At 49.7% G+C, this 71857-nt stretch overlaps 1 protein-coding gene across 1 annotated transcript; it reads left to right on the plus strand.

The window, feature by feature from the left end:
• The first annotated feature begins 4934 nt into the window (after window positions 1–4934).
• Window positions 4935–29949, plus strand: Krt80 (keratin 80). Its single transcript, XM_042668788.1, has 9 exons — window positions 4935–5340; window positions 12301–12509; window positions 17242–17302; window positions 17953–18048; window positions 25924–26088; window positions 26525–26650; window positions 27210–27430; window positions 27911–27975; window positions 28106–29949. The coding sequence occupies exons 1-9, from the start codon at window positions 5041–5043 to the stop codon at window positions 28228–28230; spliced, it is 1368 nt and encodes a 455-aa protein (XP_042524722.1). The 5' UTR covers window positions 4935–5040; the 3' UTR covers window positions 28231–29949.
• Window positions 29950–71857: the final 41908 nt, after the last annotated feature.

Consider the following 71857-nt stretch of genomic DNA (forward strand, 5'->3'; position numbering starts at 1 on the left):
TTATTTTTGCTCAAGGCTTGCACTCTATCACTTGAGCCATACCTTCACTTCCAGCTTCTTGCTAATTAATTGGGAATAAGAGATTCCTGGGCTTTTCTGCCTAAGCTGGTTTCAAACTGGGGATCCTCAGATCTCAGCCTCCTGAATAGCTAGGATTATAGGCATGAGCTACCAGTACCTGGCCAATATTGTTTAATTTTAAATAACAAATATCATCCACTGTAACCTCCTTTTACCAGCTGTCAAGTCCTAGAGACCAAGCACAACTCCTCCACCCCCGCAAACCACACAGCTGGTGAGTGGTAGAGCACTAGACCAGAAACCAGATCTCCCCTGTCCCTACCACCGCCCCATGTTGCCTTCCAAACCTGTTCTGAACCAAGTCCTAGCCTCCAGGGGTCTACCATCTCCTGACCCAGCTCAGATGCCTCCCTCCTTTGCAGACCAGAGCCATTCACAAAAGCCAGCTGTACATGATGATCGCCATATTCTGCATTTGTGCTGTACAACACAGACATGTGTCCCATTCCACTGTCGGGGAGATATGGCCGTAAACAGAGGGAGAGGAAGTCTAAGCGGGCTTCAGAGAAGCAGTGAAAAGTCAGGGCGGAGCTGGGACTGGAAGGGAAGAATCACGGCAGGGCCTCAGAATAGGGTTTGACATGCTGGGGGGTGGGGGGGACCTTCTGTGTCAAAAACCATGGAGAGACACCAAAGGACAAAAGGTCTTTTTTTTTTTTTTTTTTTTTTTTACATGGTGGGACTGGGACTTGAACTCAGGGCATGGGTGCTATCCTTTAGCTTTTATTTTTGCTCAAGGCTGCTGATCTACCACTTGAGGCATCGCTCCTCTTCTGGGTTTTCTGGTGGTTAATTGGTGGATAAGAGTCTCACAGACTTTCCTGCCCAGGCTGGCTTCAAACAATCATCCTCAGATCTTAGCCTCCTGAGTAGCTAGGATTACAGGTATGAGCCACCAGTGCCTGGCTCAAAAGGTTTCATTGAAGCCTCCGTGGGCTGCAAAGGAAGCCACGGGTCCCTGAGCTTTACAGCGCTTCCTAACACTCCTGCAATGCTGTCTCTCACCATTATCACCATCCCACACAAACATGAGGCTACTCTGGGCTTGGAGCACCTCTCCCTCTCCTGGCCTGTCAGCTCTTCCTCCTCCCTAGGCCTCTGCCCTTTGTTCCCTCTGGCAAGGTGTCTTAGACATCTCCACCTGGGTTGGTGCCTCCTTCGTGTGTCTGGAACCTGTCTGGCCTGGTGCAAAGAGAATTCCTCGTCTCCCTGTTGCTGACAATTTCCTCATTCTAGGCCTCCGTGCTTCCCAAATCTATATTTAGCTCTCCAGTTCCCAGCTCTGGATCCTCAGAAAGTCCTATAACCCAGCCTCAGGTTGTTCAATGGCCCACAGACCCCATTCCCAGGATTGGGGATCGTGGCAGGAGTTCTGCAGCTTTGGGACAGCCCTACTCAAGGGAAGATCTGCGAGAAAGGAAGCCAGACATGGACCAGCCAGTGATCATAGGCGTGGACAACACAGACACATTCGGGAGAAGTAGTGAGGGGTGGACAGAACTTGAGGGCATCATCTGGGAAGACTTCTTGGAGAAGAAGCTCATCTTCCCATGGTGCCCTATAGCGAGGCTAAGATTGTCCCCTGCAGACTTCAAGCCCAGACCTGGCTCTCCATAACTCTATCATGTCCAGAGCCAGAGCAGACCAGCATGTTCTCACTGGAACATTCATCCAGCAGGTGTGTCTTGCCGTCCTGCCTTATGAAGTCTGCCGCTCCACAGACCAGGCCTCAGGGAGCAGGGCAGAGGAGGCAGTGAAACTATGACACAAGGATGCCATTCCCATCAGCCATCCAGGTGGGGGTTCAGCCCAGATGCTTCTCTTCCCTCAGGGCCAAGGAACAGGACAGCCCAACCAGGCCTCTGAGTAGCAGGAGACTGAGAAGGACGAGCAGACAAGAGGCAAGACAGAGAGACCACAACCCCAGGAACAAAGAGATGAATAGAAGCAAGGAGAGACAGAGTCAGAGGTCCAGGAGGAGGAATTTGGAGGCAGAAATGGGAGGACAAAGGAGAAAAAGAAAGGAGAAAGCCCCCCTGTGTTGACCACTAATTCTAGGAGATTCCGGGCGTCCACTCAGGCCTCCTCCTCCCCCACCCCTCATCTCTGGCCAGCCCTCCACTCTCTGCCCTCTTTGCCTCCTAGGTGAATGGGATGATATCTTGTTCTCTCTCAGTGACCTGGGGACTGGGAACATCAAGGAGAGATGTGGGGTAAGGGAAAGGAGACTGCCATTTCTGTCTCTAAATCAAAGAAGGACCAATCAGAACAAGTCTCCAGCAATCCAGAGACACACAAAATGCCACACAGGCTGGTCTCACCTGAAGCTCCAGGTGAGTGTTAGTACAAGCAGGAGGGAGCTGAACAATAATGTAGGTTTTCAAACATCCCAGAGAGACTGAAAATATCACACACACACACACACACACACACACACACACACACACACACACACACACACACACACACCATCTCATCTCCCATCCCCCATCCTTTACTCCCACAAACTTCCTGCTTTAGGTGCAGTACCCTAGGGGTGTGGCTCCTCACTAAGGCCAGGAGAGGGTCACACTTGGGGTGTTCAGTGAGGGTGGAGGTCTCACAAGTAGGGAAGAGGAACTTGCTGTCAGAGATAGTAGCCTGGATCAGAAGACACCCCACCCCACCCCCAAGGGGTAGAGGCCCATATGGGAGGCTCTGGGGAAGGGAAGCGGACATGGACAAATAAGGAGAAGGGAGATGGAGGCAGGGCTGGGCAGTCCACAGAGTTTTGTTTATTTTGGGCTTTTTTGCTGCTCTTCCTGTTTGGCAGCCAGAGCTAAGAAGGTCAAGGACGTCTTTACGACTGCACTGCTGGGCAGGAGAAGAAGCAGCAGAAAGGCCCCATATCTCTGCCAGGCCCAGGTGGCCCACCCTCGATTCTACCATGGAAACCATGACACCCCATCTAAAGAAAGTCTCTAAGTGTTCAAGCCCTAGAAATAAACCCCAAAATGCCAGCCTAGGAACCAGAGACTTGGGAATTCACTGGTTAGCAGAAGCAAGGAAGAAATGGCAAAGGGCAGATGGAAGCCTGGCAGAGGTGAGAGTTAGGTAGCCAGCTCAGAAGCAGAGGACCCATGGGTGAGGCCCAACCATAAGAAGCAGGAAGCTTCTTATTCTGTGCCCCGTCTTTCCTGGGGAATCTCAGAATTCAAAAGCCAGTATAAGAACTCCTACTCCAGTTGTGGGCATCCATCCATCCCTGAACGATGGTACCCTGAGGTGAAGAATGCCACCCTCCCAGCACCTCCTCTAAAGGTGAGGGAGACACATTCAGAGTCTCCCTCAAATAAGCAGTTGTAGTGGGGACAGGGGGAACATTCAGGGCATACCTGACGTAGGTAGTTGTTTTGACACCAGCAGAGCCCAAATGCCATTGCCTGCTCTCTCCTCTCCTCTCCCCATGAAACATTCAAGGGTAACCAGGGGAGGGGAGCTCTATCTGGTTGCTCTATCAGACCACATGCCATTGGGGATACCAGGCCAGGGGAGAGGTGGCGGGTGGCCACTGGGTTGAGGAGGCAGTACATGGCAGAATTAGAGTAAGCCAGACACCCAAAAGGACCTGGCCACCCACTCCAGCAGCAGGTCTGGGGATTCAGTATCAGGATGGACCACAGAACCCCCAGGATGTGTCCTCGTGAACTAGAAGTGCTCACATGTGGGAAACTGGTAGATTGAGGACCCAGGCCCATGGTGGGTGATGCGACTGAGAAAGCGGCCCCCTTTCAGGAGTTCCAGCTTCCATCTTGGACCCTATGCGTCTCTCCAGGACAAGCTCTCCTCTCTGCTCAAGGGTGGCATGCCAGGTGCAGAAGGACAGGCTGGGGGACCTTCTTCAGACCAGGAGTCCATCTTCTACTTCCTCTACATACTTCCTATAAAAGAAGTTAAACGAACTAGAGAAAGCAGGGGAGACGGGTTGGCACTGGGGCAAGCCAGGTAGCAGGAAGTGTTTTTCTACCCAAAGAGCAAAGCTCCATTTACCCAGCTCTTACCATCTCTGCTCAGGAAAATACCTCAGACCATGGTAGGCTCCTTCCAGTAAGTTCCTTGCTAAGTTTAGTAACCTGCTCCAGGTCCCTGCAGTGGTGAGCTGCCAACCTGGGTCTTGAACCCAATCTTGTTTTTCCAAAGTGTGTGGGGAGGGGGAGTGGGGGCAGGACTCTTGGTTTTGACCATCTATTTTGTGTAGCTCCTGAGAGAGTACAGTACATATAGCCAGTCCTCAATAATGAGACAAGGAAGGAAGGAAGGAAGGAAGGAAGGAAGGAAGGAAGGAAGGAAGGAAGGAAGGAAGGAAGATAAGCCAAAGAGACTCTTTGGCTACAAGAAAAAAAGTAATAAAAATGTTGTTTTCCTGCGCCCGGTTGGCGCGGTGCCCAGGACAGCTGCCTTGCACTCAGGAGCTCAGGGCTGCACTTGCTTCATCTGTTCCAGAAGAAGTATGTGAGCCTGATACGTCACCGGTCAGGTATGCGGTGAGGTCTGAAGCCACAAGCTCTCTCTTTCCCTGCTTTTAAGTCTGCTTTCTTGTTGTCTCCCATCCCTGCCCCACTCAGCAGGCAGCGTTGGTCCCCTTCTCTGAGATTAAGGTTTGGCTTGGATTAGGGTTGAGGAGGGAGGCTATGGCCCCCTCAGCAAGGCAGATTTCCCCCCCCACACACACACACACACGTACCAGGGAGGCAAAAGGTGTGTGGTGCTGGGGGAGGGGCAGGAGCCTCACGTCATCTAACAGGTTGGTCGGGCTGGGAGGCGTCCCGCCCTCCTGCAGCTAATGAGCACTGTACAACAGGTGTTTGTGCCTCAGTCCCCAGCTTGTCCTGGCTGCGACAGGAGGTAGCTGCCTGCCACCTCTCCAAGGCTTGCTTGTTCACCCCAGGGCCCTCCCGCTCCCAGGCCGGGGGGGCCACCATGGCCTGCCGCTCCTGCGTCGTTGGCTTCAGCAGCCTCAGTGGCTGTGAGGTGACTCCTGCAGGCAGCCCCCGGCCTGGGGCCTCAGGATGGAGCAGTTTGGGGGCCTGTGGACCCAGCTTCAGTTCCCGCAGCCTCACAGGCTGCCGGCCAGCTGGCACTATACCCCAGGTGACGGTCAACCCCAGCCTTCTGGTACCCCTGGATCTCAAGGTGGACCCAGCCATCCAACAGCAGAAGAACCAGGAGAAGGAAGAGATGAAGGTCCTCAATGATAAATTTGCCTCCTTGATTGGCAAGGTAAGCAGGGGAACGGAGAGGTGCCAAAACAGAAGGGCTGCCAGGCCAGGGCAGGTGGCTGAGCATCACTCTCTGAGCATCACTCATCAAGCCCCACCCCTAGAGCCAGCCAATGGGGAGGCAGCATGACAAAGCCAGCAAGCTAACCCTGAATAAAGAGATGGACAGGGCTGTCCCCTGGTGTCTGAGGAGAAAGAGACCCCCAAATGGACTCCCAAGAGTGTTTAGCTATGAATCTGCTTCATGGCCTGCGGGCATCCTACTTCCAAAGTAGGATGGAAGGAGGCAAGGGAGTGCTTCCTACAAGAAGGGCTTGTGGAGGGCTCTCTTATCTCCAGGGCAGTGGAATGAAGGAGATGACATGGAGCCTTATCCTCCTGTTGGTTTCTCAAGCCCCCGGCCCAGCTTTCCAAGGCAGCAAGCAAAGCAGGCAGGACTATGGAGGAGTGAGTTTGGGGCTGCCGAAAGGAGACTTGTTGAGGCTGTGGTAGGTAAGGATGCATTGGTGTCAGAAGATAGGAATGCAAGGGATGGAGGCTTCTAGGTAGAACCAAGTAGCCAGCGGGGTCTCCTTGTAACCTGCCTGAGTAGATCAAGAAGTCCCTAGTCCCTTGGTCCTCATACTTTCTAGACTCTGCTGCCCATCAGTGCCAGTTTGTCTGGGGCTCTTCTATCTCTAGCCCCAGGGCAAGAGAGCTCCAAAGGAAGTCCTGATTTCCTCTCAAACCTACTCCCCATTCACCTCCTCTAAGAAATTCCTTGGGTCCAGCCTGCCCAAGGTTCCATGTGATCTCTCAGGTCCACTGTGTCCTGTCCTGCCCCACAGTGAGAATCAGGAGACTGACTTCTGCATTGATTGTTTGTTATTATCTCTAATTCTCTCAAGAGCCTTATGAAAGAAGACATTTGAGGGCAGGAAGTATGGCTCAAGTGGTAGAGTGTCTGCATAGCAAGCAAAAAGCCCTGAGTTCAAACCCCAGTACCAGAAGGAAAAAAAAAAGACAATTAGCACCCATTTTACAGATAAAGGAAACTGTACCTTCCTCATTCTCCCTGTAAACAGAAGCCCAGCCTTCCATCCTGACTCAGTCCTTGTTGTATCTTCACCTCAGACTCTACATTCCTCTGGTTGTTGCTGGCTTCCCCGGGAGCTCAGGAGCTCACAGAGAGGATGGGGGAAAGCAGCATGCAGGCCCTAGGTGGGAAGTGCCTTCCCAAGGCATTCTCCATTCCAGCCAGGAGTTCTAGCTGAGACTGCTCAGTTTGCCCTGCAGCCCTGGCCAGGCCCAGCTGGACCCAGCACCCTGGCACTCTGTGCCTCAGGGACTCAGTTGGAAAGTTGGATGAAGGTAGCCTGGATAGCATTTCTGCAAAGCTATTGTTTTCCAGAGTATGCAGATGGGAAAACTGAGTTCCAGAGAGGCTACAGGCCTTGTTCAAGGACACACACACACACACACACACACACACACACACACAGAGCAGTTTAGATTAGACACAAACCAGTGGTCTCTGAATCAGGACTTTTTTTTTCTTTTTGGTCAGTAATGGAGCTTGAACTTGGGACCTGGGCGCTGTCCCTGAGCTCTTTTGCTCAAGGCTAGTCTCTAGCTCTTTCAGCCACAGCTCCACTTCCGGTTTTTGAGTGGTTAATTAGAGATAAGGGTCTCACTGGGACTTTTCTGTCCAGGCTGGCTTCAAACTAAGACCCTCAGATCTCAGCCTCCTGAGTAGCTAGGTGTGAGCCACTGGTATACTTCCTGAAGCAGGAATCTTGTCTTTCCCTCCACCGTTTGTGTGCTGAGACCGGAGCTTCCTGGCTCACAGCTGAGATGTCCAGACAGAGAGCTGCAGGGAGGAGAGAAGATGGCAATCCAGACGGAGCATCTTTTCCCACAGTGGGAGGCGCAGAGTCCCACTGCTGGGTTGGTTTTCCTACCCTTGGGAGGCAGGGCTCTGCAGAGGCGCCTCCTCACCCACCAAACCTGGTTAATTCCTTAAAAGGAATGCTTCACTGAGCTATGTAATTTGGCTCAGATGGGTGGCTTTTCTCCCTCGAATTGCCAGTGTTGATGTCACCTGTGCCTCTGCCGTGGCCAAGGGGTGGCAGCCAGTGGGTGTGGGCACAGGGAGGGGTCACCTAAGGATGGGGTCTTATGCACAGAGCCGCGGTGATGTCCTAGAAGAATCTTAACAGAACTGGAGCCTCCAAACCCTCAGTTTTGGCTGTGAGATGGGGTGCCCTTTGCAGTGTGATCCATTAAGTAGGGGTGTCAAGGGTGTATCTTTAATTGCTGAGGGTCTGTCCCCAAGGAGCCCTGGCTCCTAGGGAAGGCTAGAAAGGCCAGGCAGACACAAACAGCAGTCATAAGAGCATGCTGTTCAACACCATTACTGAGCTTCAAAGCTGGCTCTGCTGCTAGCTAGCTGTGTGATCTCAGGCAAATGACTTTATCTCTCTGTGCCTCCACACACAGAGGTGAAAGGGGACCCTCCATCAAATAGGATGAATTTTGGAAAGTAGCTAGAACACACCCAGCATATAGTAAGTGCTTTATAACCTACACAGGAAAAAATAAAACTAATGAGCTTGGCCTGGGAAGCTCATAGACTCCAGCTAGCCCTTCCCAGGCACAACTCTGGGAAGGAGGGAATGGAAGGGACAGGCCATGCAAAGGGAAAAGGGAAGGTACTTGGTGAGCAGGTGTGCCATCTGGGGGAAGGCTTGGGGACAAGATGCTGGGACTAGTACAGGGGTGCGACTCCAAGTAAAGACAGAGGCAGGGCATCCTGTTCCCCATTCCCTTGTGGGCCCTCCAAGTCTCAGAGGGAAATCAGCTTGGGGGAGAAGGGAAGGGAAAGAAAATGCAGGGGAAGCTGGGTGCTGGTGGCTCACACCTGTAATCCCAGCTACTCAGGAGGCTGAGAGCTGAGGATCACAGTTCAAAGCCAGCCCAGGCAGGAAAGTCTATAAGCCTCTGATCTCCAATTAACCACTAGAAAATCAGAAGTGGTGCCGTGGCTCAAAGTGGTAGAGCACTAGGCTTGAGTGAAAAAGCTCAGGGATAGCACCCAGGCCCTGAGTTCAAGCCCCACAACCACCAACAACAAAAGATTCCATGGAATGTCTTCCATGTGAGTAGACAGGCTTTGAAGCAGTATTGTTTCTTGTTAGCTGTGTTTGCTCGGACACTAGCCACCTCTGTGCTGATTCCATGTGTGCTCTGCTCTGTGGGTGGCCTTGAACTCCTGCCAATGGCAAGACTGGAACTGAGAAGTGGCAGCAGCAGGAAAGGGAAGGGAGGTGGGGGGAAGGCAGTACCCACATCACCCAGCAGGGGTGCTCTTCCAGCTTCTCACTACCCACACAACAAGAGGCAGGGGAGGTGGACAGATAGTGTCCAAGATCTGACTCAGGAGGCTGTGGAGAGGGAAGCAGAGAACAGTGGGAATACCTGGGAACAGAGAGGTAGAGGCAATGCCTTCCCCTAGGCTGTCACTTCTGGACAGCTCTCAAGTCGACCCCTCTGGAGCCCTCCAAGAGACTCAAAGCCTTGGTTGAAGGCAAGGAATCGGAATGTCCTTCCCAAAGACTGGACCCTGCTCGTCTTGGGGGCCAAAGCCTCCAGGTGGGAACCCACGGAGAGGATGGAGGGAAAGCCACAAGCCTGGAACAACATCCCAGCCCTGGGTAGAACTTGCCTTCCCAAGGCAATCCCCAACTCCAGCCAGGAGTTCCAGCTCTGGCTACTCCATTTGCCCTACAACCTTCTGGACCTCAGTTTCCTCACCTATGAAATGGGAAGGCCAGTGGATCAGGTGTATGATCTCCAAATCTCTCCGAGAGCTGAAAGACAGGGATCAGACAGACCAGAGAGGAGGGGTGGGAGGGGAGAGCTCAGCCGCCTCCATGGGCTGAGCCCACTGCCTGGCACCTCTCAGTGCTGGGATTATGGGCCCTCCCTAAGTCTTTGTTCCAAGAGGGAGGAGCCTTTGTGCAGGAAAGGAACTGGGTGAGGGACAAGTTTCCATCACCACCCACTGAGACAAAAGACTGCCCCCAACTGCAGTGGGAGATAGGGGGCTACCTTTAGCCCTCCCTGACCCCTAGGCCACAAGGGCCCTCAGGTTGAAGTGGCAAACCAAATGCATATCACTTCCCAGCAGGCCAAGGCCAATACATGGAATGCTAAGACTAAAGGAAGAACTTCCTGGTGTGAAGGTTTTCCTGTTGCTCATGGGTGGAGGAAAGAGCCTCATGTCTCTTCTCTCACCCCACCCTCAGTATAAACACAGAAGAGAGCTCCTGCTTGTCAGAACAGAGGGAAGGTGGAGTGAGCAGATGCCTCCCCCCACCCCCCACGCTCTGTCTCTCACACACACAAAAGCAGAGCAGAACCCCTCCTGAGCTCCATCCCAGCTGAACCTGTTTGGCTGTGACAACAGCAGACTGACCAACCAACCAACCAACCAACCAACCAGGAGGTTTAAGGCAACTTCGAGCAGAGCACGGAACGTGTACAGATGAGAGTGACAGGCACCAATGTCACTGCCATGTAGTGTTCCCGCTGCTCTGAGTGACCCTAGATGCCCAGTGGAAGTTTGCCAAGGTTGCCAGAGTGTCTCAGAACAAAATGGAAACTGTGAGCCAGCCGGGTACTGAGATCTCAGGATTGTGGTTTGAAGCCAGTCCAGGCAGCAAAGTCCGTGAGACTCTTATCTCCAGTTAACCACCAAAAAGCCAGAAGTGGAGCTGTGGCTCACTCGAATGGGGTAGAATGCTAGTCTTGAGCACAAAAGCCCAGGGATAGTGGCCAGATCCTGATTTCAAACCCCAGGGCCTGCATAATAAAAGGAAACTTCAGGTGCTGGTAGGGTCCCTCAAGATTAGAGAAAGAACCAGTCATCAGTGGCTCATGCCTACAATCCTAACTACTCAGGAGGCTGAGATCTGATGATTGTGATCAAAGTCAGGCCAGGCAGGAAAGTCCACGCAACTCTTATTTCCAATTATACTTAATTGGAAAAAAAAACAAGGCCAAGAATGTAGCTGTGATTCAAGTGATAGAGTACCAGCCTTGAGCGAAATAGCTAAGGAACAGAAACCAGGCCCCGGCCCTGAGTTCAAGCCCCAGTACTGGTACAAAAATAAATAAATAAAAATAAAGAGTAAAGGGGGAAGGCCCCATGAGGGCACAGGGTACATGGTAGGCATCAGAGGGGCCTGCATGGGGAGTGTAGCCACTAGTTTGCTGCATGGACCTGCCTGGACATCACTTGACCCTCAACTTTCATCCCACCCTTCATCACCCTCTATAAAGAGAGTCAAAATGGTGCTAGCAATTGTGCTGGGGTGGCCTGTCTATTTGTCTGAGACCATATGGAGCATCACTGGCCAAAAATCACAGCATCCGTAGGACAAGAACATTCCTGGCCATTCAGGAGCAGGAATAGGCCTAGCACTCCTTCGATCTTAGGGGCCTCCCCATGTCCTGGGTCTCCAGGATAGGGGTAGATGGGTCCCAGTCTAATGAGGAGGGTGAAGGTCAGAGAAGCAGGCCAGCCTTGAGCCTTGGTACCAGAAGGAAGGCTGATTTTCCCAGAGCTTCCTTCAGCAAGGAAGCAGATAGGACTGGATGGAGAGAAACAGTGTGCTAAGCTAGGCTGGAGGTGGAAGAGGGAAGAGGGTAAGCTGGGCTGGACTGGGTTAGTTGGGGGAAGGATGGGACCCTGGATGGATACTGGTAGGTAGGATTCTAGCTACTCAGGAAAGAGGTCTAAGGATCACAGTTCAAAGCCAACCCAGGCAGGAAAATCTATGAGACTCTTTATGTCCAATTAACCACCCAAAAGCCAAAACTGGTGCTGCGGCTCAAGTGGTAGAGCAATAGCCTTGAGCACAAAAGCTCAGGGACAGTATGCAAGTCATGAGTTCAAGCCCCAGGAATGTTCACCAAAACCAAAAACAACCACAGAAAAAGGGACCTTGACTGCCTGCTGGTGGCCAGTCTTGGGTCTAGCAGGAGGCATGTAGGAAGCAGAGCTTGGGGGAGAACAGAAGAAATTGGAGCCCTCCCAATCCTGGCCCTGGAGGCAGAACTCACCCAGACAGGGCAGTTGGGTCCCAGGACCCCAGGGATATAGCAAAGGACCAGCGACGTATGTGCTGTATTAGTTCAAAGACCTCAAGGCAAACCGGGTAGATTCAGGTCTGGTCTGGGGACTTGCTAATTTTGTGTCCTTTGGGCATTTCTTTCAGCTGTCTGCCTCTGTTCCCTCATCTGTAAAATGTGCTCAGGAGAACACCTTACACCTTGGGGCGTGGCCGGCATCTAATGAGTTAAAGACAAGCACTCAGAACCAGGCCTGGCATGCATGAGACATCACCCAGCTGTGGGCACTTAACTATTCCAAGTACAGCTTAGCTTCTGCCCCCAACAGCCTTCACAGGCAGGCAGGTGCTGTCACTCCCATTTTCTAGCTAGGGAAACTGAGGCGTAGAGAGGCTGTAAGTCTGGGATTGTCCAGAAGATTAGCATGAAGGTCCCAAGTAGGTTCCACTTGCCTGAGTTGTGGAGAGTTTGCAGAAACCAAGCTTGCTGTAGAGGGCAAGGTCCAGCAGGTCTCTGATATCTCATGTTCTTAGGGGTCTCCCAGGGCAGCACCAGGCAGCCAGCTACCGTTTGGCTGCCACATGGTTCACATCTGGCTCCCCCTCCCTCATTCGGCAGCCCTGCCCTCCTTGGGAAGCCTTTGCCCCTCCTCCATTCCCTCCTTATCTCAACATCTCCGGCTCAATCAGTAACTGGAGGTGCGCGCTGCGCGCTGCATGCAGTCAGCCCAGGTGGATGTACATAGATGAGCCACCACGTCCCAGAGACAACCCCCTGGGGGTGCAGTAATCTGCCTGGGCCCCCTGATGCCACCCCTGACTCACTCCACACCCTCCTGCTCTCGCAGGTACAAGCCCTGGAGCAGCGCAACCAGCTGCTGGAGACCCGCTGGAGCTTCCTCCAGAGCCAGGACTCGGCCACCTTTGACCTGGGCCACCACTATGAGGCGTTCCAGGGCCGGCTACAGGACGAACTGCGCAAAGTGAGCCAGGAGCGGGGACAGCTGGAGGCCAATCTGCTTCAGGTGCTGGAGAAGGTGGAGGAGTTTCGAATCCGGTAGGTCACACCCTGTGGCTGCCATGGGCAGGGACTCCGTCAAGATAGAGCAAAGGGAAAGAAGTCATGGGACATTTGTCATCTCGAGACAGATTTATGGAAGGTGTCACATAAACCAGACGCTATCCTAAATACTGAGTTATAGCTGCTCCCTTCCAGGGAGTGACCCTTACAACAATCTGAGACTGGCTCCCAGTTAAACCCTGGTGGTTCTTAGGCACCGTTCAAGCCCACAGACCTGAGTCGAGTAGTCTCCCTCTGGAGCCTAGAAGCAGCCTGCTTGTGGCCACACTGACTGGGATGGAACTTCATGTCATTCGAAGAGCTACAGATGGGCTTCTGTGTTGCTATGACTTTGTGTTTTGATCTCAGCTAACTAGAGAGAAAAGCAGCCAGGCCAGGAATGGACAGGGGCTGGGGTATTTGAATAAAGATGCATATAGTTCCTTACGGGGGACTATCTGTTAGGCATTGGAGTCACCTAGAAAGCAAGGAGATAACATAGCCACTACCTGGAAGATGCTGAGCAGACAGCAGGTGGGCAGTACTGCCCAGTGGCTATGGGTCCTGGCCTGGACACTTAGAAACAGGCGTTGGTCCCCCACTCCTCCCTCACTAGCTCTGTAAACTGGGACAAGGGAGTTAGTTACTTCCTAGCTGCACCTCTGTTCCCTCCTGTGTGAAATGGAATGACACACACCCCAGCTAGCAGGAGGAGGAAATGGAGAGTTTAGCAAGTGGAGCCCAGCTGCAATAAACAGCAGTTTCCTGTCCCCTAGAAGGGGACAGAACTGGTCAGTTTTGAAGGACAGAAAAGGCCCTTGGGTGGCTCAGAGAAGGGGGTACCTCTCTGTGAACAGGCAGCAGGCAGGGCTTCTGGGACAAGGAGACTGAGACAGAGCAGAGAAGCTACGCCCCTGTGTCCTCTTCTTGGATCTGGTTTTCTGAGAAACCCCCAGCTAGGGTGAGGGGAGGACTAAGCAGATTGCCTGCTTGTCCCCTTTTTGTTGTACAGCCTAGCCCCAAGCCCTGGCAATTGAAAGCGAGGCCTATATTCTACGGTACAGCCAGGCCAGCCTGAGGATGGGGACTGCTTGTCCAAGAATCTTAGGACCTTTCCCCAAGTGCTGCCCTCTAGGGTTCTAGGAAACACACAGGGTGTCTAATCTCCCATTTGGGGCTGACCAGCTACACACCACCTGACCATGGTTCACAAGAATCCCCAGCTCGGTTCACTAACTCTTCGTAGGTCTTTGGCCCTCTGAGGATCAGATAATGGCAGAACTGGGTGTGGGTGTGTGTTTGGGGGTGGGGGTGGGGGGTCCTGGGTCCTTTTATGGCAATAAACCGAGGCCCAGAGAGGGCGGGGCTTGGCTGCAGGCACACAGCCATGCATGCTAAACCCATTCTCACCAGGTAAGGCTGCTCACCAGCCCAGCTAGACGGCGTCCATGTTCAGCAAGAGTTCTGTGCAATCTCGGCTTGTTGTTTTCACCTGGCCTGCTGCCTGGTTTCTGTCCACTCGCTGCCTGACTTGCTGGGTTAGGCTCTGGGCTTCTCTTGTGTCTGTGCATGGGGAGTCCGCACAGCAGAGGACTGGAACTAATGGCAAGAGTCCTAGGTCTGCAGGCCACCAGAGAGCTGCAGCCTGGGTGTGCAAAGCCTGGGGGCCCCTAGGAGGGAGCTGTAAAAACTGGGTGGAGCCCTGATGGGGAGGAGCTGCTATGCCCCGCCTCTGCAAGGGGATGAGATCAGCCTTGCTCCCTGAAATAAACAAGAGGTAGTGGAAGGGGTGCAGGAGTCACAGGCTGAAAAGGGCCTGAGGTGGGGTTTGGGAGCTGGCAGGCTGGCAGAGGATTGAGGAGGAGACAGAGAGACTAAGGTGTCACCTGTGAGGATGGAGGCTTCCAAGGGTGTGGAGAGATCAGGGATGTCCATGATCTGTCTGGTCCATGCAGAGGCCTGGCGAGAGGAAGCAAGGTGCCCAAGCCCACATAGCAACTCTGGGAGTCTGTACACATGTGTGCAAGCTGGGTCTGGTAGACGGGCACCGGAGGCGGAAGGGTGAAAGGGGGATGAAATCCAACTGAGTGCAAGCACATCGTGCTGCGAGGGCTGAGACAGGTCCCACACCCCCCGAGGAAGGGGCTTTCTAAGTCACACAAAAGGCTATGAATGGACAGCAGTAAGTCACAGACCAGCCCAGAGTGGAACCCAACATCAGGCCTCAGCCCAGAAGTCCTGCTATGCACCAGCCTGTGGCTCAGGCTTTGGCCCACCTAGAGGGCCCAGGCCCTGCCAGGGCAGATCCAACCCTGGGCAAGACAACATGAGAAGGTTTCCTTTGGTCCTCACACTCCTGGGTGTACCTCCTGACTCCCCTTCCCACCCCTGCATTCTTCCTCAGATCTCCCAGGGGATTCTTCTGGGTGGGTCTACAAGGAACACTCTAGAAACATAGGTTTCTTTCCCCCAAAGAAGGACGTATTCATGGGGTGGGCAGCTACTCAGCCAAGGCCTAGTACCTCTCCTAAAGATGCCCAAGCTAAACAGAAATCAGGGAACAGGCACCATGCAATTAGAAATTACTCAGTGGGCCAAGTAACAGAGCCATCTGAGGGAGAGGGAGGCAGGAAGGCTACCTAGAGGATGGGAAGGCCAGTAAGAAGATGCAGAGGGGCTGAGCACCTGGGGGTCCCCCCCGGCTGCCTCCCCCTACCCCCCAGGCTGGCCAGGACTATGCGACCCAGAGGAGGAGAGGAGGGGAAGACAGGAGCAGGCTCACCCACCCATCTACCATTTTTGTGTGACAGGCAGCCAGTGGGTCTCCAGCTGGGTTCCCTGACCAAGGAGTTCCTCAGCCCCCAGAGTGCCCTGGGAAGCCTGTTCAGCTCAACCCATCTCTGAGGACTGGGGAGAGGTGTGCAGGGAGCTGCCCTCCAACCCTGCTCTGAGGCTTCCTGAGGTTCTGGCTGCTATGGGCAGCAGATCCTCACACATCGCCATTGTCTGAGGCACACACATCAGTAACTTAACCCAAAGCCACATGACTAGTTCCCCAGGACATCAAGACTTGAGCCCCCTGCTTCACCAGCACATCACAGACACCCTCAAGAATTTCTCTGAGCCTCTACTTCCTCATCTGTGGAAAGGAACCCGTGGGACCTGCCAGGGGACTGTGAGGTTCCCAGGAGAGGATACAGGCGAGCACCAGCATACTCCCTGTCACATTCCCCTCTGGTTAGGACTTCAGGGACATTTTGTTCTCCCTGCTCCCCTCTTCCTCCCCCCTCCCCATCCAGGCACTATGATTTTCACCCTTGTAGCCCATATTAGAAGCAAGAGGTAGTATGAGCAGCTGGCACCCTGTGATTCAGGGACCCAAGTATCTATAAACCCTCACTGCTCGTAGGTACCCTGCCTTTAGCTCCTTGGTGGACTGGGGAACAAGATGGCCTGAGGGAGTGTGTCCAAGTCAACTGACTGGGCCAAGTCCCTGCTGTGAGGTCAGGGACTGGGTTAAGCAGGCAGGGGCTGTAATTAGCACCAGTGACTCAGACATTCCCTAGAGAGGAAGGAAGAGGCAAATCCCACGCTGGGAGAACCACAGAGGGCTAGGGTAGGAAGCCTGAGGCTGGTAGATGCTCTCCCACCTGAGGGTCCAAAACAAACATCTGTGTGTGTGTGTGTGTGTGTGTGTGTGTGTGTGTGTGTGTGTGTCTGTGTGTCTGTGTCTCTGTGTCTCTAGCGGTGTGTGTATGAGGGTTTAAACTCAGGACCTCATACTCTCACTTGACTTTTCACTCAAAACTGGCATTCTACCACTTGATCCACACCTCCACTTCAAGCTTTTAGCTGGTTAATTGGAAATAAGGGTCTTATAGATTTCTCTGCCCAGGCTGGCCTCAAACCTTGATCCTCAGACCTCAGCTTTTTGAGTAGCTAGGATTACAGGTGTGAGTCGCCACAGCCTGCCTTGGCAAAACAAATACTTTGATTGGAGGAAGAAAGCTAAAGTCAGGGACCCAAGGAGCCTGTTCCCCACCCATGGGGGGGGGGCTTGTGGGAAGCCTAAGATGGAATAGGGAGGGCCTTGAGTAAGGAGGAGAGCAAGCTGAGGGGGAAGTAGTACTTGTAGTGTTGACTACACACAGTGTATCATGTCTGCCTGCCTGGATGATAGATACTTCTCCCTTATTCCAAGAGAACCCTTAGAGACAAGGAAGCCAAGCAAAGAGGGATGATCATATTTGTCTCTTCCTATCCTACCCTCCTTTGCATGATGTGATGGCCTCTCCCGTCTAGAGGAGCAGGGGGAGGAGGTGGGTCTGTGAGAAAGGGGGCTGACAGAAGGGAAGGTGTGAACCGGATGTTTGGAGAGGATCTGACCCATGCACATCTTGCCCAAACCTGAGATTCTCCAGAAAGAGGTAGGGAGAGAGAAGAGAACAGGGAGCTAGCGTGAAAGGAAGGGCTGCTATCAGAGAGGCTTCCAAGAGGACACAGATAGGCTTGGAGCCAGGGAGTGGGTGGGGACTGCTGGGAGGGAGGGAGAATGAGAACCAGTGTCACTGGAGAGAGGGGATTTGTCATGGAAGATCAGTGTCTACCTGGCACAGGCCCTGATTGGGTAAGCAGAGGCCTAAGCCATGCAAAGAGAACAAATCAAACCCCAAGCTCCTGCCCAACTTTTGCTGAGCAACCTTTTTCCTCATCTCCCCCCCACCCCCAGGTATGAGGAAGAGATCTCCAAGCGCACAGACCTGGAGTTCACCTTTGTCCAGCTGAAGAAGGTAGCTTGGCCAGCCCACCCCAGGGCCCTCCTCTAAGCTCCCTCACCCTCTTTCCTTTAGGAGTGCCTGCTTCCTCTTGTGCCCACACCCAGTCCTCTAAAAGCTTAAGCCCCATTGAGGAAAGTGAACTAAGCAACTCAAGGGCAGCGATGGGAGGGAGGGAATGAGAGAGAAAGAGGGAACAGTTTACACTAAGCAAAAGGAAAGAAATGTGCCTATCACCTGATTTGGAAGAAATCATTGTATTGTCAAAGTTTGTAGAGTTCCTAAGCTTTATGGACCATGATCACGACAAATCGCCTTGTGAAGGTTAAAGTGTGTTTGTGACTTTAGCTGAGTACCACTATCCCATATGACTGTGAAATGTATGTAATCACTTCATCTCAATAAAGAAACTTTTAGAAAAAGCTTAAGTCCCAGGAACAAGAAATGGGCATAGACAGAGCTTGGCCTATCCCCAGCCTGCCCCTTTTCCCAGGCCCTGAGCCAGATGACCTCCAGGAACCCTCCCCAGCCTGCCCCTTTTCCCAGGCCCTGAGCCAGATGACCTCCAGGAACCCTCCCCTTGGTCCCTACTTTCATTCACTCCCTCTCCTACCCTGGGACTTGGCCATTCCCTGCCGGTCTCTCACCTCTGCTCCCAACCTCAGGATCTGGACGCTGAGTGTCTTCGACGGACTGAACTGGAAACCAAGCTAAAAGGCCTGCAGAGTTTTGTGGAGCTGATGAAAACTATCTATGAGCAGGTGAGTTGGGGTCAGCATCCCACTGAGCCGGAGCTGACCAACAAGAGGCACTGGGAAGGGAAGGGAGCTGTGGTTATGGCCACAACCTCCTAAGCCCCTCCCTGTCCTGATATTCTACACCTTGTTATTCATTTCCTGAAACATGGGCAGGAGCTCATAGGCCGCTCTCTCTGGAAGAATTACTGAGGGGGGACACAAGGGACAAGGGGCATCAGGCAAAGATCAGGAAGCTGGCCTCTACCCAGGTTCCTTGAACCACTATTATTATTATTATTATTATTGGTCAGTCATAGGGCTTGAACTCAGGGTCTGGGTGCTGTCACTGAGCTTTTTCGCTCAAGGCTAGTGCTCTACCACTTTGAGCCACAGTGTCACTTCTGGTTTTCTGGCGGATAATTGGAAATAAGAGGCTCATGGGCTTTGCTGCCTGGGCTGGCTTTGATCTGTGATCCTGAAATCTTTGCCCCTTCCCACTGCAAGCTTAGGCAGAGACCTCCAGCCCATCTTCTGTCCCTCCAAATGATTCAGGAAATGCAGACAGCAAAGCCCCAAAACATGTATTCACCTACCTCCTGAATCCTCTACTGAGCCTGGGTGAATAATGGCCTGACAAGCCCTGTGATGCAGTAAGTACTACCCTCAAGCAAGCCCTCTGCTGGGCCCTGCACTTGACTCCCCACCCCACTGTGTGTGGAAGCTGGGGCAGAAATGTCTGTGAAACTCTAATTTCAATTAACCAGCAAAAAGGTAGAAGCAGAGATGTGGCTCCAGGGGTAGAGCACCAGCCTTGAGCAAAAAGAAGAAAAGTCAAGAGGCCCTGAGTTTAAGCCCCAGTACCAGGCACGTGTATACACACACATACACACACACACACACACACACACACACACACACACACACACACACACACACACACACAAGGACCCTTCCACAAACCCCAACCAAAGAGCAAAGTGACCACCACCATCAACAAGCTGTGCTATGGCATTGCGGGCTGTCCTTCAGAGCCTCATCCTGTGGAAAGGGAGCCTAAGTTTTGTGGCTGTGTATGGCCATGCACCTTTTGGCAGTCTGAGCACTCCTGGGGTGTCTGTGTGGCTGAGACCTGATTGTAGCCATGCAATCTGGCACAGCAGAGAGAATAGCCCCACACCTTGGAGCAGCCAGCAGGCAGTCTCCTGGCCATCCATGCCAGCAGACCTGCCAAGCATCCTGCCCTGACGCAGCCTAGCCAGGCTGGGGTACTGCCCAGGGCTTGAGAAGTAGTTTGGTGCTACTCTGCCTAAGTTCTCAGAGAACTGGTAGAGGCCAGGTAGGCACATACCAGAAGGCCAGTGCTTCAGAGTCTATGCTCATGGAAACTTGAAAGCTAGCAGAGCTGGCAGAGCCAGGACAGAGGGAGATAAGAGCCAGGTCACAAATAAATCAGCGATGTGATCTTGCTGGAGGAAGTGGACATTTTAAAGCGATGGTCCAGGTACTTCTCCAAGAAGGGACAAGCAAGCAGAGGCCCAGCCCAAAGAGCTACCCAAAGTCTCTGAGCAGGAGTAAGCTTGGTGGCAGAAGGAAAATGAGGAAGCCACGGTGCTCAGAGCAGACAGAACAGGGTGGGAGCTGTGCTGTAGGGAGATCCAGTGTGGTCTTGGGCTCTGAGGTAAGAATTTGACCTCAGTTAAAGGTGATGGGCACTGAGGGGCTACTGGCCAGGGGTAGTGCACAGGGGACTCTGGCTACAGTTTGTGCTCTAATGACCACTGGTAAGAGACAGCAATAAAGGAAGGCAGGGCCAGACCCTGGGGATTGGTTCCCAGAGCCCTGCAGACACTCAGATCCTCAGATGCAGAGCTCCTCATGTACAGCAGACTGGCACGATTTTCAGAGAGGACCTATGTGCCTCCTCCAAATACTTTATGTCATCCCTAGATTGCTAGTAACACCTGATGCAGTTCAAATGCTATAGAAAGAGTAGTAGCAACACTGAATTGTCTAGGGGGATAATGATAAGAAAAAGCAGTACTTTAACAGTGATTGATTTTGCAAGCAGCGGTGTGGAAGTCTGTGGGATATGTTTTATTTCTCTCCAGTTTTCTCTGGTGGCTGATAAGGCAACTCTAGACTCTTTGCTATAAAGATTTAGCACAGGCCGGATAACTGTGGCTCACGCCTTGTAATTTTAGCTACTCAAGAGGCTGGGATCTGAAGATCATTGTTCAAAGTCATCCCAGGCAGAAAAGTCTGTAAGACTCTACTCTCCAATTAACCACCAATAGTGGAAATGTGGCTCAAGTGCTAGAGTCCAGCCTTGATTTAAAAAAAAAAAAGCTCAGGAACAGTGCCCAGACCCCCAAGCTCAAGCCCCAATACTGACCATATACACACAAATTCACTGCAAATATCAGTCACATATGTCATTCATAAGTTTCCTAACAGCCATATTTTATACTTTACAAATGAAGCAGGTCTAGGTTTGTGGCTAAGTGGAAGAGTCCTCCCCTAGCATATATGAGACTCTGGGTCTAACACTAAAAAAAAAATAATTAATTAATTATATATATATATATATATATATATATATATATATATAAACTTGTGGATTTGTTATATTTGCTTATATCTTATATTTATATATAAAATTTAACAGTCTTTTATTTCAGCCCAATATATCCAAACTATGATTATCTCATTGTATAAACATACTTAAAATTTAAAAGGCTATTTTATCTTATTTTTGTTAGTCATGGTGCTGTCCCTGAGCTTCTTTTTGCTCAAGGCTAGCACCCTATCACTTTGAGCCACAGCACCACTTCCAGTTTTTGAGTGGTTAATTGGAGATAAGAGTCTCATGGGGACTTTTCTGCCCAGGCTGGCTTCAAATTGCAATCCCCAGATCTCAGCTTCCTGAGAAGCCAGGGTTACTGGTATGAGCTATTTTACTTTTTCCTCATATTAAATCTTCACAATCTGCTCTACCACTTGAGCCACAGCTCCACTTGTGGCTTTTTTGGGTGACTGATTGGAGATAAGAGTCTCACAGACTTTCCTGCCTGGTCGGCTTCACACGGCTGAAGTGGATTTCATTCTTCCAGGTTCTTAATTGAGACTAGTCACATTCCAAGTGCTCATTAGCCCCCTTTGCTGGTAGCCACCTCACTGGACAGAGCAGCTCAGAGCAAAGGCTGCTACCAACTACAGCTGTCTCACGGAGACATGCAGAAGCCTGGGTATCCCCACCAGCGATGGACACTAGATTCAAAATTTAAAAGCCTAGTTATGTGAACCCATTCTGTGTCCCAGAAAAAAGACCTCCTCCTCTCTCCCTGACACACACAAGCACACAGCAGGGCGAACCTTCCCAGCACACAGCCCTTTCTAACCATCTGGGCAGGACCCATGGCCATAAGCCAGCCCCGTAGGGGAACACGTGGAGCCCAGATGCTGTGCATCCATCCAGAACTCAGCCTGCCCCACCCATAAGCTCTGGTTGCAGGGATTAACTGCTAACTCTGCTGGTGACCTCCTGCAGCCAAGCCCACCCTCTGGAGGCTGGTCCTGCTGCCGGAAGCCCCAGCTGCCTAAACCGCTTTGACAGGGAGGTCATGCCAGCAACCAGCTGCTCTGACCCTAAGTCCTGGTGTCATCATCGTTACCATTTACAATAATATCCTTCACTACTATGTATTAAGTATTTATTGTAGTCCAGGCACTGAGTTAAAGTCTTTCCAGAACTAATCTCAACTAATCCCCACAACAACCCTGTGAATTAGGGATTAGGATTAAATTTAGGAGCACTGACTTTAGAGCAGGTTGGATCTGAGTCCTGGCTCAGTGCTATGTGAATTGGACAGGTTACTTTCATCTCTCCATGCCGCACTTTCTCCACCTGTAAAAAGGGAAAAAATAATAGCTCTACTTCACCTACTACTGTGAGGATTTATTTCTTAATAGGTCCGCTAGCACTTAGAATAGTATGTCAGAGTGGTAAGCATTTAACAAACATTAGCTGATTTCAGTTCTGTAATTACATCTATTTTGCCATTGAGAAAACTGAGATTTTTAAAAACTTGATCACAGTTACCTAATGTCATGAGCAAGCTATGTCAGAAACATAGAGGGACACACCTGGGCCTTTCTGCAGTGTCACAATTTATTGAATAGCATTCAATTCAGAGCCACACCAATTTTATTGTCATTAGTTCACTAAAGACTCCTGCTTTCACTTGATAGTCATCATCCATTGGCAAATAGTGTTTTTTATTCCAAACTTAATTACTAACACTAGCTCCCAGATCACACATTGTACTTCCCAACAATAGATAGGTTACAGAATGGGTTAAAGCAACTGTAGGGTTCCAGGAGGTCTTAACAAGGCAATAATCAAGGGTTTATATAGTTGCAAAGAAAGACACTGCAGGTAGTTAGATAAGATATTATTAACCTAAGGAACTTGCCACTGTGGTAGGCCTAGTCTTACCAAAACAGTGGCTTCAGGAGAAGCTTGTTCAAGGTACAGGGCTGGTTCCTAGATTACTGGGTCTGGATGAATGGCAATTTGAGGTTGGGGGAGTCAATTAAGCAGTGGATCTTGCTTTTATATGATCTAGTGGAGAGAAGTGCATCATTGCTTGATCTCATGTGTCAGGTAAACTTCTGAGCCTGGTCTTTCTGATGTGGGTTTGAGATACCATGCATCCATATTTTCTTGATGTCATTTGATAAGTTCATAGATGGTAATTTTATTTGCATAATTAAGTTACTGAGCGATCTGTCCCATGCTTTGTGCTGGACAGATGGTAGTTGTTTACATGTACAAAGAAGACCAAGAGTTACTCTGCTTCAGCATTTTTACCATAAAAAAGTAGCAAATTACTATTTTGTAAAATGGAGTCCCTTAGGGCAAAACACCCAGCCTGAACACTGTGGAGAAGCTCTGGAGCAGGGCTCTGCCCGATCTTCTTTCTTAACAAATACGCAGTGGTGGTATTTGGAGTCAAGTGCCCTGAAGTGCTATTTACTAAGCCGCACTGAGTTATTCCTGACTAGGCTATGTCTACCTGCCAGCTATGTCTACACCCAGCAGCCTCTTGGGACCCTGGCTCCCAAGGGAAGCTGGACTACAGTGTCATTCTTGTCAGGACTACAGTGTCATTCTTGTCAGCCTTGGGGTGCTGAGGGCCCACTCCTACCTAACACCTCTACACCACTCAGGCAAGCGTTGTTATGTGGTCTGTTCCCAGCGGGGAACGGTGTGTCTGGACAGATCTACAGATGTTCTGAACACCCATTTCCTTCTTCTGTTTATTACATTCCTACTTAGCCTGGGTTTTGAGCTTAGGACCTGGGTGCTGCCCCTGAGCTTTTTCACTCAAGGCTGGTGGTGCTCTACCACTTGAGCCATATCTCCACTTCTGGGTAATTAGAGGTAAGCATCTCATGGACTTCCCTGTTTGGGATTGGCTTTGAACCGTGACCCTTAGATCTCAGCCTCCTGAGTAGCCTAAGATTACAGGTGTGAGCCAAGGGATGTTCAGTTCATTTGAAGAGCAAGAGTCCCCCCTCAACAGGAGCCCCTCCTTCCAGGACAGCTGGCCACTAAGCTTGAGGTCTGCCAGGTTCATGGCAGCAGTAACTGCCTAAGAAGTGTTTTCAGAGTGCCTGCCACTCTCTCCCAGAAAGTGCTGGTGGGCAAAGAGGGTCTGGCAGATGAGTGGTCAGGAAGGGTGCCCTTCCGCTCTGTCCATGCAGCACATCTGATGTCACCTGAGCCCCATATTCTACAGCTCCAGGCATAAGCCATGGTCAAAGCTATAACAACACCCACTGATGGACCTCAGCAGGTAAAGTTCAAAGTATGAGGAATCCTGCAAGCCAGACAAGGTTGTGATTTCAATAAGAAAAACCTGTAAGGAAAAATGGAGCACAAGACAGAGAAATAGAGGGTGTTGACAAATGAAGAGTCATATGGAGTTGGGTACTGGTGGTTCATACCTACACAGGAGGCTAAGACCTGAGGATCATTGTTCAAAGTCAACTCCCCAGCAAGAAAATCTTTGAAACACTTATCTTCCAGTCAACAACCAATAAGCCAGAAGTGGAGTTGTGGCTCAAGCGGTAGAGCACTAGTCTTGAGTTCAAAAGCTAAGGGACAGAGCCAGACCCTGAGTTCCAGTACCAGCACACACACATGCACATGCACATACACAAGTCATATGGAGCATTGCAATGTACAGATTCCATTTGGATCCTGGTTCCTTTGGTTTTTCTTCCCCATAATGGCTTTCTTATTCGAATTTTTAGCTGTGTTTTTAACTGACACATAAAAATCTAAAAACAATACACATTATTGTGGTGTTTTACATTACACAATACAGTACACAGACATTGCAACCATTCTAAACATATCTAGCCCCTCAAACATTTCTTTTATTTACTTATTTCTATTTTTTATTTTTAATTGCTATTATAAAGGTGATATACAGAGGGTTTAGAGTTACATAAATCAGGTAAAGAGTACATTTCTCTTGCTGTCTCCGTTTTTCCCTCCCATCCTCACCCACAAGTTGCATAGTTCATTTTCAACCTAGTGTCTAGTGAGTACCACTGCTGCATTTGTTCACCCTTTGTCCCTTCATTTCTGTGCCCCCCTTTATCCTCCCAAAGACAGATTAAATGAACAAATATGACAAAAAGAAACACAAAGGGGAAAAACCCTCTTGTTTCCATTTCCTGGAGTTCATTTTTATAAATATTATTTTAGACGATCAGAGCTGGTTCAGAGTTTTGAACAGTGACCAGGCCGTCAGCACCTGGGAACACTGACTGACACGCGATGATTGACACAGAGGCAAAAGGTGGTTCGTGAATGCCAGTGAGCCCCGTGCAGTTCACACCCCACACCCGCAGGACAAGCCACAGCTCAGCACCACCCCACCTTCTGCCTACCTAGCAGAGGTGGCCTGGCCAATTCAATCACACTGCACAATGCTGGCACGAGTGCATGCACACATGCACGCGCGTGTGTGTGCACGCACACACACACACACACACACACACACACACACACTACCCTGCCTGGTGTTTGTTTGTGCCCATCCAAGGGAAAAAGCCTTGGTTGGGGCCACACTGGAAACACTGTTTCCATCTCCCTCCCTCCACACCCCTTGGCCTTCATGGGTGGGAAAACTGGCAGGCCCTGGGATAAAAAGATGGAGAAGAAGCCTTCAGCTCCTGTCTTATCTGCACCCACGTCAGCAGCTGAGCCGGAGCAAAGGGCACAGGAGCTCAGGTCAAGCTCTGCCCCTTCCAACTGTCTCCGCCTCCACCTGTGCCTCAGGGTCCCTTCCACCACTGAGTAGGATGAGCAGGCCAGCAGGAGGCTCCATGGAGAGGATCTGCTTTCTGCGGGCTGTACCCCATGTTCAACGAGTCAGGGCGGTGACGGGCAGGGAGGCCGGCTAGCCAGCCTTGGCTCCCATCCTGCCATTTGCCATTCTTGGTGCTCCATTCCAACACTTATTGGTTACACTGAGTTAGAGAAGAATGGAGCTGTCTGCCAGGCCCTAGCTCTGAGGGCTCATAAGTCTTTCCTCCATGAGCCAGGAGGAGGAGGGGGTACCAGGCCTGGGAGGGGCAGAGAAAACGGGGGATAAGGTTGATGCCTGTGGTACATCAGAGCCTTCTCCCCTCTCTCGGAGAGAGGCACAATGGGTAGGGAGGAGCTGGAGGGCCACCGCAGAGACCGTGACCCCTCTGCCAGGATAGAGAGGGGAGCAGCTTCACACTTCACAGCCTGAGGGGTGAAGGGAAAATGGTGGGGCTAAGAGGCCTCGCAGCCTCCCAGCCACCCTGAGCCTGTCTGTGTGTCTGTGCTTGGCTCAGGAGCTGAAGGACCTGGCAGCCCAAGTGAAGGACGTGTCGGTGACTGTCGACCTGGACAGCCGCTGCCACATCGACCTGAGCGGCATCGTGGAGGAAGTGAAGGCCCAGTACGACGCTATCGCGGCTCGCAGCCTGGAGGAGGCCGAGGCATACTCCCGGAGCCAGGTACAGGGCTGGCTGGGAGCGTGGATGGCCCTGGCGGGGGCCACAGAACAACTGGAGAGACTGCAGTTCCCTGTTGTGAGATTCATCAGTGGGGGACTGGGAGGCCCGGGACAAGGAAGGGACCACAGCCGTTGACCTTCAGGTGACTTTGAGGAAAGTGAGCACCTGATGGCTAAAGGGAAGCCACAGTCTGTGCCTCCTTGAGATTCCCATAGTGCTGTCACCGAGGCCAGATGTGGGCAGAGATATGGGGCTTGCCCGTGGCCGCTATCCAGAGGGACAGGGCGGGCAGTGGGGAGAGGGAGGAAGATCCAGGTGGGACTGCAAAGGAGATAGGAAGAGTTTGTGGAAAGAAGGGGCTGGGAAGAGGGTCAGGAGCTGCTGGAAGGGCTGCCATGAGCCACCCCTCACCATGGCCTCCTCCACAATCCTCCAGCTGGAGGAGCGGGTGGCCCGCTCCGCGGAGTTCGGGAACAGCCTCCAGAGCAGCCGCTGCGAGATCGCCGATCTCAACGTGCGCATCCAGAAGCTGCGCTCCCAGATCCTCTCCATTAAGAGCCACGTGAGTGACCACAGCAGCCACGGGGGAGCCACGGGGGCAGCCACGGGGGCAGGCAGAGAGCTCACACCTGCACACACGAGTACACACACCTGGTCAAGGCTCCTGTGCCTCAGTTTCCTGAACCACCACATGGCAGAAAAGCAGACCTGGCCGAGACTGTGGGGAACGAGGATTGTGCAAGCAAACTGGCCAGAGTTGCTGGAATCTCTCTCTCTCTTACACACACACATATATACACACACCAGGCACACTCAGAGGCCTGGCCTCCGGTCTAACCCTCCACAACTATAAGAGAGAAGGGAGTGGAGAACTAAGTCCCAGCTTGCAGCCAAGACAAGACTTCAGAGCAAGGGCTGCTTTAGGAGCACAACTAGACTTCCCTCTCACCTTAGGAAAGTGTCCCTTTAGGTCTAACTGAACTCCCCCTTGCTGCATGGCAACCCATTACCACACCCACCTCTCCCCCACACATAAACACAGGTACAAACTGCTGGCCTTGGCCTGGTCTCCTCTCTCCCTCCCTCCCATGACCTCCATCCCTTTGACCTTCTGACTACAGTGTCTGAAGCTGGAGGAGAATATCAAGGCAGCAGAGGAGCAGGGTGAGCTGGCCTTCCAGGATGCCAAGGGCAAGCTGGCAGAGCTGGAGGCCGCCCTGCAGCGGACCAAGCAGGACATGGCGCGGCAGCTGCGTGAGTACCAGGAGCTCATGAACACCAAGCTGGCACTGGACATCGAGATCGCCACCTACCGCAAGCTGGTGGAGGGCGAGGAGAGCCGGTAAGGGGGCGGGAGATGAAGGGAGGGCGGTGCGGAGAGAGCGGAAGGGTTGTCGGTCCAAGCTCACCCAGAGTCTGCCTTCTGTCTGGGGGGTACAACACAGTGAACCTGGCACACCTTCCTGCCAGAGGTGGCTCAGCCACTTACTGGAGATTTGCCTTTTGTTTTTATAGTCTCAGTTTCAGCATCTGGAAGAGGGGCTGATTGTAAATACGGCTCACCTGTGGTAGGAAAGCCATATAGACACACACCTGCCTGAAACAAGTCCTGAATAATGTTAGTTCCTTTCTGCAGAGATAAGAAGGGACAGAGGCAAAGAAAGCTGGCTATAGCCTTGGCCACACTATAGTACCACTGCAGGGCTAGAACTGATGACCAAGAATCACCTGTCACTCGCTAGACTCCCACAAACCCCCATCCCAAAGTTGCTAAAGTCATAGGCTCCCTATACATTGTCCATGTCCCCCCCCCCCCCCCCAGGATGGACCTGCCCTCAGCCACTGTGATCAGCACCGTGCAGTCTGTACAATCCAGAGCCACATCCGGTGAGTTACCTGCCCAGGAACTGATGCTAGGGAGGGGCCTGGGGTTCATAGGGGTTCATGACCTCAAAGCATTTAAGTGGCTTTCAATACTCTAATACCTTCTCTTCTCCACCTCTTGTGTCCCCTGTAGCTGCCTCCAAGTCCAGCTTCTCCAGATCCCCATCCAGGAGGAAGAAGACCCACAGAGGCCCTGTGATCCAAATTACAGAAATGTCAGAGAAGTACCTCTCACAGGAGTCGGAGGCCTCTGAATGATAAGGCAGCTGGACCCCCAGGAACCCCACTGCAGCAGGAGGGACTTAAGCTAGACTCCAGAAAATGGCTCTGAGCTTCCAGGTTGGGTAGGGAGACGAAATCTGATACTGAACTAAAGAAGGGTTCTAACTGGAGACCCCCTATTCATAGGTGGCCAGAAGTAGGGAGCACCACCAGCATCACTCTCAGTCAGTGTCTCAATCTCTCCTTTCAACCTTCTGGCAAGAGGTGTTCCTGGCTGGATAAACGGGGACTGGGGGTCAGTCTCTGTCCACCTCCTCCCGGCCTCCTCCTCCCACATAGGGCTCTGACCCAGGTGCTTTGACTCTTTTGCCCAATGCTTGCCCTGAACTACTATCTTAAGCCTCACTCTGCCTCTGCCAAGTGGTCTGAGGCTGAAGCCCTCAATTTCCACCCAGGCCATGAGCTGAGCTGAAGCAGACACTCGGAGTCAATCTCATACCTAGAATTCTTGGGGATCTGGGGGCTGAGGACTCCCTAGCTTTCCTGAACTTGGGCCCTCCAGATATCTGACAGTATTAGGGAGTCAGGAGAAAAGAGGCCTGGGTGTCTGAGGCCTGAGCATAGGCCTCAGGTCAACCCAGACACCCACCTGCACCCTGCTCTCCTCCTGTGGGCCCCTCCCAAGAGATCTCAGTCAGAACTGGAAAGGTTTCCCCACCACCCCAACCAGCTCCTCAGAACCTTTTAGAAGCTACTCTGGTTTCTATATGCTCACGAGCATGGGAAGCCAGATGGCAGTCTGAGAACAAGCAGGAGAACTGGCCTTCCCTTCATGACCTTGCCATTCTGGGGGTCGAGTCCCAGCTGGGGTTCTGGGTGCCATGTCTCCAGCCTAGGCCTCTCTCATCCTTGGCCTGGTGCTGCAGGCCCGGGCCATCCCTTAGCCCACCCTGCCAGGAAACCCCAGGCCCATTGCCCTTGCACCCCATTTTCCAGGGCCTTTCTTTACATACCCTAGAGACCCAGGACATCTTATCCTGTAGACTTCCTGCTCCCTCTTTTCTTCCCCCTCTGGCCCCTTCCGCCCTCCCAGGCTCCAGGAGGCCATGAAGAAGGCACAGTCCAGGCAGGTCTGAGAGCTTCTGAGCCCCTGAGCTGGGCTAGGGAGCCCCAGGACAGTCTTAAAGGGACTCAATCCCACAAAGACAAACTACATCCAACAAGAAAATCTGGCAGCCAAGTTCCTGTTGTTTTTTTCCTCTTGGCCCTCACCGCTGAGCTTTTAAGAGTGACCTAACAGCGCCAGCCTCCCACCCCACAAGCCACCTCCACTACCTGTCTGATCCTTTCATTTCATTTTCTAAGACAGGGTATCCTAAGGCCTTCGCCCTCCAGACCTGCTGGGGGCGCTAATGGGCTGCGGACACAGCCATATAACTCCATATAACTCATCCTTGAAGTCCCCCCAAAAGGGTACTTAATTGCTGCTTTCTCTCTTACCTCTCCCTCCCCCCTCTCTTTATCTCTCTCTATCTCTTGGGGCTATTTATTGGTTTCCATGGGAGCAAACCCTCAGTGGGAATATGAAATATAGAAAGTATATGTTATTTTTTCATAACTTATGTGGCTTTTAACTTATTGCTTCCCTTCCTGTTTCTGCATGATCCACGCTGTATGTAATATCTGGATTCTAGAGAACACATACCCCAGCCATGTCGTGCATGACAGGCTGACCTCTCCGGGAAGTAGTGTCCCTTCTCCCTGCCAAGGGGCAAATAAAGTGTTGTGATTTGTCTGTGGATAAAGTTGTGTGTCCGTCTTCATCTCTCTTGGGGTGGGTCCAGTCAAGTTGGTCACTGCACATTACAAACTCTCCATTTTGAGGGGAAAGAAGTGCAGGGGCCTGGCTGTGCCTTCAGTCCAGTACAGCTAGGACATCTTACCAGGCTCCAGACAGACTCGAACCACCTTGATCCGAGTTCCTGGGGCCTCCTGACATGTGCAGGCTGCAGTAGGCCACTTCAGCGGCACACACAGGGGGATTTCCCAGCCGGTGACAGGGTTTTCTCCCCAGCATTCTGCCCAGCCTTGGGGTTGGCAAAGCCCAGCATGTATTTGGATAGGTACAGGCCTAATCCTGTCCAATCAAACTCAACATCAATAAATAAGGATCAAAGGCCTTCTGCAAGCCCTGCCCTGTGCCCACCCCCCACTGCAGGAACCCAAAGTGAGGCTCTGAGACTGGAGAGCTCTCACGGATGGATGGATGACAGGTTGGAGAAGGGAAACCTGACAGGGCTGCGTTTGGCATAGGTACCTAGCACTATGAGATCTGGGGCCTACAGAGCCTCCATTTCACCCTCGGGGGCTATGGATAGAGCATGCAGCCTCCCATCTGCCTCAGAGGTATCTGGGGATCTGATGAGAGAGCCGTGGTCGTCCTTATCAGGAATGCCACATCTCTGGCTACTGGCATTCCGCCCAGCTCAACCAGTATGCAGATGATGTCATTACTCTTAGATGTTCAGGATTACAGACAATTTACTAGTCATGTGGTTCAAGCACGGGAGATAGCCCCAGGCTGGGTTACTAAGGGCACAGCACCACCAAGCCCCACTGAAGTTCACAGCCTCCCATTTGTCCCTTCTCCTGGGGATCCTGACCTCTGTCCTCAAAACGCAGGACAGACGGCCTGATAAGCCATATGCCCACCCCAGAGAGCTGCAACATAGAGAAATTTGTTACCTTTCTTTTCTATTTTATTAACTTCTGAGTATCTGATTTTCTGAAGCATATGGTTCATAGTTAAAATACTTTGTTCTGCATTTGTTATTCCTTCCTTCTTCCCTTGAGTCTTTGAGTTAAATAGTTTTCCAACTTTACTTTTTTTTTGCTGTACAGGTACTGACTCCTAGGGCTATGCCCAGGCTAGGTAAATGCTGTGCCACTTGAACCACAAGCCCAGTCCTTTAGTTTTTGGATTTTGCTTCTGCAAATAGTCTTGTTACCTGAGATGGCCTTTTGATCCTCTTATCTCTACCTTCTGAGAATCTTGCAGGCATGAGCCACAACATTCAGCTCATTTCTCAATTCTTGAGTTGAATGCTTCCATTCTGCTCCTCTTTTCCAATGTAAGTTTTTTTGGAGATCATATAAGTATCATTTTGACTGCTTTCTATCATTTCTAGCATTTTTATTATGTGGTTAAAATGATGCTATTATTTGACTCACAGTTCTTTTAAATTACCATATGAACTGTACAAAGGGGCTTACCATGACATTCCCATACATACATATAATCTACCTTGATCAAACTCATCCCCTCTATTACTTTTTTTTATCCCTCTCCTCCTGCTTTTGACTCATAAGTTCTTGAGAAATTTGTAACCCACATGTGGGGCATCCCTTTGACAAGCATTTATTGAGCACATACTTGCACATACCATACTCAACCAACCTCTCACTTCAGAGTTCAGCTCCCTACTGAAGCAAGCCTTGCACGGGCTGGATATAAACCAACTCATCACAGGGACCGGGCCCAGCAGGTACCCTGTGTGTGGTCAGCAGTTGTTAGGTGCTGGATAAATGAGTGAAAAGACGAAAGGGCGTAAGGTACAACCATCTTAGAGTATGTTCTGAGCCTCTGCTCTGTGCTGTTTCCTGGGATGGGTACAGTGAGGGGAGGGCCCGATGAAGGGCAGTAAAGGGCAAAATGGGTCCTTACCTTCAAGGGGTGCTGGCCTAGTGCTACCCCAGCTCATGGTCCCCGTGGTTCCCAAATCCTTTAGTTGTGATTAGCTGATGCACCTATGGGAGTTCTAATCACCCTGGAGATGCTTCCAGACCACACAGGGAGGGTAAAGAGGCCAAGACCTATCTGTGTCCTTGAGGAGAATCTTCAATTGGGGCCTGGAACCCTATTGACCCAGGCAGATTCGACAGGGAAATCACAGAGATCTTGTTAACTTTACACCTACTCAGGATCCTCACAAGCAAGCAGAAGCCAGCGCCAGTAGCTTACGCCTGTAATCCTAGCTATTCAGGAGACCAGAGTTAAAGCCTAATACTGTCACACAGACAAAACAAAAGTGAGGAAGGGAAATGAAAAAAAAGCAGAAGAACTTCTGGTCTGCTGAGACAGAGGGTTAGGCAGGACCAGGAGATACACAGAAGACTGCAAGCTAGTGGGAGCTAGCTGTCATGGGTCCAAGGAAGGCAATGTTTTAGAGTTTGCTAGAACCTAGGCTAGGAAAGGGTGGTTCCCAGAGCCCTTCCCAGGCTAGAATCTTCACATGCTTGAAGGCCTAAGTGTTCCAGGCTAGGACATTTAGGAACACAAAGTCCGTAACTCTAGTCCCCAGTATGGTGTCCTGTCTCCCACCCTGTGAATGTATTGGGTTCCTCAGGAGGCAGCAGAAATAGCGACTGGGACTCATGGAAAACCCTGGCTCTGAGTGATCTCAGGCACCCTTTGTGGGGAAGCTTTTCAGAGATAATGCATGATAATAATAATAATAATAATAATAATAATAATAATAAGATGATGATGATGATGATGAAGAAGAAGAAAGAATTTAACACCATGCCAGGCACAAAGTGAGTGCTGAATATAGATAACAGCAAACACACTCCTCATCCCCAGTGGCATTGAAAGGGAAGGCACCTAGCACAGGTAGCCTCACTTTGGGAGTGGTTAAGCCCCACCCATCAGTCCCTCCTCCCTTGCTGTAGCCCAAGCTTGGGAATCTGTGATAGACAGCTGAGGATTAAAGAAGGCAAGTATGTGGCCCAGCCTTTCTACTTCCTTTTCAGTACTGATTGACCACCGCCCAGACCCCATTCCACTGGGGAAAGCTCAGTACTGCCCTACCAGCCTACACCACAGCCACCATTGCCCTCTGCTGGCCACAGCAGGACCAGCAATTCCTATGGTGGGGAAGGAGGAGAAGTAGGAAGAAGGAAAGCTGGTAGAAGCTGTTCTTAGTGCTGAACTCAGGTCTCTGATTCCTCTGATTCTCAAGCCTCAACCTTCAGAGACCCCCAGAGCTGAGCCTTGGTACTGAGTCCTCCCTCTCCTCCCCTTGCCCCTACCCTAGCCACCTTCCACTGAGGGGACACCACAGCCCACAGCCCTCACCCCATCCCCACTCTCATTGCTCCCCCCCCCACTGCTTCCTTCTCATCGTTCAACTCTAAATCCACGGCAGGACCCACAGAAGCCTTTTCTGAACGTCTGTCTAATGGGAATCATACTTCCAGTAGCTTATCCCTATCAGGGTGCATGCTGTGTGACCCCAGTTCTCCTTTTTCTGGTGTGTGAGTGGACATGTAATCAGAGAAAGAGAAACCACACAAGGGCCTTATTGCACAGGCAATAAGACCAGTCTTCAGGCCAGGAGCCAGTCAGGACCTAGGGCCCTGGTTCTTGGATTTGAAGGCAGGGGCCAGGAGCTGGGGGGAGACTCTTCTTCCACTGGGAACCTTTGGGCAATTGCTCTAGCCACGTGGCCAAGTTCTCATGGTCTCCAGAAGGTTGGCACAGGTGCCCCAGACAACATATGTGACGCTGCCAGTCCCCTGCCCGTCTCTGTTCAGAAACAATAGGCGCTGGACTTGGAGGTACAGTACCTGCGTAAGGAGCTCCAGGCCCAAACTAAACAAAAACAATAGGTGCTTTCCCTCATCTGCTGGCCTTCTTGTGTCCATGCACGTGTGTGTGTGTGTGTGTGTGTATGTGTGTGTGTGCATGCACATGTGTATGCCAGTCCTGGAGCTTGAACTTAGGACCTAAGCACTGTCCCTGAGCATTTTCGCTCAAAGCTAGTGTTCTCACACTTGAGCCATAGCTCCACTTCTAGCTTTTTGGTGGTTAATTGGAGATAAGAGTCTCATAGACTTTCCTGCCTGGGTTGGTTTTGAACCATGATCCTCACATCTCAGCCTCCTGAGTAGCAGGTGATTGGTCTGCCATCTCACATTTTTTTTTTTCAAGAAGAAACTTAGCCTTTCACATTCCCACTAGGGCATGTGGATTTGGTAGATGTCACCAGAGCCACTCAACTTCCATTCTATTAGCAAAATGGCACTTGAACACTTATCCTCCCTCCCAGCCGGGCCCCACAGGAAATACCAGCACCACACAGTTGCACTGAAGTCAACACCCCATTTGAAGTTCCGACCATGAAAGGAGCGGTACCCCTCTTGAACACACCCCAGACTCAAATGGTAAACACTCATTGATACCTGCAATGTACTGGGAAGACAGCGGTGAACAAATGAAAGAGAAGACAGGAAAGAAAGGTAGCGGTGTAAAAGATGGAGCAGACCAGATGGCAAGAAGTTCTGGAAAGAAGCCAGGCACGAGCCACTCAGCTACTTAGGATGCTGCAATCTGAGGATCTCTGTTTGAAACCAGCCCAGGTAGGAAAGTCTCTGAGACTTGTATCGCCAACCAATCACCCAAAAGCCTGAAGTGGAGCTGTGGCTCAAGTGGTAGAGTGCTAACCTTGAGTGCAAAAGCTAAAGGGGCAGCACCCAGACCCAGAGTTCAAGCCCCAGGAGTAGCTCAAACAAAGTACTAGGGGAAAAAGGAATGGGGTAGAGGAGTCACCTCATAGGAAGAGCAGGGGACAAGTCAGCAAAAACCAGCAACAGGGAAAGAGCCAGCCTAGCAGAGAAGCCAAGGCTCAGAGCCAGGCAGGCCACCTCACAGGGCTGAAGCCTCTAAGGAGGGAAGAGGGAAAGAGGGAGGAAAGCAGTCAGGGCAGCAACGGCTCCCCAGGGACTGCATCTCTGGATGCACCTGGCCTCCTAGGGAATTCATGGGCTTCACTTCTGATTGAATGGGATGAATGTTTGGGGGCAGTGGGGGGCTGGATCCACTATGTTAGGAAGGGGCAGTGAGCCAGAGTAGCTATGTGGTTCTACTGCATATAGAACTGTGAAGAAGCCAGAGCAGAGCGGCAACATCTGGAATGTTCTTTGCCTTCATTGGATTACTAATAATGTAATGAAAGGTCCTTCTCTGCCCGTGTCTCTTTTATCCTGTAATTCCCATCCCAGAATCAAGGGAAGGTGTAGTTTTCAAAGTACTAAGCCTTATAGGACACCGCCATGTGTGCATTAGAATGGTATCGCCCTGAGACAGGACAGGTGCCCTGGACAAGTAACTTGCTCCTACTTACACCCCCCTGCAAGGCACTTTGTAGGTGCTCATTACACATCTGTGGAGGAAACACACAGATGCACCAGTGAAAGGCTCAGCTGCCCCCAACCTACAAGGTGACCTTGTATGTTAAGGACTAAGTAGGATACCTGGTAGATGTCACCACATTTCCAGAGAGGTTGAGTGACTTGTTTAGGGTCACCTGGAGTCAGACTCAAGTCCTTGGCTTCACACCCATCCTCCTCACTCACAGACAATTCACTCTGCCTCACTAGAAGGATGCGCTGGCCAGTGGGTTGCTAAGCCTCCACAGGGCTCACCAGGGCCTCATTCCACCAACTCACGGCCCTCTAAGAGGGAGAGGGGATGCTTCTCCAAGGGAGGTGGGGAGCCAGCCATATGCCGCCTTTCTCCCCAGCAATCCCTTTCTCTCTCTCTCTCTCTCTCTCTCTTTCCTCCCCCTTCTCCCTCTCCTCCTCCCTCCCTGCCCCCTTTCTCTGTAGGTATCTACCAGTTTCAGCCCCGCCCACCTCTCAGTAGCTCCCCATCATCTGCAGGTCAAGGGCTCCCCCTGCTGTCCCCTTCTCCATCTACACCTGCATTTTATAATAGTCTGTGGCCTGGGCTCTCTCTGGACCGTCCCAGGCAGAAGCTTAGGCTTCAAAACTTTGGCGCTATAACCTGTCAAGTCCTGGGAAGTTCCTAGGGCTAGACCCAGGAAGACCTCAGCCTTTCAGTCTAATTCTTGTGAACACATGGGAGGCTTAGCATGCCCACCTTGGACACCCTTCTGTTCCTTTGGGGGGTCAGAAGAGGACTGATTGGCATATAGCCGTGCTGGCATAGCACAGATGTGTCCTCCCAGCCTCCTCTCCCCCATATGGGCTCTCTGAGTATTTCCTACCAGAGACTGAATCTTGAAAGATGCAGGTAGAGGGGGTCAGGATTTGGGGCTCCTTTGCCCAGTCCCAGTGGGGAGCTGAAGAAATCCACACCTGCTTTGTCCCTAGTCTTAACCCCCTTCCTTTTATAACTCCTCTTTTTGTGGCAGTTCTGGGGCTTGAACTCAGGACTTGGGCATTGTCCCTGAGCTTTTTTGCTCAGGACTCTTTTCCATTTGAGCCACAGCTCCATTTCTGGCTTTTTCTTGGTGCTTAATTCACAGACCTTCCTGCCCAGGCTGGCTTTGAACCTGAACCAAGATCCTCAGATATCAGCCTTGTGAGTAGCAAGGATTACAGATATGAGCCACTACACGCCAGCTCCATCACCCTTTTTTGCTTAAGTACTGTTCCTACCACGCGCTCTTCTTTCAGGTTCTCAGAAATCTCTGTGCAGTGCCCAAGGTTGTCATACATCCACATGATACTGGCCTTGACATACAAGTTCCACATACATCCTGGGAAAAGGAGAGGGTGGGTGAACCAAGAGGGAGCTCAGCCTATGGATCGGACCACATGACACAGGGGCGTGGCTCTGTGTGGCTCTGGCACTTACATGCATACACCCTGTGCATACATCTGCCCAGATGTGTTCTTGCATGGGTGCATGTGTATACACACACATTCATGTGTGGGTCACATAAGTGCCTGCACATCTGTGGGCATGTCTGTGCAGGTATCCTGCAGACACATGAAGCTATAGCTCCACTGTCACACACATCTCTTGGTCAGTGCTCACATGCTCACACATGTATGGGTGCCCGGGTAAAGCAAGATTGAAGTCAGGCCGACCTGTTTTGAGCCCTGGTTTGGCCTTCCTAATTCCTTGCTCTGTGACTTTGTGCAATTTTCAGAGTCTGAAAATGGGAATAAGGATGCTTGTCTGCAAGGTCTTGAGGACTAAAGCAGTGAACACCTGTGGCAGGCCCTCAGTGGTGTCAGTGGGCCACACTCGCGGCGCCTGTGTGTGACTGACTAAAGAGTAAGTAGATCCTCATCTGCAAATGAAGCAATGAAGCCCCTGAGCCTAGAGAACCTTGGCACAGATGCTCACACGTTTATGCATGCTCCTACACACACACACACACACACACACACACACACACACATCGATGTGTCTCCACTGCTTGTTTGCCAAGGCTGCTTAGCTGTAAGCTGAGCTCAGAACACGTGGCCACCCAGAGCTCAGCCCTCCCAGTGCCTGTTGGGACAGGGCCTGCATTCTTGCTGCCTGCTCAGTTCCTCCATTTGAGGTGTACCTTAAAGACCTCCCAGGCGACCACAGATAGGCTTTGCCTGGCTGTAGTGGAAGGTACCTTAGTGGGAGCTGTTCCTGAAATTGCAGAGCCTGAGGCCCTCCTGGGGTCTGACAGCCCCCTCCTCACCTGTATCTTCCCACAAGCCATTGCTGCTGAAACTGTCTCCCACAAGGCAGGAAGCCTGTGTCCCATCACCCCCTCACGAGTGCTCTCCCCATGGATTCCTAGAAGAGCTGCTCTCCTCTCCCAGGACCAGCTTTGTCCAGCCACCCCAGGGCCTGGGCCTGGGAGGGAGGGAGGGACCACACTCATCCAAACCAGGAGGACTTCTGTATTCAAGAAAAGAAATTCAGGGTTCCTTCTGGAATTTCCAGGGCAGGCTCTGTTTAGATGAGAGTGTCACCGGTGTAGCCACAGCCAGGGGTAGATCTGGGAAGGGGGACCCTGGACCTAGTCTGAGACCCACATCTCTCCCAGCACTGGCAAGATAAGGAAGTGACCACAGAGAGCTGGGAATCCAGGACCTGGTTCTTGTCCTATTTCTGCCACTGAACACTGGAGGAACTTGAGCCTCAGTTTACCCAAATGGCCAATGGAGGCAGGGTTTGCCCTCCCCTCCCCTGACCACCGCTTTGTGCTGCCAGAGCCCACCACAGGTTCACACCAGAGCACAGATAGCCAGGATCATGGCTTTTGTTGAGGGGCAAGGCATGTGGGCAGTCTGGGGGCTGTGGGAAGCAGGGCAGGCGGGGGCGGCTCATGCCACGGGCTCCTTCTCTAGAGGACACAGCCACTCCATGTGCGTCCCTTCCCATCCTATGAAACAAAGTTATCAAAGTGAACTGCAGCAAAGGGAAACAAGACTTTTTTTTCTGCGTTGCTGCTTTTGTTTTCTTTGTGTCTTGTGTGTCCATCGATCTGTCTTTGGGAGGGTGCGAGGAGGTACAGAAATGGAGGGACGCATAGATCTTTAAAGACAGCTTGTGTGGACCCCCGGGCGGGGTCTCCCGCCAGGTCCCCCGGGCGGGACTCCGGAGCCTCGGTTCCCGCAGCCCCAACACCTGCTGTGTGGATCGGGGCTGGCTGGCCGGCGTGCCTGGGCAGGGAGGCCGCTCGGGGCCGCCCCGACGGGCCGGGACGAGACCGGACTGGACAGGACGCGGGCGGCGCCGCCACATCTGAGCCCCGCCGCATTCCCCGGGCCGCGCCCTGGGCTGGGTCCCGAGCCTCCCAAAGCCGGTCGGGCGCCGCCCCCTGCCGGCATCCGGGGGGCTCCTGCAGGCCTGGGAGGAGATGGGGCTGGTGCTGATGTTGGGGGCACAAGGGGGACAGGGGTGGAAGGAGGGAGGGCGGGGGACTGGGGATCCTCAAGATCTCCAGCCTCCCAGATTCACCATCAGACACGCATCAAACACTTCCTGCTGGTCCTTGGGGGACCGGGCTAGAGGTTCTGGGGCAGGACAAAGCCAGGGGCTTGAAGTCCCCTCTACCCTCCGACCTGCGCAGGTTCTGAAGCCATCCCACCTTGCAGACTGCTCCAGCTGGCCTTGGACACAGCCCCAGCTGTGCAAAGAAGTTTTTAGTTTCTGGAGGCTTCTTGCCCCTCCTGCCCTACTCCAAGCCCACCTGCCCTTGGCCCTGGATCTCCACACCTCCTCCTTCCCACAGCCCATCTGTAAGGTCCTTTGGTCCCCATGACACCCCTCAGAGACCCCTGAGATTCAGAATCAAACAGCAGCTCTGGGAAAACACTGGGCTTTCTGCTCCACCAAGCCTTGTTCACATGCTCAACCCATCTTTCCCACTAGCACAACACATGCCCTGCCACACACACACACACACACACACACTTTGGTGCCTGTCAGTTCCTCCTGGTCCGCTGGAAATTCACCACTATGAACTTCCTCCCTTCTGGGCCCCTGACTTAAGGATACTGGGGATACAGTCATTGTCTGGCCAGTCTTCCCTTCCCAACAGCAGGTACCAGGGGAACAGCACTGACTCTAGTCCCGGCCACCATACAGTGCTGAGTGACCCAGGGAATCAGGTGTCTATGTCTAGACTTAAGTTTTCAAGCTTAGAATTGCTTAACTTAGTCTTCTCAACAGCTCCTGTAAGGGGACCTTTGGCAGGTGGTTGAACAGGAAGGGCTCCCTGGTGGGAGGGCTGGGCCTGCTCTGCTCTGCCCACCCAATGAGAGTCAGTGGAACATGGCTTCCCAGGGGGGCCCTGGAAGCATGGGAGCTGGAAATCTAAGGATATTGCCTCAACCAGAGCCTCATGGTGGCGGGAGCCCAGAGCCAACTTTAGAGCCCAAGATTCCTGCCTGTCAGTCCCCCTGCTCCATGGAGCCCTGCCCAGGCCTCTCCTCCCTCTCCCTGCCTTTGTCTCCACAGCCTCCTGGCCTGTCCACTCTCAGTGTCTCCCAGGGAGGCTGACGCAGCAGCTTGTGCTCTGAGAAGGCAACAAGACCAAAGATGTGAGAACAGCCAGTGTACAGAGAGCCACCTCGCCCGTCCAGTGTCTCCTGCCTGGAGCAGCCTAAGGGTCTGTCTGCATCTGCCACTTAAAGCAGAAGGACCAAGCCCTCCTCAGTAATGCAGCTTCTGAAATCCTGAAAGCCACAAGGCTCAAGGAATTTCCTGGTTTCTTATGGGTTTGGAAGTCAGATATACCTGGGCCAAAGAGGACCTAGGATTCAGGGTTTGCGTGGGCTTTTTCGATTCACAGTGTGCTCTGCCCTTCTAGGGTCACTGCATATTTTGTACGCAATAAGCATTCATTAATCACATGAACTAACAACTATTTACAGATCAGGACCCTGCCCTCAGTCTCCTTCTGAACCTAGGCCAACAGAACTGAATGTGCTTCTCATGGCCTGGCCCTCTTGGCTTCTAGCACCTTCTCGGAATCCTGGGTTCAAGCCCCTGCCCCCAGTCCCCAAACCACATCAGTAACCTAGAGGGGATGGTGACTTGTGAACAGACTCTTCTCTCTTAGGTCCTTTAAGGTCTAACATAAGCTTACAGGCCAGCAGGTAAGAAAGGCAAGAGTCATGTGGTCAGAGGATTCTATTAAGAGGACTGTGACCAAATGTACTCTTTATTTGACTTCTGAAACTGTAACCCCTCTGTATACACTTACAATAATAATAGCTGTGATGCTGGACCTAGAACATCTGTTCCCGAAGTTCCCATTTAGAATGCCAGCTGGCCACAGTCCCTGGTTTGAAGGCCGTGGGCCAGGGGACCGGAGACTACTCTGTGCATTCTGGGAATGGAGGCTAATGGGGCCAGTCCGGGGCCAGACATGCTTCCCACTATGACACTTTCCACATGGTGAAGTGGTGAACTTTCCTGGGGTGGAGAGAGGTGGACTACTTGATCCCTTACCAAATACTTGTCAAGCACCAGCTACTTCTACACACCATTGGTACCACTGGGGACCATACTAGCAGGAAACAGCAACACTGGTAGGTGCCAATGGAGCTAAGATCAAAGTATGGGAGAGGCAACACTCCCTGGAGGATCATTAGACAGGCCAGCAAGCCGGGAGAGTGACAGAGGCATGGCTCTAATGGTAGAGCACTGGCGTAATAAATGCAAGGCCTTGAATTCAGACACCAGCATTACCAAAAAGGCCGGGGGTGGGGGCAGCCTTATCCCCAGAGGGGTATGCATAATGGAGCCTCAGTTCTCCTCAGACCCCACAGTGGCCAAGTTGCACAGGCTGTCAACATGGAGCCCTGTGCCTTAGAATGGCCACTTCCCTGGGAGTCCCAGCGAGGCCATGTGGCCTGAGCCTCTGAGCATCAGGAAGGGCTGAGCTATGGAGCTAAGGATTCTATGCTCCAACCCAGCCTTCACCCTCCAAAGAGGAAACTGAGTCTCAGAAAGAGAAACCTCCAAGCCAGGGTGACACAGCCCCCAAAATCACTCTTTCTAGTCCCTGCTGTTCCTGAGTATCCTTAGGTATTCCCTAGGGTCTGGGGCTTGGAAATAGTGTTCCCACAAAGCAAGGGGTTTGAGGTAGCTGGGCTCCATGCCATCTCTGAGACAGCACTGAAGCTGGGTTCTGTCTGGGCCTGGCTGTGGGCCTGCAGGCAGGAAGGCAGGCCCATCCTCTCCCTACCTGGCACAGGCATTTGTTACCTAATAAGGTGCTCTCTCCTTCCCTGGAACAGCTTCTGACAGAGTCTTGATGGGGTGTGGGTGGAAGGGGGTGGGGCCAGCACTACAGCCTCTCTGGGCTGTACCCTACCATCTACCCCACTACTCCACAGGAAGCCCTATCTGTAAGAGAAAATCAGCCAGCCTGGGCAGCCTTCAAGACCTAACACCTGATCTGGCAGACAGCTCCCCCTGGGATTCCCACACTTGTCACTGTAGGACTGGGCTGTCCCCAGGCTGATGAGAGCCCCTAAACCTACACTGGTTCCTTCCATGTTCCCTTTACAGCACAATTGGCTCTGCCAATCCCCCACTCTGGCACACATGCAGTCACCTGTAGAGAAGGTCCAATCGGCACTCACACTTGCCGTCTTGTCCTTGGGGACAAGAAGCTTGTCTTCACAAGGAGGATGCTGCTCAGCAGGGCCCAGGACCTCCTTCTTTCCCACAGAGAAGGCTGGCAGCATCAGGTCATGTCTACACACCCTCAGAGCCAGGCCCAGCTGTTCTTCTACCATTTCCTGAGGGAAAAGCAGACCCTTGACTCGGAGAGCCCCTGTTGGACTAAGGGTGTGTGTGTGTGTGTGTGTGTGTGTGTGTGTGTGTGTAGGGGGGGGGTCCTAGTACTGAGGTACAGGAACTACACCAGCAGCACTGCTTTCTCTACATCTGGTTTAGACCAAACTACAGTGGCCGAGTATCTGATGTCTGAAGCCAGTGGCACTCACTGACATGTCGCCTCAGACAGCTACAGCCCCCTACTACTCAGAACCCCATCTGGAAAGTGGGAACCACAGGATCTTTTCTCCCAGAGTAGCTAAGGGCCTAGGAGGTTGACAAGGGAGAAAGTCAGCTCCTAATGACCCCACAAGTGCCCTTCAGGAGATTTCTAGGGAGGTCTATGTGCCCCTTGAGGTGTCTGCTATGCTCTAACTGCCAAACCTGCTTCCAGCCCCTTATGCCCTGCCTGGAACCCATCCATCTCTCCAGGATGTAACCAAAGAAAAGAAGGAGGACCCCACATCTGGGCTTCTCCAGGAGCATAGGGCCCTTAATCACCAGGGATATGCTGGGAACATGAGAATAATAATACCCATGCTGAGCCAGGCTCCTTGGTACCTGGGCCACCATGCCCTGGGCCCCAGTGTTTGGCCATGTGTATCTGCTGTGCAGCCTGGCAGCAGACCACACCCAGGTGACTCAGGGCTGTGGCATGTGCGCACCCAGCCAGTGGGAGAACAAAGCCACCAGCTCAAGGCCTGGGCATCCAGCCTGAGTCATAGCCAGATACACCCAGGCAGGGCCTCTACCCTCCTGGCTGGTCCCACCCCAGGGGATCAAATGCACTCTCCCCCCAACCTCCTGTGACAGTGGTCATAGGCAGCCCTTCACCTAGCTAAGTCACAGGAGCTAAGCCACTGAATTATGTGTGTAGAGGAGAGCTCAGACACAGAGCAAGACCCCAACCCATCAGGACACTGCGTCCCTACCCACCTGAGCAGTACAGCATGAGTCCCTGGACATTGGCTTCCTAGAAGGTCACAGGCTAGGTTGGGCCAGGGACCCACAACAGACCCAGGTTTGATCCTGACTCCTCCCAGGTCTGAGCCTCAAATGTGTGGGAGTCTTGACAAATGATAGAGTGAGGCCTTCATTCTGGTAAGGGCCAACTAAGGCATCGGCTCAGCTTCTCCACCTGCACCCAGGAATGAGGCCTGTTAGGAGAAGCAGGCCTTCCCCTGAGGAGCCCACCACCCACTGCAACTCAACATAGAAGCCCAGATTCTCACACTAGGTGCAAAGCAAGAGAAGGAGCCCAGAAGGCCAAGGACAGGTGTGGTAAAAGGCCCAACGTGGCATTCCCTGGCAGGAAGAGGTCACAGGCCTAGGCCTGTCACAGGCCCCACTCAGCTGATACCAGGTGCTTGAGCTCGAAAGGGTCCTGCTGCCACCAGGGTCCCCAACCACGGCCACAGATGAGAGCAACAGAGCCAAAGCAGCAGCGACTCCCCAGGACTGCCATGACCAAATCCTCCATGGTGGCTAACTCAGCATGGAAACACTGCTCAACCTGATCCAACTCAGCCTAACCCAGCTTGGGCCTCCTACGCCCACCCAGGCCACCCCTCACGCTCCCTCACAATCACACCCATCAGACTCTACACCAGTCCCAACCCTTCACTGTACGCCCCCCCAACTCTGCCTTAAACCAACTTCACTTCAAATCTGAGTGCTTCTCTAAGCCCAAGCCTTCTTTCCTTCCTCCCTTCCTCCATTCTCTGTCTCTGTCTCTCTCTCTTTCTCTTCCCCTGTTTTTGTTTTTTGGCCAGTCATGGGGCTTGAACTCTGGGCCTGGGTGCTGTCTCTGGGGCTCCTTTTTGCTCAAGGCTGGCATTCTACCACTTGAGCCACTGCATAATTTCTGGCTGTTTCTATGATTTCTTGGAGATAAGAGTCACACAGACTTTCCTGCCTGGGCTGGCTTTCAGCCACAATCTTCAGATCTCAGCCTCCTAAGTAGCTAGGATTGCAGGTGTGACACATCAGCACCGAGCCCTTCCTCCATTAAAAAAAAATTATTGTGAAAATACCATACAGAGGGGTTACAATTACATGGGCAAGATAGTGAGTACATTTCTTATCAAGCATTGTAGCCTCCTCCTTTCCCCACACCATCCCTTCCCCTCTCCACCTCCCACCCCCATACCCCCCTACCACTCCCCACCCCCCCTCTTGCCAAACCTTCCTCCATTCTTAAAGCCCAGCCCTAAACAGTTGCATCCTAAATCCCAACTCCTAGACCACACTTGTCCCCCTAATTCTAATGTCAGTCCACCCTTGCCTCAACCCCATCACATTCCTCCAAGCCCTGCCTTCCCCATAGGGCCTTCCCTGATCTGCACCCAAGTCGCCCACACCCTGTCTCTTCCCTCCCTGCTAACCCTACCCTATACTTTCCAAAGCCAAGCTGTACACCCCTCCCCCTTCCACCCCATGCCACTGTCTAGCAATGGGGAGCTGCTGGATTAGGAGCTTGTGCCTGGACTCAGAGCAGTGGGACCACAGAGGACAGGGGCTGTGGAGAAAGCATTCTGCCAGGATTCCCAAAGGTCTTCCTAACTCACAGCCCTCTTGAGAGGAGCTCAGCACAGGCAGTATCGTTCTACCTGTCCAGCTAGGAACTCTCCACAAATAGCCCCGGATCACTCTGCTACCCAGACCGTGGGATACCCACGTCTTAATGGAGGGGGTCAAACCCAGGCTCCTAGACTGAGGGTCAATATGCCTGCGGCAAGCACCCCTGCACCCCTTCGACCTGAGCTCACCTTCTCCCCATGCAGAGTGCCCTGGCCTGTCCCAATGGCCTCACAGGCTGGTTGGAGGCCAATCCCTGGCTAGTCGCCACCTGGGAAGAGGACAGGACTGGCTGGCTGGTCTGTGCCTCTGAACCCTCCTCCACTTCCACGGTGGCTTCTGAGGCCTGATGAGAAGATGCCCCAGCCCTAGCCTGCAGCTTCCTACTGCAGGTCCCCCTCTCAGGCAGGCATTCTGCCTTTATCTGCCACTCATGAGGCTTGCATAGCCTTCCTTCCCCGCTCAGCACTTGGAAGGCTGGACCATCCCAAGTTGGCCCTGACCTTGGCCTATCACCATCCTAATCAGAAACCCCAGTGCCCAGAGTATGACAGCCAAGAGCTGTGCCCCACCCCCATGGGTGGACTAGGAAGACCCAAGAGGGCTCAACCTGTCACCTACCATTCACTGAAATACATGTGCACACTCCCTTGGCCCTACTAGGGCCTCACCAAAGCCAGGGCTCAATCCTAGGCCGCTAGTCAGGGGCCAGGAGTATTCATTGCAGTTAGGAGTAGGTTGGGGACTCAGGGATGGGTAGGCCAGGCCCCAGGCTAGGGTGTCATTCCCAGACTTGGACTCAAAGAGTTCTTCCAGTTATCCACACTGATTTCTCACAGTGAAGGACAAGGAGATTTTCCTCTGAGGTGGCCTTTTCCCGCTCCAAAGGCTAGCCAAGGCTAGGCCCCTGACACTTTTGGAGACCTGAGGGGTGAGGTCTCTCTGGCTCAGGCCCTGGTCACCACTCCAGCCTTGCTGAGCAGAGGGCTCTGCTCTACCTGATATAGTGGGCCATGCAGGTTTCTCCAGAGCCCAGATCCACTGTGGCCCTGACGCCCCTCAAATACCCCTGGCTGTGGACTTGACTTCAGTTTCCTCACTAACCTCCAAGGTACCCCATAATCTGCAAGTCAGCACCCACTTATTTCACATGCACACTGCCCCAGCCACACAGGAACCATGATACCCGCCAAACAGGCCACACGCCTCCATGCTGGAGGGTCTTTTCTTTCCTTCCAGGGGAGCTCCTGGTGGTCCCCATCTCCAGGCTGTCATGAGTACAGACCATTCCTGAGGTCAGATGCCACCCTGTTCCCTGTCCTGCAGCTGTGCCCACTGGGGACACAATTCCCACTCCTTGGCTTGGTACCTGGGGGCTGCCACTTTACAGGGATCTCTATCTGACATCTCCATTCCTCCTTCCACTTTGTGGAGGCCAGGGGCTAAGTGCTTCCTACACACAGCTCTAGGCCTCATCATGGTCCTGGAGCCCTAGTGTTATTGGCCCCACCTTATTTACAAAGATGCTGAGACTACAAGAGCTTAAGTGATGCCCAGTGGCAGAGAGGGGATTTGATGCCAAGTCTCTTTCTGAAGGAATCTAAAGCCCACATGGGAAAAAAGATGAGACTGACAGCCTTTTACTCAAATGCTTGTAATGCTACTATAGTATCTCTAGGCCTGGGGAGACATCTCTCTACAACCCATACCAGCTCATGGGTCCAATGTGTGCATACACACACACACACACACACACACACACACATACACATGTGCACACACGCACACACTCCCAGTCAAGTGTAGATACTCTGCTTTGCTAGTCACACACCCCACTGAGCACAACTACATTTCCCCAATACCCTCCCCCTCCTGGCCTGCCCACCACACCCAGACCTGCCAGACAGGCTGGGCTGGCTGCTCAGCAGCAATTCCAGTGGCCCCACCCCCACCAAGAGCCAGTGGACTTGGGATCCATGGGACAGGAGTGCCCCCAGCTGATGAACATGGGACAGACAAGGGACCGAGATCCAATCCAGGCACCAAGCCCCAAAGAGGAGTCCCCTTGGGCCCCAGCTCCCTCTGAACAGCTCCCACTGTGACTTCACTGAGCCAACTTAGAAGAGGGGGAAAAAAAGACAAGCCTGGGCAACAACACATGGGCAAGAACACACAGGGGAGGAACAGTAAAAACACAGAGGCAGCTACCATGGAAGTTTGGGCCTTGGATTTGGGTTGGGATAGGGGCCGAAGGCCAAGAAAGAATCCAGTTTGATTCTCATATTCTGGCACCAAGGGGGAGGTGAGACTAAGGGCCAGGAAAGCAGCAGAAAAAGTTATTGAAGACATGCTAGATTCGAGGGGCCAGATTTCCAATCCTGGGAGGGGCATCAGGAAGTAGAGATATTCTGTTTGTAGCTCTGCAATCAGGACCTGTGGAAGTGAGGGACAGCTTTCATGTCCCACCATTCCCTTATTGGCTCTTGACTCCATGTTTGGATGAGTCCTCTCTTCTCAAAATGGATTCGATTGAGTTAGGCACCATTATAGGCTCACACCTATCATCTTAGCTACTTGAGAGGCTGAAATTGGGAGGATCAGCCTTCAAGCTAGGACAGAAAACTTCACCAGACTTTATCAAGTCTTTGAAACTCTTATCTCCACCAAAGGAAGCTGGAGGCCATGCTGAGTGAGTGCCTGTTATCCCAGAAATTATAGGAAGCCTAAAGTAGGCAGATGAGGGTCCACATACTGACCTGCACAGGGATCAAGACCCTATTCTAAAAATTGAAATGCCTGGATGGTGAGATGTGACTCAGTCATCTGCTTAGCAAGCACAGGGCTCTGAGTTCAAACCCCAATGCCGCCAAAATAAAACAGACTTTATTGAGCTGGATCCCCAGAATCCTCAACACCCCCAATAAAAGAGGAGGACTTGATGTGGCTATGAAAGGCCCTTTGCTCGATCTCCCCTCCCGGCTTGAGTTTCCCCCAGAGCCCTCCTAAGAACACCTGTCAAGGACAGAAGTGTTAATTTCCATGTACTAAGCACTTACTAGAGGAGGTCACCAGCCTGTGGTTAAAGTGTGAGCACTTGGGTGCCAATGCTCCTGGTGTCAGAGATCCTGGTGGCAGAGGTTGCTCAGCCTCCTGCTGTCCTCCAGGAGCCCCCCCCCCCCCCTTGGCAACGTTTAGCGTCCTAGGCCCTTGCCACCCTCCCTCACCCACAGACACACACCAAGTATCTTGCACAAGAAGTCTGCTCTAGAGAGCCCCCAATCCTACCACAACTAGCTGAGACTCAAAGCCTTACTAGCCTGAGGCAAGGCAAGATGCTGGGGAGGAAGGAGGCCCAACCCTTCTCTCATAGAGAAGCTTCTTGCAGGGCTTCACAAACAAAGATGGCTTGGTGTAGTGGTACGTGCCTGTAATCTCAGCTGCTAGGGAAGCTGATGTAAGAGGAACAAAAGCTCAAGACCCATGTGAAAAACAAAGTGAATCAAAAAGTGCTGGGACTATGGCTCAGAAGCACCAGCCTTGAACAAATAAGTCAAGTGAGAACACCAGGCCCTGAGTTCACAAGCCCCAGGCCTGGCACAGAAAAAGGAAACAAACAAATTACAGGAATGTATAACAGAGACTTTGGAGGAGGTAAGGGCCAGAGGGAGGGTGAATATGATGTATGTACTATATACATGTATGAAAATAGAATGATAAAACCCATTGAAAGTAATAGAGGGGTGAGTTGGAGCTAAGTACGTTATATGCATGCATGGAAGTATCACAATGAAACACTACTGTACAATTAATATATGCTTAAAACGTTACGTATGTGTATGTATATATGTAATATATGTACATACACACATATATGTATACACACATATAGATATATACACACACACACACACACATATATGACCTGAAGCAGGTAGAGAGGAAATGGCAAGTTCAGAGTTCCTGAGGTAGGAGTCTGCCTGGCATGTGCGAGGAAGAATGGAGCCTCATGTGCCAGTGGCCAGCAAAGAGCGATGACAAAGGGCAAGCAGGAGGATCATGCAGGGTTCCTGGAGACATCAGGACCTGGCTTTGCTCTGAGTGAGACAGGAAGATGCTATCTATGACAAGCCTGATGTGTTTGCTCTGAGGCATGGTATACATCCCTGCCAGCAGCTGTGGTGCAGGAGGAACATGCTAGAAATTACTCTTTGAGTCCCAGCAGGCTTGTTGGATAGGGGTGAGTAAAGAGTAGAAGCTTGGGGGTGATGCCCACGTGTTTGGTGTGGGTACTGAGTGGGTGGGGAAGCCTCTCAGCAAACAGAGGAGCCAGTGTGGGCAGTCAGCTTTTACCCCAGAAGCTGACTACAGGCCAGATAGGGTAAAGGGTTCACCCACAGATACCACAGGCCATGCCTTATGCCAGTCTGCCCAGTTCCAGCCACTGACAGAGGGAAAAGGTCCTGAGCTGCCATTTGCCTTCTCTCTTGGCAGGAATCTTCACCAATCCTAAACCTCCTGGAATTTCCCAGCCCTCCCAGGCCTTCCTGTCTCTCTCAACTCACTTAGAAATGGAACCTCTGGCCAGGTGCTGATGGGCCCCTGCCCATAATCCTAGCTACTTAGGAGGCTGAGAACTGAAGATCATGGTTTAAAGCCAACCTGGGCAGGAAAGTCTGTGAGATTTTTACCTCTAATTAACCAGCAGAAAGCTGGAGTGGAGCTGTAGTTCAAGTGGTAGAGCACTAGCCTTGAGCAAGAAAGCTCAGGGACAGTGCCTAGGCCCTGAGTTCAAGTCCCAAGATCAGCACAATTTTTTTAATTTAATAAGTTTTTTTATTGTAAAAATACTGTACAGAGGGGTTACAGTTACATGAGCAAGGTAATGAATACATTTCCTATCAAACATTGTTGCCTCCTCCTTTGTTTTTCCCCTACCATCCCTTCCTTCCCACCTCCACAACTACACTCCCAAACTCCGCCTTAATTGTAAAGTTGGTTTTTCAATATAGTGTCTTGTACAACTCACTGCTACAATGGGCCAACCCGTATCCGTATTTAAACATTTTGTTTTTTTCCCTTCCCCTCCCCATATTAGACTGACATCAAATACAGTGAAAACAGGGGTTATACTGTTGGGGAGGAACATACAAAGCAACAAAAAATCACATGGTACATTATAAATATGTTAGAAACAATAGCAAGAAACAAACAACCACTTGTGTTCCTATCTTGGGGTTCATTAACATCATCTTATCTGGCCATATGTACATAGCTTTTCTGCTTGTCTCAGACATATACTAGTTATTGCAAATAAGGGAAACCATGGGACCTATGTTTCTTTGGGCTTACTTCATTTAATATAATTTTTTCCAAGTCTTTCCACTTCCTAACAAATGGGACAATGTCATTCTTTCTGATGGAGGCATAGAATTCCATTACACACACACACACACACACACACACACACACACACACACACATCACATTTTCTTGATCCATTCATCTACTGAGAGGCATCTGGGTTGGTTCCATATCTTAGCTATGGTAAATAATTCAGCACAATTTTTTAAAAAAGGAAATGGTGCCACTAGAAAGTGCTGGCACCAGGTTCCTCTTTGCTTCTCACTGTGTGGCAGATATGTTCTGTTTGCAGACCCCAGAGCCCAGACAGTCATGAGCAAATCCATTCCATTCACGGACAGCACAGATAACCACCTATCCTATATACCACCTCCTCCCAGAAGTCTCTCTCTGGTCACCTGGGGTCCTTCTCTGAAGCCACATGACACAATAACTGCCTCCTCTGACTGATGGGAATAGAGAAGAGCATAGTCTACCGAGCTCATGCTCTGGCCAGTCAACTGAGATGCAAAGAGGGTCCCAGCCACGGTCCCTGCACCCAACTGATCCAGGTCACTGCAGTGTCATTCAGAAAGAAGTACTAGATTATTGAGCAACTTACTATGTGTTGGACTCTTTTCTAAGTATTTCATATACAGTAAATCACTCAACCAGCCCCCAAACCCTCTAAGCAATTTGCCCAAAGTCACAGAAACCTTAGCAATAGATCAGGATCAGAACTCCGGAGCCATGCTCAACAAAATTAGCAACTAATGTTGCTAGTTTGGGCATTTCTCTCTTCCCCCATCTCCAAGACAGAAAACACCTCAACTCATTAGACCGTGCCTGGCTCAGGACATGGTGCAGCAGCACCATCTAGGGACAGAAATATGCACTGACAAGTTTTCAGTACAGGGGCACAAACCACCTACTTGTAGGGAATTGAGATAAAGAAGAGATCTTATCAGAATCCCTAGTACCAACTACCTGGAACATGCAGGTGCCCCTCAGCACGGCAGCCCACCGACAACTGCTCACCACTCTGCTTCGTGTGATTGCCAATCAGAAGATAGTCACTGTAGAACTGTGCTGGTCAAGAGCAGCTTCCCCAAGCCCCACACTGAGACCTGGAGTCCCTATATGTCTCCATGATGCAGAATTACAGCAGCAGAACCCAGGGGGTACCACCACCAGGTGCTCCTGGAGTTTGAGCCTGGAGTTTAAAAACAAGGTTTCAACTCTACCCAGGGTTGGGGACCCCATCAGTGGAGTGGTTACCTCCAGACAGGCCAGTTCCCAGTTGCCTCCATTCCAGATGAGTGACCATGACTATGACTCTTGGGCCACTCAGCCTGGGGACACCGGCATCTCTAACCTCACCTCACTCCCACACCAAGCTCTAATGCACAGACCTTCAGTGCTTTTCCACCTGTCAGCATACAGGTGCACCAGGGCAGTTGAAGCAGGGATCAGCTCTTCCCAGCAAGAAGTATCCACCCTCCAGTCTCAAACACACCTTGACCTGAGTGCCAGGACTGTAAAACTATGCCAAGACCCATCTTGCAGTCAGCAATGCACATCCATCCATACATACCCCCAACACAATGCACACATACCCCTAACACACAAGCACACACATGCCTATCAAATGCACACAAAAGCTCACATACATATCCCTAACATGAACATGCACTCGTACACATGTGCACAGACAACCCTCCACATGTACTCCACAATGCACACCAATCACACAAATGCAGCATGAACATATGCAAGCACATGAACACATACAAATCTCACAGTGCTCACAATCACACACACACACACACACACACACAAATACATTCTCACACATACAGACACATAAATACATTATGACATTGCCAAAACACTGCTCATTTCTCACTGGTCATCTTATTATGCATTTTCCATAAAGAGAGAGGCTCAAGTTGAAGCTGTGCCTTGTAGAGCAACATTGAGAGACAAGGACACGTGGGGTAAGATCTATATGTTCATTAATAAAAGACTTTGAGGATAAACAATGGTTTATAGGCTCTCTATAATGGGCTAATCAGGGCCTAGTATCCAGTAATCCAGTGTGAAACAAGAAGCGTTTGTGCCACCATGTGGCCAGTCTGTAATCAGCAGGCATTACTACCAAAAAAAGGACCCTATATACAAAACACCAGTTCCCAAAGCCCAAGGCTGTTACTGTAACTGTTCTGTGAGGGGAACGCTCATTTTACTAGTGCTTTCCACTAAACACAAAGCCACCACAGATCTGCAGAATGAAGCATGTTATGAATGATAACAGTGTTCTACCCAGAACTGCTCATTCTTGGGGGCCATAAATGAACCCACAGTTCCAAAACTGTGTAAGAGATCTTGTATCGAGGAATAAGATGAAAGCTAATGAGAGAGGGATACATAGACCAGGTGGTTTCCTATTGAGTTTTGGCAAGCAGACAGACATTTTGCTACAGGAATGAGAAGGAAGGTTTCTCTGGGAATAAGGAAGAAAATGAGCAAAGGGGGAATGGTAAGTAATTCAGGGTGGCTGGAGCACAGATGTAATCCCAGGAAATTGGAGAGGAATTCACTGGCAAAGAGGCACAGATCAGGAAACAAGGTATCTTGCAAGTCATGTGGAAGAACATAAGGTTCCCCAATAAAACAAAAACAAGCCAGGTGCTACTGGCTCACATCTATAATCTCAGCTACTCAGGAGGCTGAGATCTGAAGATAAACATTTGAAGCCAGCCCATGCAGACAAATCTGTGCTGGCATTAACACTTGAACTCAGAGCCTCACAATTATCTCCAATTAACCGCAAAGAGTCAGAAAGGGAGGTTCAAAAGGCAGGGCTCCAGCCTTGAGTGAAAAAGCTGACTGAAAACATGATACCCTGAATTGATGCCTCAGTACACACACACACACACACACACACACACACACACACACACACAAAGGTAACAACTAAGGCACTAATGTTAAATAGAAAAGGCAGAAACATTTTTGAAACACAGTTTCTTTATGGTTGTTATACTACTACTTATGCAATAACATTTACTATTTTTTAAATTGTGAAAATACCGTACAGAGGGGTTACAATTACATGGGCAAGGTAATGAGTACATTTCTTATCAAGCATTGTTGCCTCCTCCTTTGTTTGCAATAACATTTTTAATGTTAATTAAAAATCGATGGAAAGAAAACAATTAAGGTAAAATACAGATAAGAAACAGAAATCAAACGGGATGCATGGATAGGAAGAACTAGAGTGAGTCAGTCCCTGCTTATTGTACAGCTGATTTAACTGAATGATAGTTAACGCCACAAGATGGCTGGGGTGAGGGATGAAAGCCATTGTGGAAACGGAGGACCCATGTTCACGGTGGTGATGCTCTGAGCTTCCTGGGAGACCAACTTTAAATGCCAGAAGTTGTGCTTGTCTTGAGGAAGACGTAGCTCAAGACGTACGTGCAGGATGTGGAGTTTCATCTAGAAGGACGTGAGGGGAGGAAGTGCATCAGTCATTGGAGTATGAAGGGTCTCCCACTGGGTCTCTCCACGTGAGGTGGTATCAGGGCACACAGTACTTGGACATCAGAAAAGTTGGTTGCCATCTGTTCTGCAAAAAAAAAAAAAAAGAGCTCCATGGAGGCTGCCAGCAGGATAGGAGGATCATGCTCAAATAGTGAGGCCAACAATGACATTCCATCCAGGAGACCAGGGACAACCCCAGGCCACTGCTTGGGAAAGTCAAGGATGGATGGTCTGTGTATCTCTTTGCTGATACCTGTGATTGGAGGAAAAGTACTAGATACGACCAAGTCTGACTCACCCATCTATTCACACAGAATCCAGTGCTCCATAATGGAGTTGCAGTCAAGGGTGGGTCAGAGAGGCAACGATAATCCCATATACCACCTCTCCACACTGCAGCTGTCTTGGTGTAGGTGGGGAGAGCTACAATAGTAGTCCAGGCCAATAAGCATTGTATTAGCCAGACTACATGCTAAAGAATGTTAGTGTTAAAACTTACCTTGCTGATGAGAGCTGCTCTAAACACATGCCATGCTGAGACCATGTCTAGGAGGATCCATGCTGAGGAGAGCTGGAAAAGGTACATTCCTTGTTGAAGAGAGCCGGAGCTGATGCATTCCTTGCTCATGTCTGGTAAAAGAGAAGTTTTTCATAACAAAAAGGCAAGGAGTAAAAAAGATTTCATGCTACAGATGACTAGAGTGGACATTTACCCTGCTTAAGAGAGCTGGAATAAATGGAGGCCATGCTGAGAACTGAAGTTGACATATTTCCTGCAAAGTAGAGATGGTGCTGACACATCCCATACAGAAATAATTTGCGGAGACCAATTCTAACATGAAGAGAGATTCAAGACATTGATTCCACCCTGAGAAGAAATGTAAGAGATGTATTTGGAAATAAGAGGAAGGTCATGAATCCATGCTAAAGAGACCCTGAGTTGACACTGACTTTGGTATGCAGAGCTGAGATAGATGGATTCCAGGACAAAGAAAGCAGAGTGGGTAATGATTCTGTGTTAGAGAAACCTGGAGTGAACATTTACCTTCTTCCTGAAAAGAGCGGAAGTAGATGGTTTGAATGCTGGGCAGAACTGGAACATATGCATTCCATTCCCTGGAGATCAGGACTAGATGCATTCCATGATAAGAATACTTAGAGTATTAGTATTTCATGCTGAGGTGTGTGAGCAATAGGAGATTGATTCCAAGTTGTACACGTATGGAGTTGATGTTGACTTTCCTCAGGAGACCTGGAATAAGACCTGGAGCTCCATTTCATCCATCCCAAGGAGAGCTAGAAGAGATGCATTTCAGCCTGACAAGAAGCAGACTAGGCCTATTCTATCCAGTGAGGTATAAAAGGAGATACAATGTACATAGAGGCAAGCTAAAGGAGACACATCCCATGTTGAAGGGCCCTGCAGTCAAAGATCAGGTCTTCAGGAAAGCTGCAACAGAAGCATTTCATGTTTTTTTTGTGCCTTCAAATGCATCTACTCACTGCATAACACAATTTAAGATCTGCCACATGAAGGGGGGGGGCTGTTGAAGAATTCTATGCATTGTAGAGCTGCTGAGACTAATGTATCCTAGGAGAACTAGGACCCCTAGGAATATACCTAGGAGAGCTGGAATCAAAGAGCTCCATGGTGAAGAAACAGGAACAGAGGTTGGCAAGGCCATACTGAGAAGAGCAGATTGTTGACTCCACATTGTCCAAGTAGATACCTCACTTTCTGACAAGAACTGATTCAGTTCATGCTATGCTGAGAGCCTCGGCTTCATCAAGAACCTCTTGATGAAAAGATCTGGAGGTGATGCAGTCCAAGCTTAGCAGACACGCAGCAGAGCGTTTCCCATATGCAGAATGGTGGACTAGACACTGACCATGAAGAGGAGAGCTGCTTTAGACACATTCTATGCTGAGAGCCTGAGGAGATGCACTCCAGGCTGAGAAAAGATGGAGTAATGTGCTCCTCGTGGAAAAGAGTAAGAGGATACATATTCCATGCTGAGAAGAGTTGGAGTAGGAGCATTCCTTGCTCAAAATAGCTGGAGTGGACACTTTGCTCAGTGAAGGGAGCTGGATGATATGCATTCTACAAGTAGAGGAAACATGAAGGGATCTCATGCCATGTTGAAAAATCACTGGAGTGGGCACATTACATCAGAAAGAAAACAGAGACAGACAGATTCTATGTTGAAGGGTACAAGGGCAGACATGTTCTATAGTATAAGGACATATGTTGGAAGTGGATTCCATGCTGAGGAGAATTGAGTTAGAAATTCCCTACCAGAAGAGGACTGTATTAGACACATTCAATTCTCAGCACAGCTAGAGTAGGCAGTTTCCACAGAGGACAACTGGTGATGATACTTACCTTCTGAGAAGGGCTGCACTTCATGCTTTCCATGTTTCCAGGAGTGACAATAGCTTCATTCCACCCCTCAGAGGCAAGGTGTGCACATAGACCATGAGGAATGAACTGGAGTACTGGCATTCATTGGACAGGCTGATGAGATCAATTTCATGCTCTGAGCAAAGAGGGAAGATTTCATCCTTCCTGAAGATACAGGAAAGAGACGGTTACATACTAAGAAATTATTGGCCCAAATAAATGCTTACCTTTCTGAGGAGAGTTGGAATAGATGCATTCCGTGCCCAGGGGAGAGCAGGAGCACATGTATCCCATACAGAGGAGAGTGGGAGAAGATGTTTCCATGATAAAGAATCCTCATGGAGCATTCCCCTTGCATTCAGAGAGCCAGAATGCATGCTGGGAAACTTGGAATACAACCACTTCATGCTCTAGGGAGCAGTGACAGACATATCCCATGCTAAGAAAAATCAGAGTGGATCTATTCCTTGCGGGAGTAAGCAAAAGTACACAGGCGTGAGTCAGTACAGACCTTGCGTTCACATTTTCCTTCCTTGGGGGAACTGGACTAAATGCATTGAGGAGTGCTGGAAGAGGTACAGTTTAGGCTATGAACTAGAGTAGATCCATTCCATGCTGAGAGGGGCTGGCACAGATAGAATCCATGTTGGGCTGACCTGCAGTGTGCACATTTCATGCTCATGACAATGGAAGATACACATTCCTTGCTGAGGAGACCTGGAGGAGATGTATTCGCCATGCTCCAAACTGGAGGGGACATATTCCAGGCTGAGAAAATATGAGGAGAAGCACTCTACATTGAGGAAAGTTGGAGGAACACATTCCATGTGGAGGAAAGTTGGAGAAACACATTGCATGGTGTGCTGATCTAGAGTACATATACTTCAGGCTGATGAGTGCTAGAACCAGAGCAGTTCTTTGCTGAGAAGAACTCAATTATACAATTTCCTAAATGGGGAGAGCTGGGTGAATCTCGCGCAATTCTCAAGTGTTTTGGAGAAGATGCATGCAGGCATTGTACAGCTGGGAAACAAACTTTCCCTAAAACAGCACCTGTGGTTCCCATTCATGCAGAGTATAGCTGAACAAATCACATTGCATGCCAAGGAGCATTGCCGACATTGGGAACAGGGATTACAAGAAGACAATGTTAGAAATAGATTCCATGCTGAGATGGGTTAGAGAAGTGGCATTCCATGCTCAGGAGAGCGATAGTCAACATATTCCAGGCCAAGTAGCATGGTGGTAGCCACCTGAATATTCAACAATGCCACACTTGAAAATTATCTGGCTGAAAAGATATATTCCCTGGTGAAGACAGCTGTATTATATACACTCTGTGTGTGCTGAAGATATTCACAGAAATACAGTAAAGTCTGAGAGAACTGGAGGAGAAGCATTCTATATGGAGAGTGCATTTACACACATTCACTGAGGAGAGCTTAGTCAATTCCCAGTACATTATCAAAAATGAGCAGGACATGCATTCCATGTTTTGTACAGCTGGAACTATTAATCTCCTTTCTGAGTGGGCACCTGTGCATTCATTTCATGCTAATAATAGGAACTGTTAGGTACATCACAGGATGACAAGAATTTCAGTAAATGGGTGATTCCATTATGACAAGAGTTGGAGGAGACATATTTCATTGTGTTATTCCTGATCAGAGCTGAAGTAGACGTCTTTCATGACAAGGAACACTGAATTGGTTAGACTCCATGCTGACAAAAAGTTGAGGTGACACATACATTCCCAAAGAAAATCACCTTTAACACATCCCAGGCTGATATGCTGAGGACAGGGATCCCAGGCAGGCATACAAACAGTTGGAACATTCCTTGATGAAGACATTTGGACTTTATACAATTCTTTGTGAGAAATTGGGCTGGAGCAAATGTAATCCAAGCCAAGTTGAAATGTGAAAGAAGCATGCCATGCTGAAGGATGCTAAAGCAGATATACTTACCTCTATGAGGATGACATCTACAGACATATCCCATGCTGACAGTACCTGAGTAGGTCACATTCTACAAAGAGGAGTGCAAGATCCTGGAGTCTAAAGGCAGTAGAGGTCATTGAGTGAGCAGAAAACTGCTCAATCGAGCAGAGTAGAAGAGAGGTAGACAGATCTCATGCCAAGGAGACCTGAAGTAGAAGTAATTCAGGGCAATGAGCACTATACTAGCGACACTGCATGCTACACAATACTGGCATCGTCACTTACCTTGCTGATGGGAGCTGTTCTAAACACATGCCATTCTGAGACCCTGGGTAGAAGGAGAGTTGGAATAGGTGTATTCCTTGATGAAGAGAAAAAAGAACAGAATCTGACACATTCCAAACATCCACCCAAAGAGATGCATTTCATAACAAAAAGACATGTTGTGGGCTGGGAAGGCAGCTCAGTGGTAGAGCGCTTGCCTCACATGCATAAGACCCTGGGTTCAATTCCTCAGCACCACATAAACAGAAAAATCTGGAAGTGGTGCTGTGGCTCAAGTGGTAGAGCACTAGCCTTGAGCTGAAGAGCTGAGAGACAGCGCCCAGGCCGAAAGTTCAAGACCCACGACTCACAAAAAAAAAGACAAATTGTAAACAGATTTCACATATATTGAACACATTACTGTAGGACATTTACATTGCTAAAATGAGCTGGAATAAATGGATGTCATTAGAAGGAGAACTGTTATTGACATATTTCATTCTGAGTAGAGATGGTGTCAACATATCGCATATTGAAAGCATTTGTGGAAACCAATTGTACACACAATGAATTGCAAGGCATTGATTCCATTCTGAGGAAAAATGGAAAATATGCATCAGGAAATAAGGAAAACAGAAAGGAGGGCAGTCCATGCTAAAAAGATCCAAGTTGACATTTACCTTCGTTAGCAGAGTTCAGATAGATTCCAGGATGAAGGGAGCAGTGCTATATTCCTGCTAAGTAGAGAGAGTGATGATTCCATGATAGAGAGACCTGGAGTGCACATTTATCTTCTTGAAAAGAGGTGGAGAAGGTGGTTCCAATGCTGAATCATGTTGGAAATCATGCATCTCATTTCCTGAAGACCAGGAGCAAATGCATTCCATGATATGAACAGTAAGAATAGGTGAATTTCTTACTGAGTTGCATGAGGAATGAGATTGGTTCCAGGCTGTACAGATTTGGAGCTGTCATGAATTTTTCTCTGGAGACATGGAATATAAGACCTGCAGCTCCATTTCATCCACCTCCAGGAAAATTGGAAGAGAAGCATTTCAGCCTGACGAGAACCAGACCAGACATATTCATTCCATCCATAGGAGACTAAGAGGAGGTACAATGCAAATTGAGGCAAATTAGAGGAGACACATCTTATGTTGAAGTTGCAGCAAAATATCATGTCTTCCGGAAAGCTGTAGCAGTTGTACATCACACAACTGGAGGAGACCTGCTCCATTATAGGATGCTGTTGATGAATTCTATTCATTAGAGAGCAGCTGACATGCACTGTACTCCAAGGACAAACTGGAGAGGTATATGAAATACCTAACAATACACTTAGAAACGCTGGAATCAAAGACTTCCATGGTGACAGAAGCAGAAATAGAGGCCAGAGCAGATACATTCCATACTGAGAAGAGCAGAAGATGGTCAATTCTTCATAGTGTTGGAATAGACATCTACCGTGTTTAGCAGAGCTGGAACAGAGCTCATGCTAAACAGAGCTACAGGAAAAGCATTCCATAATGAAATGAATTGGAAGAAATGCATCTCATGTGGAGGAGACACCTTCCACGGTGAGGAAACACTTTCTCTGCTGAGGAAAGCAGCAGTAGGCACATTCCCTGATGTCGAGAGTTCGAATACTCCATGTTGACAAAAGCTGAAGTAGACTGCAAAAGACTGAAAAAGATGTCTTCTTTCCTTTATATACTGGAAATAATAACCGAGTGAGCTCTCTGGATACATTCATGCTGAAAAGAGAAGCAGCAGGCATATTTCATACCACTTCTTGTGGTAATACACATTCCGTGCAAGAGGCATTCTCATTCTGAGTAGAAATGGAGTCCAAAGATCTCTCCTATGCAGAAGAGAACTGAAGTAAATGTACTTAATGCCAAGGAGAGTTATACACTTCAGATTCCATGCAGAGAATGCCAGAGTTGACACTTACCTTACTGAAAAGAGCTGCTTTCAGCACATGTCAAGCTGAGAGCCTCAGCGCCATCAAGAAACTCTCTTGATGAAGAGAACTAGAAGTGATGGATTCCAAGATGAAAGAACATGCAGCAGACAGATTTCAAGCTTTAGACGGATGTAAGAATAATTGTCCAAGAAAAGGAGAGTTGATTTACCAAGCTCCATACTGAGGAGAAACTGAGGAGGTACACTCAGTGGACAAATTACGCATGATGAGGAGAGATGGAGCAGGAACCTTCCTAGCTCAAAACAGCTGGAGTAAACAACTTGTTCAGTGAAGGGAGATGGAAGCTGCACATTCCATGCTCAGGAGGCATGGTGGAATCTCATGCCATGATGTAAATTCTTCCAGTACACACATTGCAATGTAACGAGAAAAGAGAGTGACAGTCTACATGTTGAGGATATGGGTAGACATGTCCTATGCTATGAGTACACATGTCAACATGCTGAGGAGAACTTTGTTAATAATTACCTACCTGAGGAGGACTGCATTACACAGATTCCATTCTCAGCACACCTCGAGTAGACAGCTGCCAACACAAGGAGAGCAGGAAATGATACTTACCTTCTGAGTCGAGCTGCACGTGTACATTCCATGCTGTGGAGAGCCACAGTAGCGTCATTCCTTCCTGCAGAGACATGAGGGAGACACAGACCATGAGAAATGAGCTAGAGTGCGCAGATTTCATTGCTGTGAGCAATGAGGGATAAGAGGCAGTACTGCATGAGGATATAGAAAGGAGGTGATAACAAATGCTTACCCCAACTAAATGCTGAACTTCTCAAGGATGTTTGGAATAGTTGCATTCCATGCCAAGGAGAACAGGAGCACACGTGTCCCATGCTGTAGGTAGATATTGGGCATATTTCCATATTCAGAAATCCTCAAGGGAACATTCAAGTTCCTGGAAAGAGCTGGAATCGATGATAGCAATGCTTGGGAGACTCGGGACGCATTCAAGTCATGCTCCAGAAAGTAACGACAGGTACATTCCTTGCTGAGCAACAGTAGAGTGGATCTATTCCTTGCTAGAGTGAGCTAAAGGAGATGGCCTCTAGTCTGTAGAGACCAGCCCTTGACATTTTCCATCTTCAGGACAACTGAGACGAATGAATTCCAACTTAAGATATGCTGGAAGTGGTAGATTGTAGACTGTGAACTGGATAGACACATTCTTTGCTGAGAGGCACTGAAGCATACAGATTCCACAGGAGGAAGGCTGGGGGAGCCCCATTCCTGGCAAGACAAGCTGCAGACATTAACTTTCCTGCTCACCACAATGCTGAAGAGGCCTGGCCCCAAAGCTGGCGAAGACCTATTCCTCATGCCTGGAATTGGAGAATATAGATTGCACATACTGATCACTGCAGGAGAAATGTTTCCCATGCCAAAAAACTAGAGAAGTCATATTTCTCTTGCTCAAAACTGGAGGAGACCCATGACATTCTGGATTAAGAACACTTGAGGAGAGACATTCCACATCGAGTGGAGTTGTATGAACATATTCCAAGGCGAGGAAAGCTGGAGAAACAGGTTGCAAGGTTTGCATATCTTGAGTATATATGCTCCTGGCAGAGGGATGCTGGAACAAGAGTTGTAGCTTGCTGAATATTGAATCTCACTCCATTCTTACAGGGATTGGAGGAGATGAACTTCATGCCTTGTATGGGTAGAAAGCAAATCTTTCCCAAGATAGCACCCATGTTGCAATTCATGCAAAGTAGAGGACGAGTACTCACATTTCATGCCAAGGAGCATTGCACACTTTGGCTACAGTGATTCGAAGATGACAAGAGTAGGTGTAGACAGAATCCAGGCAGGGATGGCCTCAACATTTATATTCTATACTAAGTTGAAGCATTCTAGGCCAAGTATCATCTGACGATCCGACTGCATCCTGCAGAATGCCACATTTAAAACCGTTCTTGCTGACAAGAGATGCTTTCAAGACATGCCATCCTGAGAGACTGAGTAGAGACACTCCAAGCCAAAGAGACAGCAATTCCATGCAGTCCCTGGTGAGGAGAAATGAACTAGAGAAGAAGCCATGAAATAACTTGAGGAAATAGACTCTTAAACCTTCCTGAGGAGAACTGGATCTGACACATTCCATGGGAGACATGCAGAAGTCCCTACTGCATGTAGGAGAATTCTGGAGTTCAAACCTCCCTTGATGACCAGAGCTGGATTTGATATTCCTGTTCCTGGAACTGCCTCAGGGAAACCACTGGATGTAGTGAAGGTAATTTTTTTTTTTTGGGTCCGGTCATGGGGCCTGAACTCTGGGCCTGGGCGCTGTCCCTCAGCTCTTCAGCTCAAGGCTAGCGCTCTACCATTTGTGCCACAGTGCCACTTCCAGCTTTGTTCTGTTTGCTTATGTGGTGCTGAGGAAGCAAACCCAGGGACTCAGGCATGCAAGGTAAGCACTCTACCACTGAGCCACCTTCCAGCCCCGTGAAGGCAATTTTTTTCAGAAAAAACATCTGAAGCAATGTATTCCCTGGTGTAGACATCTGGATTACATGCATTCTGTGCTGAAGATAGCCATTGAAATGCATTTGATGCTCAGAAGAACTGGAGGAGAAACATTCTAGGGTAGAGAATATATTGATACATATTCCCAAAGAAGGAGAGCTGGTCCATTTTCACTCCACTAACAACAAATGAGAGGACTTACATTCCATGTTTTGTGCAGCTGGAACTGAGATTTTCCATATTCAGTTAGCACCTGTGCATTCATTTCATGCTGACAACTGTATTCATAAAGTAAACCCAGGCTGACAAGGCCTTTAGTGAATGGGTGATGGATTCCATGAGGAAAAGAGTTTGAGAAAACACACTCCTTTCTGTACTGGGCTTAGTGCCTGTAATAGACTTGCTCAGAGCTACAGCACAGGTATTCCATGACAACGAGCAGGAAGTAACAAGGCTCCATGCTGCCAAAACCTGGAGTTGATGCATACCTTGCTTGCCAAGGAGAACTTCCTATAGCACTTGCCAGCCTGGCATGCTGAGCACAGGGATCCTAGCCTGCACACGTAGAGAATGTGTATTCCTTGGTGAAGACAGCTGGATGTGATAAAAATCGTCCTGGGGAAATATGGCTGGAGGCAAATGCATTCCGAGCCAAGCGCAAATGAAGAATGGTGCTAAAACACACATTTCCCTCTCTGAGGATGAGAGCTGCAGACATATGCCATGCAGAGTGTGTGTGTGTGTGTGTGTGTGTGTGTGTGTGTGTGTGTGTGTGTGTGTGTGTGTGTGTGTGTGTGAGCAGCTCATATTCTACAAGGTGGAGTCAGGCTCTAGGTTCCTGAAAGGCCTAGAAGTCACTCCAGTGAGCAGAAAATCGCTCAGTCACTCAGAGTAGAATGGAGGGAAACAGATCTCATGCTGAGGAGAACAGCAGTAGAAATAGTTAGTGACAGGGAGCACTATGCTACTAAGACTGCATACTAAAGAAGGCTTACCTGAGCACTTACCTTGCGATGACAGTCCCTTTCAACACGTACCATGCTGAGATTCTGAGTAGAAAGATGCATGCTGAGGAGAACTTGAATAGGTGTATTCCTTGATGAAGGCAACTGCTGCTGACTCATCCCCTGCTACACATGAAGAGATGGAAAGATGCATTTGTAAATAATGAATGAGAAAGAAGTATAAAGGATTCCATGCTAAAGAGACCACAATTGGGCACATACCTGAGTAAGTGGAGCTCAGATAGATGGATTGCAGTTCACAGAGCAGTCCTATATTCCATGCTGAGTACAGAGTGAGATAATTCCATGACAGACAAACTTAGAGTGCACATTTTCCTTCCTGAAAAGAGCTGGAGTGGATGGTTTCAAAGTTGAGCAGAACTAGAACACCTGCGCCATTTCCCCGAAAAGCAGATGTAAGTATATTCCATGATAAGGACGCTTTACATAGATGCACTTCTTGCTCAGTTGAGTGAGCAACATGAGATTGATTCCAGGCCTGGAATTCACATTGACTTTCCTCAGGAGACCTGGAGTAAGACAAGTAGATCTATTTCATCCAAACAAAGTAGAGCAGGAATAGATTAATTCAGCCTGATGTGAGGCAGACTAGACATATTCAATCCAGACGAGCTGAGGCAAACCAGAGGAAACACATCCCATGCTGAAGTGCTTGCAGTAAAAGATGAGGCTTCAGGAGAGCTGCAGCAGAAATAATCTATGCTTTTATGCCTGAACATGTAAATTTCTTCATGCATAATCCAAGTAGAGGGGACCCACTCGTGGCAGGGTGTTGTCAAAGCATTCTATTCCTTGCAGAGGTGCTGCATCTCAATACATTCAAATGAGAACAAGGTGAGGTACATCACATGCCTTGGAATACACCTAAGAGAGCTGGAATCAAAGACTTCGGGGATGAGAGAAACTGGAGGAAAGGTTGATAAGGCCAGAGTCTCTCTCTATATATTCCATACTGTGATGAACAGAAGATGGACGATTCCACATCCTTGGCCATAGACATCCAGCTTGTTTAATGGAGCTCATCGATAAATTTCATAATAAACACACCTATAGAAAAGCAATCCATGTCGACAAAGCTTGAAAGCCATACATTACACATGGAAGAGAGATGGAGGAGACACATCCCATGGATAGGGGAATTGGAGAAGACACATTCCCTGCTGTAGAAATCCACAGCGGATGGGTTGCTGATGTGGAGAGACAGAATACATGCTGATTAGACCTGCAACAGGCATAGCACATCCTGAGTCGAACTGCTGTTGACAGATGCCATGCTGAGGAGAGCTAGGGTAGATGCACTCCATGCCAAAGAGTGCTTTACTCCCCAGTTACTTCCTGGGAAATGCTAGTGTGAACACTTTGCTGATGTGAGCTCCTCTCCACAATGCCAGGATGGCCTCAGCTTCATCAAGAGCCTCTCTTAATTGAGAGAGATGGAGCCGATGCATTCCAAGATGACCTAACCTGCAGCAGACAGATTACAGGCTGCAAGATGGGAGACTCGAAAGTGTCAGGGAAGAAGAGGGCTGCTGTAGACAGGACTCATGTTGATGAAAACCTGAGGAGTTGCACTTCTTGTTTAAATGAAAGCATGTTCTTCATGGAAAAGGGTAAGGGACACACATCCCATGCTGAGGAGAAAATGAGCAGGAGCATTCCTTGCTCAAGACAGCTGGAGTAACAACTTGTTCAGTGAAGGCAGATGGAAGGGACACATTCCAAGTTCAGGAGGCATGGTGGAATCTCATGCCATGCTGTAAATTCCTGGAGTCCACACATTCCAGTGTAACGAGACAAGAGAGTGACAGTCTATATGTTGAGGATTAGAGTAGACATGTCCTATGCTATAAGTACACATGTCAACATGCTGAGGAGAACTTTGTTAATAATTACCTACCTGAGGAGGGCTGCCTTACACAGATTCCATTCTCAGCACACCTGGAGTTCACCGCTGCCACCAAAAGCAAAGCTGGAAATGATACTTACCTTCTGAGTCGAGCTGCACGTGCTACATTCCATGCTCTGGAGAGCCACAGTAGCTTCATTCCTTCCTGCAGAGACATAAGAGTATACATAGACCATGAGAAATGAGGTCGAGTGGGCAGATTTCATTGCTGTGAGCAATGAGGGATAAGATGCAGTACTGCATGAGACTACAGAAAGGAGGTGATAACAAATGCTTACCCCAACTAAATGCTGAACTTCTCAAGGATGTTTAGAATAGATGCATTCCATGCCAAGGAGAACAGGAGCACATGTGTCCCATGCTGTGGGTAGGTAGTTGGGCATATTTCCATGTTCAGGAATCCTCAAGGGAACATTCAAGTTCCTGAAAAGAGCTGGAATCGATGATAGCAATGCTTGGGAGACTCGAGACGCATCCAAGTCATGCTCCAGAAAGTAACGACAGGTACATTCCTTGTGGAGCAACAGTAGGGTGGTTCTATTCCTTGCTAGAGTGAGCTAAAGGAGATGGCCTCCAGTCTGTAGAGACCTGGCCTTGATATTTTCCATCCTCAGGACAACTGAGATAAATGGATTGCAACTTGAGATATGCTGGAAGTGGTAGGATTGTAGACTGTGAACTGGATAGACACATTCTACACAGGCACTGAAGTATACAGATTCCACAGGAGGAAGGCTGGAGGAGCCCCATTCCTGCCGAGACAGGCTGCAGAACATAACTTTCCTGCTCACGACAATGCTGAAGAGGCCTAGCCCCAAAGTTGGCGGAGACCTATTCCACATGCCTGGAATTGGAGAATATATATTCCACATACTGACCACTGAAGGATAAGTATTACACATGCCCCCAAACTAGAGAAGTCATATTTCTCTTGCTCAAAACTGGAGGAGACCCATGACATTCTGGATTAAGAACACTTGAGGAGAGACATTCCACATTGAGTGGAGTTGTATGAACATATTACAAGTGGAGGAAAGCTGGAGAAACAGTTTGCATAGTGTGCTTATCTGGAGTATACATGCTCCTGGTGGAGGGATGCTGGAACAAGAGTTCTAGCTTGCTGAATATTGAATCTCACTCCATTCTTACAGGGATTGGAGGAGATGAACTTCATGCCTTGTATGGGTAGAAAGCAAATCTTTCCTAAGTTAGCACCCATGGTGCACTTTATGCACAGCATAGGACGAGTACTCACATTTCATTCCAAGGAGCATTGCAATCTTTGGCTACAGTGATTCCAAGATTACAGGAATAGGTGTAGACTAAATCCAGGCAGGGATGGCCTCAACATTTATATTCTATACTAAGTTGAGGCATTTTAGGCCAAGTATCATCTGATGATCCGACTGTATCCTGCAGAATACCACATTTAAAACAGTTCTTGCTGACAAGAGATGCTTTCAAGACATGCCATCCTGAGAGACTGAGTAGAGACACTCCAAGCCAAAGAGACAGCAATTCCATGCAGTCCCTGGTGAGGAGAAATGAACTAGAGAAGAAGCCATGAAATAACTTGAGGAAATAGACTCTTAAACCTTCCTGAGGAAAACTGGATCTGATCCATTCCATGGGAGACATGCAGAAGTCCCTACTGCATGCAGGAGAATTCTGGAGTTCAGTCCTCTCTTGATGACCAGAGCTGTATTTGATACTCCTGTGCCAGGAACTGCCTCAGGGAAACCACTGGATGTAGTGAAGGTAATTTTTTTTTTTGGGGTCTGGTCGTGGGACCTGAAGTCTGGGCCTGGACGCTGTCCCTCAGCTCTTCAACTCAAGGCTAGTGCTCTACCATTTGTGCCACAGTGCCACTTCCAGCTTTGTTCTGTTTGCTTATGTGGTGCTGAGGAATCAAACCCAGGGCCTCAGGCATGCAAGGCAAGCACTCTACCACTGAGCCACCTTCTCAGCCCCGTGAAGACAATTTTTTTCAGAAAAAACATCTGAATCAATGTATTCGCTGGTGTAGACATCTGGATTACATGCATTCTGTGCTGAAGATAGCCATGGAAATGCATTTGATTCTCAGAAAAACTGGAGGAAAAACATTCTAGGTTAAAGAATACATGGATATACATTCCGAGAGAAGAAGAGCTGGTCCACTCTCATTCCACTAACAAAAAATGAGAAGACTTGCATTCCATGTTTTGTGCAGCTAGAAATAAGACCTTCCATATTTAGTTGCACCAGTGCATTCATTTCATGCTGATAACTGTATTCATAAGGTCAAGCCAGGCTGGCAAGGCCTTCAGTGAATGGGTGATGGATTCCATGAGGAAAAGAGTTGGAGAAGACACACTCCTTTCTGTACTGGGCTTAGCCCCTGTACTGTACTTGCTCAGAGCTACAGCACAGGTATTCCATGACAAGGAGCAGGAAATAGCAAGGCTCCATGTTGCCAAAAACTGGAGTTGATGCATACCTTGCTTGCGAAGGAGAACTTCCTATATCACTTGACAGCCTGACATGCTGAGCACAGAGATCCCAGCTGGCACACGTAGAGAACGTTTATTCCTTTTTGAAGACAGCTGGATGTGATAAAACCCTTCCTGGAGAAATATGGCTGGAAGCAAATGCATTCCAAGCCAGGTCCAAATGAAGAATGGTGCTAAAACACACATTTACCTCTCTGAGGATGAAAGCTGCAGACATATGCCATGCAGAGTGTGTGTGTGTGTCAGCAGCTCATATTCTACAAGGTGGAGTCAGGCTCTAAGTTCCTCAATGGCCGATAGGTCACTTAAGGGAGCAGAAAACCGCTCAGTCACTCTGAGTAGAATGGAGGAAAACAGATCTCATGCTGAGGAGAACAGCAGTAGAAATAGTTTGTGACAGGGAGCACTATGCTACTAAGACTGCATGCTAAAGAAGGCTTACCTGAGCACTTACCTTGCCGCTGACAGTCCCTTTCAACACGTACCATGCTGAGATTCTGAGTAGAAAGATGCATGCTGAGGAGAACTTCAATAGGTGTATTCCTTGATGAAGGCAACTGCTGCTGACTCATCCCCTGCTACACATGAAGAGATGGAAAGATGCATTTGTAAATAATGACTGAGAAAGAAGTATAAAGAATTCCATGCTAAAGAAAGAGTGAGATAATTCCAATGCAGACAAACTTAGAGTGCCCATTTTCCTTCTTGAAAAGAGCTAGAGTAGATGGTTTCAAAGTTGAGCAGAACTAGAACACCTGCATCCCATTATTGGAATGCAGATGTAGGTGCATTCCGTGATAAGGACACTTAGCATAGATGCACTTCTTGCTCTGTTGAGTGAGCAACATGAGATTTCTTCCAGGCCTGGAATTCACATTGACTTTCCTCAGGAGACCTGGAGTAAGAACAGTAGCTCTATTTCATCCAAACCAGGTAGAGCAGGAATAGATTAATTCAGCCTGATGAGAGGCAGACTAGACATATTTTATCCAGACGAGCTGAAGCAAAGCAGAGGAAACACATCCAATGCTGAAGTGCGTGCAGTAAAAGATGAGGCTGCAAATTCTTCATGCATAATCCAAGCAGAGGGGACCCACTCCATGGCAGGGTGTTGTCGAGGCATTCTATACCTTGCAGAGTTGCTGAAATTCAATACATCCAAAGGATAACTAGGTGAGGTGCATCACACCTTGGAATTCACCTAAGAGAGCTGGAATCAAAGACTTCTGGGATGACAGAAACAGGAAGGAAGGTTGATAAGGCCAGAGAGTCTCTCTATATATTCCATAGTGTGATCAAGAGAAGATGGACGATTCCACATCCTTGACTGTAGATGTCCAGCTTGTTTAATGAAGCTCATTGAAAGATTTCATACTAAACAGATCTACAGGAGAAGAAATCCAAGCCGACAAGTTTTGAAAACCATACGTTACACATGGAAGAGAGCTGGATGAGACCCATTCCATGGAAGGAGAATTGGAGAAGACACATTCCTTGCTGTAGAATTCCACAGCGGATGGGTTGCTGATGTAGAGAGATAGAATACATGCTGATTAGACCTGCAGCAGACATAGCACATCCTGAGTCGAGCTGCTGTTGACAGATGAAATGCTGAGGAGAGCTGGGGTAGATGCACTCCATGCCAAAGAGTGCTTTACTCCCCAGTTACTTCCTGGAGAATGCTACTGTGAACACTTTGCTGATGTGAGCTCCTCTCCACAATGCCAGGATGGCCTCAGCTTCATCAAGAGCCTCTCTTAATGGAGAGAGATGGAGCCAATGCATTCCAAGATGACCTAACCCGCAGCAGACAGATTCCAGACTGCATGATGGGGGACTAGAAAGTGTCAGCGAAGAACAGGGCTGCTGTAGACAGGACTCATGTGGATGAAAACCTGAGGAGTTGCACTTCTTGCTTAAATGAAAGGATGTTCCTCATGGAAAAGGGTAAGGGACACACATCCCATGCTGAGGAGAAAATGAGCAGGAGCATTCCTTGCTCAAGACAGCTGGAGTAAACAACTTGTTCAGTGAAGGCAGATGGAAGGGACACATTCCAAGTTCAGGAGGCATGGTGGAATCCCATGCCATGCTGTAAATCCCTGGAGTCAACACATTCCAGTGTAATGAGACAAGAGAGTGACACTCTATATGTTGAGGATTAGAGTAGACCCGTCCTATGCTATAAGTACACATGTCAACATGCTGAGGAGAACTTTGTTAATAATTACCTACCTGAGGTGGGCTGCATTACACAGATTCCATTCTAAGCACACCTCGAGTAGACAGCTGCCACCACAAGGAAAACTGGAAATGGTACTTACCTGCTGAGTTGAGCTGCACATGTACATTCCATGCTGTGGAGCGCCACAGTAGCGTCATTCCTTCCTGCAGAGACATGAGGGAGACATAGCCCATGAGAAATGAGGTCGAGTGGGCAGATTTCAATGCTGTGAGCAATGAGGGATAAGATGCAGTACTGCATGAGAATACAGAAAGGAGATGATAACAAATGCTTACCCCAACTAAATGCTGAACTTCTCAAGGTTGTTTGGAAATGATGCATTCCATGCCAAGGAGAACAGGAGCACATGTGTCCCATGCTGTAGGTAGATATTGGGCATATTTCCATGTTCAGGAATCTTCAAGGGGACATTCAAGTTCCTGAAAAGAGCTGGAATCGATGATAGCTATGCTTGGGAGAATTGGGACCCATCCACTTCATGCTCCAGAAAGTAACAACAGGTACATTCCTTGCTGAGCAACAGTACAGTGGATCTATTCCTTGCTAGAGTGAGCAAGGATGGCCTCCAGTCTATAGAGACCTGTCCTGGACATTTTCCATCTTCAGGACAACTGAGATAAATTGATTCCAACTTAAGATATGCTGGAAGAGATACATTGTAGATTGTGAACTGGATAGACAAATTCTTTTCTGAGAAGCAATGAAGCATACAGATTCTACAGGAGGAAGGCTGGAGGAGCCCCCTTCCTGTCCAGACAGGCTGCAGAACATAATTTTCCTGCTCACGACAATGCTGAAGAGACCTGGCCTCAAAGTTGGTGGAGACCTATTCCACATGCCTGGAATTGGAGAATATATATTTCACATACTGACTACTGGAGGAGAACTATTGTACATGCCAAAAAACTAGAGAAGTCATATTCCTCTTGCTCAAAACTGGAGGAGATACACGACATTCCGGATTGAGAAAACTTGAGGAGAGACATTCCACATCAAGTGGAGTTGTATGAACATATTACAAGTGGAGGAAAGCTGGAGAAAGAGTTTGCATGGTGTGCTTATCTGGAGTATACATACTCCTGGTGAAGGGATGCTGGAACAAGAGCTCTAGCTTGTTGAATATTGAATCTCACTCCATTCTTACAGGAATTGGAGATGAACTTCATGCCTTGTATGGGTAGAAAGCAAATGTTTCCTAAGATAGCACCCATGGTGCAATTTATGCACAGCAGAGGACAAGCACTCACATTTCATGCCAAGGTGCATTGCAATCTTTGGCTACAGTGATTTCAAGTTGACAGGAGTAGGTGTAGACAGAATCCAGGCAGTGATGGACTCAACATTTATATTGAATACTAAGTTGAGGCATTTTAGGC

Source organism: Dipodomys spectabilis, unplaced genomic scaffold (genome assembly GCF_019054845.1).
Source record: "Dipodomys spectabilis isolate Male_0828 unplaced genomic scaffold, ASM1905484v1 ptg000477l, whole genome shotgun sequence".
Taxonomy (NCBI): Eukaryota; Metazoa; Chordata; class Mammalia; order Rodentia; family Heteromyidae; genus Dipodomys; species Dipodomys spectabilis.

Excerpts from the sequence above, each read along its gene's own strand:
- Krt80 (XM_042668788.1), top strand. The coding sequence starts at position 5,041 with ATGGCCTGCCGCTCCTGCGTCGTTGGCTTCAGCAGCCTCAGTGGCTGT. Across the intron at positions 12,510-17,241 it reads GTGGAGGAGTTTCGAATCCG|GTATGAGGAAGAGATCTCCA; the intron begins GTAGGTCACACC and ends CCCCACCCCCAG. Across the intron at positions 18,049-25,923 it reads TGAAAACTATCTATGAGCAG|GAGCTGAAGGACCTGGCAGC; the intron begins GTGAGTTGGGGT and ends TGCTTGGCTCAG.